The sequence below is a fragment of the Colossoma macropomum genome, unplaced genomic scaffold (assembly GCF_904425465.1).
Source record: "Colossoma macropomum unplaced genomic scaffold, Colossoma_macropomum, whole genome shotgun sequence".
Lineage (NCBI taxonomy): Eukaryota > Metazoa > Chordata > Actinopteri > Characiformes > Serrasalmidae > Colossoma > Colossoma macropomum.
The window spans coordinates 17,570,971-17,643,059 of record NW_023494787.1 but is presented as its reverse complement, the minus strand read 5'-3'; the positions used below and the strand labels follow the sequence as shown (position 1 = coordinate 17,643,059).

The following is a 72,089-nucleotide window of genomic DNA, read 5'->3' as shown; positions in this document are numbered from 1 at the left end:
CATGCTAACTTACATAACATCAATGGGCTAACGACAGACTTGTTGTCCATAGGTCAATTTTGATGAGCATGCTGTCATCCCCTGCTTTGAGCTCTGCCTGCACAAGATGTTGGGTCAGTGTGGAAATTTCATACTTTCACATAGTTTGCCCCCATGCTAACTTACATTACATTCATGGGTTAATGACAGACTTGTTGTCCATCAGTCAATTTTGATGCTGTCGCCCCTTGCTTTGAGCTCCGCCTTCACGAGATGTTGGATTGATGTTAATTTTTTTTTTTTTTTAAGTTTTTGCATAGTTTATTCCCATGCTAACATCAAAGGGCTAACAACAGGCATGTCGTCTGTTGGACAGTTTTGATGAGAGCACTGTCACCCCTGCTTTGAGCTTTGGCTTCCTGAGATGTTGTATTGGTATGAAAATTTTATACTTTCACATAGTTTGTTCCAATGCTAACTTACATTACATCAGTGGGCTAACAACAAGCATGTTGTCCGTCAGACAGTTTTGATGAGCGCACTGTCATCCCCTCCTTTGAGCTGTGGTATTACAAGTCGTGGGTTGGTGTGGAAATTTCACACTTTCATACAGGTTGTTCCCACCCGAACAAGTATACGTTCCCACCCACATTTAGCGCAAAATTTCTCATTGTTGTCCCCAGACGTTCTTTTTATGAGATCATGTCTGGCCCCACAAGACTAGTGCGTGCTATAATTGTAAATGCACCCCACTAGTGTGTAGTAGTGTGCAGTACTGTACAAGTGTGTTGTACTGTGTGTTTTAATAGTGTAAAATCACTTCAGTAGGTCGTCTTGCTGTGTGCAGAACTTCTACAAGTGTGTATTAGTCATTTACTGTGAGCTATAAAGTTCAGTTGCTGCAGTCAGTGCGGATGGTGGTGTTTTTAACGCGTGTTGTGATGGTTGTGAGGCAGTGCCGTCGAATTGTGTCTGTGCAGACTTTGATTTAATGCGATGGCGCAATGGAGAAGCTGACTCTCAAGGTGAAGCCATAGCACGGCCTTTTTCTGCAAGCTGTCCGCTCGCGTCCAGCTCACTGTGATGTGTGTCCAAAGCCATTGCGCTCACTCGCTCTGTTTAACACCTCCTCTGTGCAGTGTTAGAGCCTGTCGACTCCTTCCCCTGTTTATATTTCTACAATTAATGATCCACAGCAGTTTTCTTAACTTTTTTTAGCTTCTCAGGAAAATAAAGTGCTTCATTTTTTCCCACATTAGGTAAACACAGATCCTGAGAATAGCTCTATTGTTGTATAATAATGAAACTGAATGCATGAATCATAATAAAAGTATTATACATTTACACTTTGAAAGTACAGAAGTACAGATAATTTCATGCTTTTATGCTGAAGAAAAGAAACAGTATGGATAGTCGTGACCAGGTCTACATTATATAAAGACAATTCACTGGCTCTATTTTTGTTCGTGAGGGTGGAAAGTGAACTGAGAGAGAGGGGAAAAAAAGGCCCTCACTATAAATTGACCATAGCAACACAGAGCAAATGTAAGTACGGCCTCCTGAACCTATTGTTCCTTTATAAATTTCCCTACAGGTTGCATTTCTAGAGCGTTTAATTGGACTTGGACCAATCTTTCCATCGGAGAAAGAGCAAGCACCCCTCCCTCTCCGGCAAAGTGCTGGAGCCAGGGCCTGCTAATGGAGGACTGCATGTAGACAATTAAACTGCCATCTAATTAAACTGTCTAATATGTATATTGCACCCATTACAGATGCTGATTTCAAGACAGAATGTGTGCATTAAGTCCCATTAAACCGTAATTGGACCGGTTTCATTAGACAATGACTGGCGAATAAAGTAAACAAATAAATTATGGTTTTGCATTCTAGGCTTTTGCAGAACAGCAACTAAGAAGGGTGGGGGAGGGGGGTTGGGGAGGCAGCGAGCACGGTTGGTCCATATAGATGTTGGTAAATGATTTGATTATGACAAGCCATGCACAGCGTTAATGGGTATTTACAACGGAGTAATATTCTCTTTTTTTTATTTATAATGCATTCATATTAGCAAGCAATCCACTAACAGCATTAACTAGGCAACAACAAATTCATTTTTATAGCAATTATGCAAGATGCATCATGTTTCAAACAGATAAACCCTGTTCATCGCATGAATCTTCCTGAACAAAACTGCTTGGAGTATATGTATCACACAGATGTTCAGCAAAGCTGTATTACATTGAAAGATTTACAGACTGTGTTCTTACTTATTCATTTGTGAGTTGTGAGAGTTTGTAACTGAAGCAGAGAGAGAATGAGAGAGAGAGAGAGAGAGAGAGAGAGAGAGATCCCAGCAGTAGATGCTTGGTCCTCTGGGTTGCTTGTTGTTTTGATTCATGGCTGCTTGCAGAGAAATGTGGAATCCTTCAGTTTTCCGCATCCTAAAGTTCTGCCTTTGCTCCTCTAGGATGCAGGTGTACGCAAGTTAGAATCTCCTCAAGACCTCAGATGATGATAGAAATCGTAATGATGTATGGCGTTGCAACAGAATGCTTCCATAGTTTGCGGGTTATGATGAAATCGTCACTCAAGGTTTTAGAAAAAGATTGATAGCTCACCCAGGTGTGGTGCTTTCGTTCAATTGTTTGGACTCCCGTGTTGAAAAGTACTCCTCTACATTATACTGCAAGATGTAACATGTGTTGCACGATCCCAAGTGAAAACTCAACTTCATCCACAAGCCTGCTGGAACAGAAACTAGCCACACTATATTACATCTGTGGTCTCCCAGAATCACATCGAACAGAAAAGCTCTACAGAGTGGATCTAAATTCAACCATCTAATCAGATGCATCTAAATGCACACCCTGATTAAGTGGCATGTTCAGTTAATTTAACCAATGATCTTTGCTGAAGGAGATGGTACATGTATTTAAATTGCAGATGAAATATTAATTGTGTATGAATACGATTTGTCATTAAGGTTAGCTGTGACATTACTGCACACATGGCATAAGATATGAGTCTAAAATGGAAATGTGTCTCTTTCAAAGATGCTTGATATAACCTTCTCCAACTCATTTGACTCTCAGTGGTTTGCAAGAACATAGAGGCAATATTAAGATAATGTTCAAATACAAACCAATGATGGAATCCAAAACTTACAGTGACTATGAGTTTCCTAAAGAACCATGTTTGAAAAACAAACTGGTGAGTGCGAAGAAATGTTCACATAAAGATAAAGTCTTAGCAAAAAGGGATCTATATAGCACCAAAACAATATGAGTTGTAACAATAGCAGAACCCTTTTTGGTGCTATTAAAAACCTAAATAAAACATTTTTGGTGTTATTTTTTTAGAACCATTCTTGAAAAAGGTTATTCAAAGAACCATATACAACACATTTTCTACCAGAGAGAAGACATATTTAAGCATTTTAATGATTTTAATGATAAGCATTTAAGGAATGATGCATTTAATTGAAATAAACTGACACATCCTCTACAGAGAACATATATCTGCACATTTTAATGCACAATAAGTGATTATTTACTGAATTTAACATATTGTTAAAAAAATGTGGCCTGTGAAAAGTGTCGACACATTTTATATCCTATTTTTTTATTTTTTCATTATGCTAATCTTAGCAAATAAATAGAAACTCACTAAAAATTGCACAAAAACATCAAGTTGCAGTTTGTTCTCTGCAAAGGATGTGTTGCCTTATTAGAAAATCACCAGAGACGCAAACTTTTGCATAAGACTGTATAACCATTATGTTTACTAAAAAACCCTTAAAGAGACATTTTGGTGTAAAACTTCTATATCACCCTAAAATTTTAGATTATGTTGAGGTTCTTTAAACTTTTCAATAAGTTCCTTTAAAAATGTATCTGTAAAGAACATTAAACATTAGCAATGTAGGTTCATTAAAACTGTTTTATATCTACATGATTCTGGAAGTTTGTACAGCTTAAGAATACAGAGTTGGTCAAACAATTAAAAAGTAGACATAATATTCAACAACAAATAACAGTAATTTCTGTGAAGGTCAGATCAGTTGCCAGTGCTTCACTGCACACAGCTGAAGGTGATGTTTACTCACTGGTGTAAACTACAATGGTATAGACTTCTTATATCAGGGCCTGAGGTGCAGTTAGCTCCACCAATGCTGATCTTACATGTGGGGGCTACACAAAGATACTGTAGCTATAGCGCTACACACAACATCAACCTACTCATTGACTAACTGCATATTCAGATTCATGGTCAGTATCACACCTTTCCATTTTTTCTAATGTATTTAAACTCTACACATATGTAGCATTTTCTTTTCATGAAATCTTGAATATTTTGTGCTAATTTTGTGGAATTTAAAAAAGCCTTCATTTTTAAATTTAACTTTGGAGTTTTCTGGGAATTCTGGGTTAGTTTATTTTTGCAGGAATTTATTGTACATTATACAATAAACAGTAAGCATTCATAGCAAATTACCATAACATACTGTAATTTAAACCTGCACTATGTAAGTTTTTTTTGTTAAAATTGTAAGAAGTAGCAATAGAAAAACACTACTATATATTAATGCCACGTGCACAGGGTTAAAAAAGAATGTCTGGCACAATGTTTAGGTATCAAATGCAAAATAAACATACTCACCTATTAGAAGATATGATGACAATAGTAAATAATTCACATACATCCTGAGAAGGCACATCCATCGCCAAGTTTTGACTGACTTCTCTTTGAATATTCTTTCAATGTGCTCGCAATCATGAGATTCATCGGCTTGGGGAAGGGGTCCAAAGCACGACCAACATTACAAAACATTCCCAGACCTTACATAGTAGTTTTTTTAAGAAAATGATATGCTATTGTAATATGTATTGGAATTTGCTGTAAAATAACAGTGATATTTTACAGTGAAATGTCAATTAACTACAAAAGTCTTCCAGATGATGAAGAAGTCAAAGCTGTGTCTGCTGTAAAAATACTGTGTGCACCTCTGCTCTACAGCCTAGTCTTATTCTGCTGCAGAGAAACTTGCACATGCAGTACACACTACAGTAGAGTCAGTGGAGAGCACTGCTCTCTCTCCTCACACAGACTGGTGAAGACAGAGCTGTCATCCAGTCATCTCTGGGATGCAGCTTGTGCAAATGAAGGGTGCCACGGAAGCCTCTCTCACTCCTCAGCATCTTCCCTCCGTCTGCGGCGGATTCACGGCGGGTTGACCTCGCCAAAGTCGTTTTGACATTTCAAATTGCGCCACGATGAAACAATATCACAGTTTCGGATTTCAATTTGAGGCCCCAGGGGAATATTGTTTCGAGCCATTACGCCTCATCATGGCTGGCAATGTGTTCTCCCCCGTCGCATTGCTGCGCCACTGTCAGAGTCCATGCATCCGTACCAATGAGACGCTCCTGTCCCCGGATTTAAAGAAATGAACTGCTATTTAGGCAAGCACAAAAAAAAAGCATGCGGCGCTGCTGCTGCCTCTTGACACTGGGGTAATCCTCCCCACTGACTGTGTTGAATATTCTCGGCAGTATAGACCCCGGTGCACTGATGAGCCTGGTGCATCAATTCATCTCGGCTGAGTCAGGCGGGCGTGGAACTTTTTTGGAATTAAAGAAGTGACGGGATCACGCAGCTTTAATCTTCCCCCACCGCGCATGCCCGCGTGGGGAGTCGTGCACGTTGCCGTGGGAGGCCAATGATCTTGCCCACGTCCCCCGCTAACCTCCATGCTTTTCTCCGCAATGGGAAATGATCTATCTGTGCTTATTATTCTCGTGCCCTCCGGTGGCACGAGATGAATCATACCTGTCAATCGTGTTCTCATGCGGGGGCAGCCATGTTTGTTTATATCGATCGGAGGCATATGTGACACAGCTGCTGATTGGCCTGCAGCTCACTTGCTTCACTTCTCCCTAGCCTTGGCAAGCGAACAGTTGGCATGCACACACACACACACACACACACACACACACACACACACACACACGGCAAATCAATATAAACAGCAAGAAAGCACATCAGGAATACTGCTTTTATGCTTGTGGTCTGTCAAAGCAATTAAACAAAGTAGAAGCCTCTTCTGGAAGGCCTCTTACCCCTGTAATGGCCACATAGGCTTCAGTTTTAGGAGCCCAACCTACCTATATATAATGAGTGATTTATGAAACCTGTGGCCTAAATAAGCACAGTAAGGGTGGTCGCGTACGGAGGTGGAAAACTAGCATCTGGCTGTGATTACTGCCCATGCATTGGTGTTAATTTGTGCTACTACTGTTATAGAGTTCAGAGATAATTGCCATAAGGGTCGAGGCACGACAGAAATTAGCGTGTCAAGGGCATTCTCCGGGCTTACACACACACATCATGGCTTGTTTGCAGCCTCCCAACCACAGAGAAGTGAGCCTCAGTGGACCTCAGTAATGTTTCAGAAAAGCTGCCACGCAGTCGTTGAATGTATAAAAATATGCATTTATATTTATAGCTCTGTACAAGCAGAGTGTCCATCTAATATCCACATTAATGCAGCACTGCTATACAGTGTAAAGAACAGTTTGAGGTAACTGTGTCTTCCTTTGAAATGTTTCAAGTAATTTTTCACTTAATTAAGAAAAGTACTGAGCAGAAGTCAGAGAACACCATTCATATATCTAATTTCCACTCAAAACAGCCATTAAGTACAAATTATTCATTTTCAGCATCAGGAAAACAAGCCCTGCTAGATCTCCCCCGCTCAACTGGAAGTGCTACTATTGTGAAATGGAAGTGTCTAGAAGCAACAACAGCTCAGTCACGACGTGGAAGACCATGCAAACTTACGCAGTGGATCACTTTCCACAGAGTTCCAATCAGCCTCTGGTAGCATCATCAGCACAAGAACTGTGTGTCTGAGATTTCATGAAATGGGATTGAAATTGCCTTCATTACAGCTTCTAGTTTTTCTTAGCAATCTGCAGGGATATTTTTTCACACCTCTAAAGTTCAGTCTTAGAAGTTGGTTGCGTTTTCTGCTTCTCACAATCCCAAACACATTCATTGATGTTGAGGCCTGGACTCTGGAGTGGTCAGCCTATATTCTGAAAACAACAGCAGCTTCTTCATTTGCTTTGCAAGTTTTCTTCTTTTCTCATTTACAGTTCTCAGCAATGGCTTCTTGACAGCTTCACATCCTTTCAGACCATAGTGCATGTATTTTGGATGCATCCAGCTTCAACACCCAGCTGAATGATCATCAAAATGTCTTCCACGAAGCGACGACTAGGTTTTACCTAAATAATGATTTGAAAGTTTTCGCAAAAAGGGGATAAAACGCATTATTGACAATGTAGTGCTGTCACAAGAATTGTCACCTGTGATATAATTATCTTCAGAAAAAAAGCTAATGTTTATGAAAGTCGACATGAATTGCAAATCATAACATTTTCTCTTCTTTCTATACCATTGCCAGTTTTCAATTGGAGGGTTTCTGAACTAGCTGAGTGTTTTCACTCAGCAACATGGTATCATTGGTTAATATTGTTTTCCTCTGCATACTGATGTACGGCACACATAATCAAATATAAGTATGCTTCTTAAAGTTGGGCAAAAGTCAATTAACTTTAACAGAAAAATATGGGAAACAAATTGGTCCAAAGATACTAACAAGGTAAAAAGGGTATATTTAGCACCTTTCATACATGAAAATTCAGCTCAAAGTGCAGCTTATTTGTATTAAAAGTAATCGTAAACTGACAAAGAAAACACATCAGTCAGGTGAGCAGTAAAAGTGTTTGGAGTAATGATGTAGATTTCCTGAAGGTGCCGCTGCTTTATGGCTGGTTTTGCCAGCCTAAGTACTGGGCCTGATGTCTTCAGTGTGTTGAGCTGTTAGTGCAGGGAGGCCAGCAGCTGCACCTGGATAAACACAAGCTGGCTTTCTGAGGAGTCAGCCTCCACAGCTGCAGGACAGGCCAGCCAGCATAGTCTCTCTTACCTTACTCAGACAAATAAAATGTCGCTTACTTACAGGGGAACTCTTATAACTTGTACTGCTACTACAAACAAAGCACATAAACTGCACTTCTTTATTTATGTACAGTTCAAATCATAAAGACTACATTGCTTTAGGACTTAATAAAGGTCTTGCAGAATGGGACTAAGTCTAGTCCTGGATATAGGACTATATAGAACCATTTCATGCTTAAATGGTTCTTTGCATGGTGAACTGTTCTTTAGATTGATGGAGAATGTGTGGTTCTATATAGAACCTTCTTGAAAATGGTTCTATGTATCACCAAAAAGGATTCTCCTACTGTTACGTTGTCAAGCTTGTAACAATAAAATGTCATATGCCACATATGCCATGTAGAACCATTTTTCAAAAAGGTACAATATAGAACCACATACAATATATTCTCCATCAATCTAAAGAACGATTTCACTCCAAAAGAATCAATTTAAACATGAAATGGTTCTATATAGAAATCATGGTTCTCAAAAGAACCATTCCCTTTACTAAAGAACCCTTGAAGAACCAACTTTTTTTAACAGTGTAGTGTTTGTGACAAGTGTAGCAAACTGATTGCAGAAGCATGTGCATGTTTTTACACGCTTAATTGAATAAGCTGGCTTCCCAGGTCATGGACTGTTCTCCGAACCATGAATAATTTTCCTTTCTTGAGAAAGACCTCTCGCATTTCACTGACCTGGGGTGCAGGCTTGAAGTTTCGCAGAGTTTGCTAGTGTCAGTGTCAGGGTTAGGTTACTCCGAAAGCCTGAAACATCTGTGCTAAAAGAAATTAAACCACAAGAATGCTCACACACCAGGGACTGTTATTCTATTCTACAAGTTTCACTGTAGAAAAAGCTCAGAAACTGCCATTCGTACATATACACTCTGAACAACAAAGGGATTCTTATAAATAAAGAAACCTAAGTGGTTCCTGACTTGGATACATGGTTCTAGAGAAACCTAGGAGGTTTTAAACTACAAAAAGGTTCTTAACACACTCACATCTCATTTGTAAATGTAGTTCTTTAAAGGGCTGGTCAACTTATTTTATTCTTTTGATTGCTAAATAAAGAACAACCCTTTTGTGTTTCCTTGGTTGGATCTGAGCTGGGCAGGGCTATATTACAAAAAATGTACATGTTCCCTCGTACCAATCAGAATTCTCTTTAGTTTTGTCTGACATACAACCAGTCAGCGACCTAATTTGCGAACATTTTAAAAACACCCTCCCACCCTGTGGTAAAATCACTATAATGTACGGCTTTAATTCATGTCCTTGTACTGTCTACATTATGAAAGATCAGTTCTACAACTTCACACAAGTGAAATGTGGCTTTGGAGCTTGGCTTGTCGAGAGCAGCATTCTCTGTTCCCTGGATCTTGCCGTGATGGTATATCAGAGCTGCCAGGCAAAATGTGCCAAGTTCTTTCTGTATACTACATTGGCTAGAATAACTCCAGCCAACAAATGTTAACATTGCTTGAATGATTTGTTGTCCATCGGAGCCACTGAGCCAAAGTTATATACTTCAGCAAATGCTAACATTGCTTGAATTATTTATAGTCTATCAAAGCCACTTAGCCACAGTTAAATACTTTAGCAAATGCTAACATTGCTTAAATTATTTGTTGTTTATCATCAGAGACATTATTAATGAGGAGACCAGTCACTGGTTAAAATATGAATGGGAATGCTCATACGTTTATGGCTGCGGAGAAAGTCCTGCTTTTCAAGAAAAAGAGCCAAGCGGCTTGCTGGTTGTGCCGTGAGTGGAGAATGGTCAATGATATTGTGGTGCTAGTGGGGTGCAGTAGCCAGAATAACTTGAAAAATCATGTTTATTCTGCATGATCGAGCCAACGCTACAAACTATTTATGAGGTTTTGTCAGTGATTTCAAAAATGTTTTTTAAACAGTAATTTGACCTTCAGTTTTGAGTACTGTGGTCTCTCCCCAATCAAAGTGATCCGTGTCTGGTCTTGTATGGCTGGAAATAACTGCCTGGCGGTGTTGCACAGAGTGAACAGACTTTCCTATAAGGATTTTGCTATCATAGCCAGAGTTATACTTTAGCGAATCCTAAAGTATAACTGTAGTGAATGATTTGTTGTCTGTCTTAGTCACATATCCACAGATATATACTTAAGCTAATGCTAACACTGCTAGAATGACTTATTGTCTATCACAGACACATTTCCGGTGTTATATAATTAGGCTGATGCTAACATTGCTTGAATAATTTGTTGTCTATCATAGCCACATAACCACAGTTATAGATGGGTTTCTGTGCAACGTTATCACAGAGGGGCAGAAAACGACATCATCAACTAGGGGGCCGAAAACAACAGAAAGCAGCGCTCTTTATAGTACAAAGCAGCAACCATGAAAAGGGTGGATTGAGGCCCCCGATGGCCCCAAACACAGCAAAAGTCTGTGCAGCACCCACTTCATATCCAAGTGTAGTGTTTTTTGATAGGGTAATTGGCTATCAACACATTCAAACTGTAGTTTTAATACTGGTAGCCTTTTTTTTGACACAGTAACAGCGTCCTATTCGACAGCAGCCAGCTTCTCATTTGAATTTTCCAATTCCACCTTAAATGGTGCCTGAGTGGACAGTGGCCTAAAGCACCAGGATGTAACTGCTGCACCATTTAAGGTGGAATGGGAAAATTAGAACAAGACGCTGATGAGTAAGAAGCTAACTTCAGCTTTGTGTGCTTAAGGCTATCAAAATATCCTACAGTTTTATGTAGAATGCTGCCTGTAAATATGCAGTAGGACAGTTTGACAGTCACAAGTGTGTTTTTTATTTGCTAACATTAGCTAGTTAGGTTCTGAGTAAGTTAGCACTGTGTATGATTCATATTAATAATAGCTAAACAAAATAACATTGGTTTTGTCCAATAGATCATAACCTAACTAACTATCCAACTAAATTGCCTGTTTACTTACCTTAGCCACAGTTGTATACTTTAGCTAGTGCTAAAATGGCTCAAATAATTTGTTGTCTATCATCCACATAGCCACAGCTACATACTTTAGCAAAAGCTAGCACTGTTTGGAGGATTGGCAACATTCCTACTTAGCCATTAGCTCCTACCACCATGGCTGCCATAGTCACTCCTGGTTAAACATAAAGTTTCTACAATATGACTACAATATATCTCAAATAAAAGCTTTAAAAAAGTGAAAAAACTACCTGGAGGTTGCTGTGCATTGCCATGGCTACACCACAATCCATTAGTTACATTTTGCTATCTTTTAATTCCATTTGAAGCTAGTTCAGGAATTAAATTTTCAAATTTTATTTGTTTAATGATCAAGTCACAAATCTTTAGGAGATCAGTGAGATACTTTTAATATTTGCAATCGAGTTGATAGCACCTTTGAACCATACAATGAAAGTTCTTTTAGGGAACCGGAAGTGTTTCTTCTACAGCACTGCTCCAACGAACATTTTTGGTACATATATTCTTAAGAGTGTATTTACAGCTCCAATTATTAAGGACAAAACAAAATCATGAAGGATTATCAGGGACGATGATAACGTTTGGTAATGTTTGTGAGAAGTGGGAGTAAAACAAAGACGTAGCACAATGAAGTCAGTCATGCTGCTGGCTGGTTTATGCTACAGATGTACTCAGAGCCATGCATTTCATCCCAGCGCGCTGATAATGAGTAAAGTGAAATGGACAAATTTTATGGTCAGATAAGCAGTTATCAGCAGAGAGGCGGTTTATAAGCCAGTGCATCTCATGAGCCCAAATTCATTTTGAAGCTATCTGTGGTTTTGTCAGCGAGGGACCCCTGTAGCGGCGTGATAGAGCTGGGGAATTCACCACAGACTTAAGGCATGTCATCGGGGGGAAGATAAGAATATTAAACAGGAGGATGTGTTCGTATATCGCTCCCCACACCAATAACTTTGAGGTGGGAATAAGAACAGAGCACATTAGTGTGGAGGATGAAGCACTGAATTCTCAAGACAGAGGAAAGACAAATAAAAAGTCTTCACTATTAAAGTTATTGAAAGTATGAAACAAGTATAATCCACAGCAGTGGTTATGTGCTACAGCCATACAGCTTCTCTCTGATTTATCAAGAAAAAATGACACGGCCACTAAACACGTTTAAAAGCACTCACTGTGGAATGTGTGCATGAAGTACCAGTCAAAAGTTTGGACACATCTACCAGCGAGGGTTTTCCTTATTTTCACTGTTTTCCACATCTTAGAATAATAGTGAAGGCATCAATACTGTGAAATATGGAATTATGCAGAGCCACAAAGTGTTAAATTATCTTCTATTATAGATTATTTTAGAAATGATCTACAATTATCATGTTGCAGCTTTACACTCTCTTGATCGTTCTCGATCAGCTTCATGAGGATCCGCCTGAGATGATTTTCCAACAGGACTGAAGATTACTAAGGCATACTAAGATCTTATTACTGATGAAGACCACTTGGCTGTGTGTTCATGTTTTTTTTTTATTTAAATGATATATTTTTATTTTAGAAATAACTTCCTGCATAGGCATCAACTTCAATATGTATACTTATCTTAAAAACAAATCCTATTAACACTTAAGCTTAAGCCCTAAGATCAAAATGTCTGTAGCATCATGGAACATGCATGTCTTCAATGGAAACAAAACTATATTTCCAGCACATTTCTGTTTTTGACATTTTTTATTTTTTTTTCACATAATTTGAAAATACTAGCTGCCCTTTATACTGTGTCAAAATTCATGAGAAAAAGACCAATAAAAATGGTCCAAAATGACTTCAAATAAAATCTTGTTACATTATCGTACTTTGAAAGTTAAGTAGTTTTTGTCATCCTCCTGTAAAGCAATATTAATATTACTTATATATATAACATTTTATAGGTTATGATGTACACTTATTTGTGGTATTTAACACTGTGAAGTGACTGATGGACATACAGAAGTCAGTCTTGCCCTGTGATGAACAGATTCTTCTTCTTTTTTTAAATTTCATTGAAGCCTGAACACCCTGGTGGTTTCTTCCTTTTTTTGCACACTTTTAACTTTACAATTAAGGCCCATGAGAAAGAGAGAGAGAGAGAGAGAGAGAAAGAGAGAGAGAGAGAGAGAGAGAGAGCGAGAGAGAGAGCAAGGGAGAATGAATCCTGATGAGTGCTGAAGATAAGCTATCAGCAACGCGTTTTCATTGACCATCATTTACCATCATTAATGCATAACTGGGGGAAAAACATGAGAATTTAAATGATCTAAATGAATCTGAACAATGTATGTGATGGATTAGCAGTGATAGTTAAATTTTCCCATGTGCTCCATATGCAGTTGTCTGGCTTTTCTACTCTAAATGTGAGGCTAATGTAAGGCTACCATCAAACATCACCATGATGATCTTAGCTGAAGAAAAACATTTGATGTATTTCCTCTACTCCACTGTTCTGAAATCTTTTTTCTTTTAAGGAAGTCAAAAGTACTGATTACAAACCCTTATTAAATGCTATAAGAGCTGAGCTATATCTGAGCTATACACACTACAGTTTTGATACTGTTCAGAAGATACTGCAACATCATAATTGCTGATGAGAATTCATTTGTCACTTGACATAAATAATGGATTCTTTGACAAGTGCAGTTTTTCATTTGGTAATTATAGTCTTGTGGGAAATATTCTATTTTGAGTTATCACGCACTGCTGTGGTATAGTGCATTCAAATACTGCATTAATGTCCAAAAGCACTGGTGAATGATGATTTTTCCCATCCAATGAATGTATTGAGCCTTAAGCTCTCTGCATTTATCAGTTTGACAATGCATTTGGATACCGCATGCAAATGAGTGAAAATTAATTATGCAAAACAAATGATAAGCAAAGCATTGCTGTTCTTAATTTTGTACACTTGCCATGATTTATCGGAACGTTTGAAAGAGAAGGAACCCAGAGACCTTGTGTTACATGTAACACTGCTGTGTTTTTATAAAATGCTATATATATATATTGCCTGTATATATGTATGTCGGCACAAACTCATGTATCATTTTTGGATGGAAAAATTCTTCTAAAAAAGAAATTCTAAAGCTCTCCTCATGACAACCCAGTATTATTTGTAGTAATCATCCAGTATTTGGTTTGGATGATCAGTATTTCATTGTATTAAATGAATTGTATATATATATATATATATATATATGTTTACACTGTACCATATGAGTACCACAAAGTCACTGTCTCTTGCATTTAAGAGATAAATGTTATTTGTCGCTGCGCTGTGTGCTGATCTTACCAAACATTCACAGAGAACACACTCAGATAAATTGCTCCAGGCGGTGTTGTAGAGGACAGCCGGGGACGTTACAAGACAGCCTACAAATGTCACTGGGCTCATGTCCTCACATCAAAAGTGGTGTTAAAGTGCTCAATATCGATGTTCTCCACAGAGGAAATACTGCATTATACAGGCCCATTATAAGACGATTAAATCTATTAGTTACTGCTGTGCTGCTCGCAAATCAGCTGCCCATTGGAGAGCGGAAAATCATTTTTTAACTTCAATAAGTTACAAACAGTGGCAAAGCCTCTCTGTAATCCATGTTGCCCCAGGCAGCAATAAGACTGGATGCAATTACGCAGACAAAATTCACCACAAAAGAAATGTAAATTGCTGCTAAATGATGAAACTGGAAAGGGAAAGGGACAGAAGGAGCAGTGCTGCTTTTTACTTCTCTCTCTCTCTTTCCTTCTCTCACCTCTCACTCTCTCTTTCTCTCTCCCTCTGTCTCACACTGCTAACATACGTAGGGTAACTGCAGGTATAATAATGTCTTTTTCCCCACCCCAGGCTTCATAATGGCTCTGTATGATCCAGGCTACATTAATGAATAACAGAGCACATTTATATTTGCATTTGTGATATTTAAAATCTGTAAATTGGTCCACTGAATCAGCTATACTACTTCTTTTGTACTGCCATGATTTATCAAAAAAGAGGAAAAAAAAGAAAAAAAAAGAAAAGAAAATGAGCATTGACTGACACGGCCATTGACATCTTAAAACCATCAATACACAACAGTGAATCATTCCTAAACATACTCATGTAGTAGCCTACATATCGCTGCTGCCATTTAAAACCTTTTTATTTTTTCCGTTTATTTGTTTACACCATTTTAAACCACAGCTTCCAATAAATTGCGTACACATTCGTTAATAAATGGACCAATAGAAATAGACCAAAATTACTTGGAATAAAATCTCGTAACATTAACTTGGATTAAAAGATTAAAAGAACGTTTTTCCCATTCTCCTGTAAGGTTAACTTTTTAGAAATAAAGCAACTACAACTTCCTTTAATGGCCATTTTCTCGGTAGTTATGAACGCTTATTTGTTAAAGGATCAGAAAAAAAATCTTATTTTTTTGGTACTGTAGCTTGAAGAAGTCAGTGGGCGGCAACTCGCCACTGATTGGCTGGAGCGTCTGAGGTCGCGAAGACTGAACTAGGAACTAGCTAGCGAATATACTCCTCATTTGTGTCCTGACTGGTAAGCCTATGCTTCTCAGAATGACTACGTTTTAACGATTTAAACAATTTTTAAAAAAACAAAATGTTCTAGCTGTGAGATATGATCTCTGTCCTTTTAACTGCAGCAAAGAACGACTAGCGTAGTTTCTGCTCTCTCTTCAAAACATCGCTGACGGTTGCAGGGGCGTTACTGTAAATATCGCCTAGCAACACCCTCGTCTTGGCGTTTGGCAGCATTTCATTGGGCTATTGTGTCGCAGCTGTATTGTGATTGGATGGATTTGATGTCCGTCTTTCTCTAGTCGGACCAGAACCGCAGGAAACGAGTTGATGTGTTGGCATTTGGCAAGGCGTTGTTTGGTCTCCACCCGTATTCCGTCAAGTCCCACCTCTATACTGGCGGACTGCTTGTGAGTGTTAACCGATATTCAATCCTAGCGCAGGAGGCGAGATTTGTAGTTGTTGTTCGTCCTGTTCTGACTGTGATACTGCCAGTCACAGCGAAGAAGGCGGGTCTTGTCGGAATATAGGTGGGAAAACAAACGCCTCGGCAACACTAAAGTCCACAAGAACTTTGCAAAGAGCTCGTAAGCCAGGGACGCGGGAAGGTGTTTTAAGTTGAGGGTGCAATTTTAAGCAGCGTGTATGTGACTGAGCGATGACGTCATGCAAATGATTTGCCTTTTTAAATTACTTATTATTAATATATTTACTATTTATTTGCATCAAAAAGGACGTCATAAAGTGCTATAAAGAGTCGAGAGACGGCAACATATACACATAGCCTAACTGACACATCAACCTGCTGACGCGTCGTCTCTCTCAAACCTTATGCAAATGAGCTGAACGGCGACCAATTAGATTGTTGATATGTTGATATTGGTTGATATGTAACCAATTGTGTCACGCACACGGTCACGCGGTGAGAATTAAGGCTGAAACGTACGCAGAGCGGGAGAAACAACGGTTGATAAAAAATCATTATTAGGACAGGCGTTGATTTTTAAGTTTTACAAAATAATTTTAGGCTTCTTTGGGACTCAGAACTGGTTTATAATTCTGCACAGGCTTTCTCACTTTGCACCCCAACCTGTTTACGATTCACTGTAGTGACAACACAGCGGTTTACAAACTCCACTCTAAAACAAAACCACGTGGCTCTACACTGCGCTCAAATTATACAGTTCAGAACGTTCTGTTATTATTATTAATATTAGCCTATTAACAGTTGCAGTCCTGAAATCAGGACTACCCACGTTCCTGTTGTAAGTTATATTTACATGGCACCAACTCACACAAAGTCTTAAAAACCTCCTCAGTGCTTTCTTTCATGTTGAGACCACAGCATTGGCTGCTCTGTAATGACTGTTGATTTTATGTGTGGACTTCATATTCTTCTATATTAGCCCCACTAGTCTTCATTTTAAAATGTGTGCTTAGATGGTGAGAATGAGCTACAGAGTCTTTTAAAATTCGTACCCTATCTCTCATTTTTCTTTGGTATTGTTCGAGTATTTCCACCATTTTTTGTTGAGAATTTTCTACATAATTAAAGTCAAGTCAAGTCAGCTTTATTGTCAATACTACAATATGTACAGTACTGTAATTGTACATGTAATTGAAATTGCGTTACTCTCCGTTTCTCTCCGTTTCTCTCCGTTACTCTCTGTTAAACCGTTAAGTTGTAGACAAAGTCATTCAGGGTGGTGTGCTGTGAAATGTCAGAACAGTGGTGGTGACAGGAACCAGATGTCTCAGATGTTTGAAGCATTAAACCAACCTTACAGAATGTTATGAGTTACATTAAATGGTTATGAATCTGTTGCTTGATACATTGCGTGGTTTCACTGGTAATTTTGGACAGTAAATCAAGTGACTATATGTGCAAGTTTCTCTGCTGTGTGCCATTTCACATCAGACTACTCGGAATGACTGTTTACATCTCAATTATTGAGTTATGTAGAAATTATGAATTCTGCTTTACTGAACTTACTGCTTGGTGTAAACTGGCAGCCAGCTTGTGAGTTGTAGCAACACTTTTGACACTGTGCATCACCTCTGAAAACCAAGACTAATGACCTTATTTTTGTCTGTTTTTTTTTTATCTGTGGATGACCAGAATCAAATACCTGAAAGGGTCGTGTAAAACAAATTTTCAATACAAAGTGATAAGCTGTATCTCTTTCCAGCATTTGGTCGGCTGCTTGCCTGACCTATTATAACTTTTCACAGTTTGTGGTGAATATCCGGTGTATATATATATATATATATAGTTCTTTATTTATTTCAAGAGGTGCCTGAGGTGCTAATTTTAATCTTGAATCTCTTTCACTTTGAAACCTTTGTAGTGGGGCAGCATTAAAGAGATTCTGCTCTCAATTTGAGTCTTCAAAGCAGCAGCGTACACAGCCTCTGGCTAACTCTGGCCTTATTTATGGATCGTCCACAACTTCTCCAGCTCTCTCATCGCTACACGTTTTTCTCTTTTCTCTCGTTTTCATTCCTTTTTTTGAATGTGCAGGTTCTTTGGTGTGCCGTGTTTGAAAAATCTTATTAACAGAAGATGTTTGGAATTAACAAATGGTTTGTGTTTGTGGGAAACCTGTGTTAGTCTGTTTATCCTGGTGGATCATGCATGGTCATTTGAGGAGCAAATGGTGACATGGTCTGTGAACATCTTTGTTTCCTGGCCTCGAGCTAAATCTTCAAAAGGAAGAGTGCCTGAAGGTGCGGGAACATTCGGCACCCCTTGTCCCCTTCCTGCTGCGGTCACAGTCCTTTTAGAGATTAAGTGTTTGGTCGTACGGGGTGGGATGCCCTCAAGGTTCCTTCCCTGTTGGGTAAACGTTCTAATAGTCCTTTTCCTCTGTTGTCTTTGGGAAAGTCACTTATTCCCTTTCCCGTTTTTTTGTTGCATGCTGACACGCTGTAATTACATCACCTTAAGGTAGAGATTAAAACCACAAAGAGCTGGATGACTGCAATACCTACAGATGTATTTCACATAAGCAGTCATGGGGGAGCTATCAGCTCCTACAGCCGTCCTTCATGAATGGGTAAAATGGTAAATCTCCTTGTGATGCTCTAGTTTCATGCACCTCGGCACCTCTGCTGCCTTTGCTAATGCTAATCAGTCTGATGGTGCTCTTTCTGCCTGCCCACGTCTCCTCGGTGGAGCACCGGTTTATGAGTCAAAGCGGAGCGGGCCAGAGGTCCGCTGCTTGATTTCTCTGGGAGAGAATAGGTCAGAGGGGTTTAAACATCATCAGAAACACAGACCTGCCCTTTGGCTCATGCTTGCTTTTTCCCAATCTGTAACAAAGGCAGCAGTATTGATTGAAAATAGTATTGCGAGGTGCAGGAATGGAATCTTAATAGAAGCTTCTCAGGCTGACTCACAGTAAAGTCGGAACCTGAGGCTCTGGCGAATGTTCGTGGGCACTTAATGTGCTTATGATTTAATAAAAAAAGTAAAACAAATGTAGTCATTCTGAACCGACACCCATGTGTAAATAAGAAGCCTATGTAAGACTGTCCTCTAGTGCTTCTTACTCAGTTGCTATGGAAATCAATAAGAAAGGCCGAAAGCTTCTTTACTGTCAATGTGACAATCAAAATAGCCTTCAGGGGAGATGGACATGGAAAGTGAACTTTAACTGAATTTAAGGAATGTACTTAGAATACTGTTTACATCTGTAGTGAAGGCTTGCAAATAAAATTAAACCATAATATATAAACACATATGATACCAAAGATGATGGAATCTATGGCTATCTGTAGATTATACAACACCATACCAGGTAATTGAATCACCCACCTTTGTCAAAAACATGAAATATACTCCCAGCAATTCAGAGAAAGTTGTACATTTTGCTTGGAGGTATAAGAAAACTGAATTGCATGACTGAATTTCTTGAAGTGTAAACCTCTGGGAGTCTCACATCCAATTCAGATTTTCACACATGAAGATTCTTCACTCCTTTTCTTAAATTCACTTACACCCATCAGCCATAACATTAAAACCACCTCCTTGTTTCTATAATGATTGTCTGTTTTATCAGCTTCACTTACCAGTTAGGCGCACTGGTGGTCCTGGCCCTGACCATGGGGCTAACAAAGTATGCAGAGAAACAGATGGACTACAGTCTGTATCTGTCGAACTACAAAGTGCTCCTGTATGCTAGGTGGAGCTGGTAAAATGGACAGTGAGTGTAGAAACAAGATGGTTTTAATTATTCTGGCTGATTGGTGTGCTTTTTTCTGGTAGATACAGCAGCGTACATTAGGTAAAACTTGCTTTTTTGTTAAGGGTTTGTATCTGGCATCTTTCAAAATATATCCCTGAGGACTGCGGTATTATTTGACATTTTGAACAGAAGGTTAGCTTTTGCAGTTGTCTTGCACTCTGCTCATATATTCCTTTTTTTCTACTGCTCTTCTTTCAGGAAAGCATGGGGAAGAAGGATGCGAGCGCTGCCAGGCTGCCGGTCGATCAGTACCGAAAACAGATCGGTGAGTTTCTCCTCTGTGGAGCTGTGCGCTTTCCTTAAGGCTTAAAAATATGACTGTTTGTAACCTTCATCAAATATTCACACAGTGCTTTATTAAAGAGAATTCAGAAAGCAGCCCTTTTATTCTTTATTTCTGCAGTTCTGATTTTTTGTTTGTTGTTAGGTTGTAATAAAACATAAGGAATTGAAATCAGAGACAGGATGGCTTAGGTCCCTCTGAGTAGAAGTCATAGCAAAAAGTACACAACCCTTGATGCTATTAATCTTGAGACTTTAAGTCACTGTGATTGGGTTGTATGCAGGTGTATTCCTCGGATATATGTCACTCTGACCTTCACAAGAAGTAGCATCATGTTGTCCTCTTACCTCCCAGTATAGAACACAAAATTTACAGTCAAGAAGTAATTTTACAAAAAATTAAAATTTTCCTTTTACCCCCAAGACGTGTTTAATGTCTGAAATTTGCTTTTTTTAATTTTGCACTAACGGAGAGTCTGTTGCGGTTTGTTGCCTAACATGGCAAAGAACCACCAACTTTGACAGAAAAGGGTTGTTTAACTAGCATGGAAGATGACTGAATGTATTTTTGAGATGCATAGATGTCGAGGACTGTTAAAACTGGCTACATCAGGAACACATCTACAGGTATTATATATCAGAAAACCCAGAGATCTCATTTACGAACTACTAAGTTCCTCATAGAAACCTCTTGAACAACTTGTAACCATGTGGTACCATGAGATTCATGAATTTTCTTTAATTCAGCAATCTGAAATACTCATCACAACTCACAAAGCAGAAGTCTGCTTGCAAAAGCTTGTTTCTTGTTGGCAGAAGCACTCTAAAAATATAAACGTTGAGTTAGCAACTTGCAGAGAAATGACAAGTCTTCACAAGAAGAAAGCACATACCTAGGGGTATGTAGGGGAACGGGGCACAACCTAACACGAGATACAATGCAACACTGATTTTGTATGTAGTCAAAGAGGTTCAAGTAGAATGGACTTTTGGTCATCTTCTCATATTCCCATAGCGTTTTCACAGAGATCATCATTGACTGTATTTATAAAGAACTCACACCTGTATTATTTTAGTCATCCTCTTTGTAACTTCTCACCATTTTGAAGCATGTAAAGAACTCACAGTGAGAGCTAGCAAAGCTGAAATACAGCATCCACTTGGCAGGGTTAGTTTTAACACATAGAAATTCTAAACAGTTGATTTTTGATTCACTGAAAATGTCTAACAAATGTCTTGTAATTAAGATATATTTCAAGTCTATCATGCTGATATTTACTATACTACTTTGTGGTCAAGAATAAATGTATTATTATTTGACATAACTAGTCATATTTATTTGGAGGCGTGTATGTTTATGTAGTTAGGTTGGATAGCTTGTCTGGAATTAGCTACAGGAGTGGGGGATTATGAGTTGGTGGAGCAGGAGGCATTGTGGGCCTATCAAAAATAGGAGCATCCATGTGGTGTCCACTGATGTTAATCATTGCAATATAAGCGTCCATTCTTTGCTAGCTTCATTAGCCTTGTGGCACTAGTGCAAGTCCTGGTTGATTGACTACATTTGGGCTAAGAGGAAAATTGTGTGAATTTTCAAACTATTTTTTTAGCATGTTTTGTGGCTTTACCCCACTTTGTTGAAGAGTTGGTATAGTGTAGTGGGTAACACCTCTGCCTTCTTCGATCCCCCACCTGGGCAAGCATCCTACACTATACCAATAAGAGTCCTGGGGTAAGACTTTTAACACTACCTTTATCTACCTGTGTAAAATGAGAACAATGTCGCTCTGGATAAGAGCGTCTGCCAAATGCCATAAAATGTAAATGTAAGAGTTTTGATTGTGTACATGCAGACGAGACTTGGCTAGGTCTTTGCTCCATGCCGTTGATTCGTGGAGGGCATGGTGACTAAGCTTTGCGTTACAACGGTCTGACGTGATCTGAGCCCCACGGACGTTAGAACTCAGTCTGTGGTCTCCAGCAGAGAGCACCTGTCTTACGTGCCTGATTTTATGTGATCTCATTTTGCAGCATTTAGTAGGGTTATTTAGCTTGTTGTGCACCGTCACCTTCTCTCATTGTGCCTCTGCTGCAGGATTGTGGAAGCAACATAACAAGCTGAACACCTGCTGAATCTTCTGAATCTCAGACATATTCTATTTTGTTTTCTCTTTTTCAATCTCATCAATTCTGAGACATAACAGCGGGTTACAGACGATAAGAGTACCCCCCCACCACCCCCCTCTCCCAGTCTCAGTTTGCTTTGAAAAGAGCCTCTATCAGCCAATTTCAGTGAATCGCTGTTTAACAAAAAGAAAAGTCGCCCAAAATAGCACAAAGCACCACAAAGGAAAGAATACACATCGTAATTTGAAATCGCAATGGGAAGGTAATTTATGTCCTGTCAGGTTTAGCTCTTTCTCTTTTTTTCCCAAGCGGGTGAGCTTTTGTGATGTCAAGCGTCTTGATGTTGACACACTGTCCCTAAATACTATCATTACTCCTCATAATGGAGTGTAGAGAGCTGTCACCCAGCAGAGCCATCGCCTGTGAGTGTGCGTGCGGTCATTCAGCTGGAGATATGATGGCTCACACATACTGCTCTCTGTGGCTTTGTCGAACAGTTATCCCATAGGCAAACAACTTCGGGCTCCACTCGCCGCGTGTACTTGCATGTTCTCGAGGCGGCCCGGCTTTTGTGTTCGTGTTTTTTTCCCTCCGCTGGTGATGTGATGTGAGAGACAAGGGCCAAATGGCTCTCATGTGGTGGAAGTCAGCCTGCAGTGCTGTTTCCTGCTGATGGACGTTGTCAGTGTTTTGCCCCTCTCTCCCTCTCTCTCCCTCTCTCTCTGTAACACAGTGGGCTGTCACCGGGCTGTCAGTGTTGCTAGCACACCCCAGCCCCTGGCCAGGATTTTGGACTGTCCTCTCCAATCACACATCACGGTGCTTTTAACTTTAATTTTGAACAACGTTGCCCATAGCCCTGTCACAAAGGGTCTGCTGAGCCGCGCTGCACTCCTCTGTGTGAGGGTCGAGAAAGCGAGAGCCGAGCGTGCGCTTTACCATCTTCCTGCTTTGTGCACCTGCCTCAGTTTCGGAGACAAACCTGTCAGTTTTTGAGCTCTTGATTGCTTATTTCTCTCTGCCCCTCCTGCACTCCTTCATTGAGCGTGTAATTGGTCACTGCTACACACAAACCGTGCACCCGTCTGATCCTTTTCTCGAGCTGCTAGAACGTGGGGACTCTCTAAAAAGAGCAATAATTGCACGGTGCTTTATCCAGCACGCACAGGAAATGTGTTTTCTTCTCTGTTAATCAAATGTAATTTGAAGTGTGGTTTGATGGAGCTAGAGGAAAGAGCTGGACTGGACTGCAGGTCTATTCGAAGCAGGACTGAAGGTGCATTTAAAGCTGGACTGGAAGTTCATTTAATTGTTGATTATAGGTCTATTTGATGATGAACTGGATGCACCACAATTTATAGCATTACTAGAGGTTTTCTGGCTTTAGAAGAGGTCCATTTGATGGTGGAACTGGACTTTTTTGCTGGTAGAAACTACAATAGAGTCTCCACAATTTGCAGCTGGACTAAAGATCCATTTGGGACTGGACTGTAAGCACCACAATTTTAAACTGGAGTGGAGGTCCATTTGATGGTGGACTGGAGGTCAATTCGATGTTAGACTGGAGGTCCATTTGATGGTGGACTGGAGGTCTATTTAAAGCTGGATTGTAGGTCTATTTAAAGCTGGACTGGAGGTACTTTTGGTACTTGACTAGAGATACATTTTGAGGTTAAGTAGGTCTTCTGGTGGGAAATCAGCCTTAAAATCTTCTACTTCAACTGAAGATTCTGGACACATTCCTGTTTGGCAGAGCTGTATGAGTGGAGCTGGCCTGTTTATACAGCACTGCTGTGTTTGTTTGGAGTAGTAGTGTCTTGCTGGAGGTAGCCTGGATAACAATGCCATAGGTGATGCTGCTAAACCAGCAGCTGACCAATCTGAACATGGCCATGATGAAACCTGAAGGCTGAAGCAGTCAGAGTTGTCAGCGCTGAATACAGAGAGAAAGGCCTTGTAGAAGTCGATGGCGCATGAGGCGGTGCTGGAGCAAGGCTACAATGCCTCACTGTATAAACAATTTATTCACATTCTCAGAGCAATTACTTTGATTTGGTTACGATTAACTATTCATTTGGAACAGATGGTTGAGTCTGTTTGTTGTGTGCATTTGCACCACAACAGGAAGTTTCTGCAAAAATAAGACATACACCTAATTTCTCCCTGTTGGCTGTGAACAAAATGAGGTTTGCTTTCCACACCATGTACAATTACTGCAGGTGCAAGAGTGAATTGTTGTAGACTTTGAGAATGAGCGGCGAACATGATGTGCAGCGCGTATCTCTGAAGGTGTGGGCTAAGTGCTTTGAAGCTGGAATAATTGCTTTTTTATGGATTTGTAGTACAGCAGTGAGTGATTCACGAGATGATGCATTCAAAGCGTTTGCCAGTGTTGCCAGTGTTGAGCAGTTCAAATGTCAAACCTGAAATGCTGCATTGTTTTTACAGGTTTTTCTCTGTTGTTTTAGCACAGATTCTGAAACACTGTTGAAATGATCAAAGCACTGTTGAAACAGTGTTTGACCACCTCTAAAACGTCTTCAGATTTTTTATTTACATCATCGTGCACTAGCAGGGGGTTATATAATATAATATTAACCCATAATATCATGTTTCACCACCCCCACCTTTCATCAAGAGAAAATGCTCAGCTAGCTCAGAGATGGAAATACAGGCATATGCAAAAGTATGCTGCCAAATTAAATTAAATTAAATCCAGTATTCTGTTTATTTGAGTTTAATATATTTGTGAAAAAAAATAAAACCAAATACAGAATGTGCCATAACTTTTGCACATGCATCATTTTTTGTTTCATTTTTTCCAATATGTTAAATGTAGCAAATAAACAGTAATTGTGCATTAAAATAAGCAAGAGCGTGTTCTCTGTTGAGGATATTTAAACTTATTTTCACTTAGAAAATCAATAAAACGTGTAATTTGACCAGGGGCGCACAAACTTTTCCATACGGCTGTATGTCACGGAACAGAAGGAAAATGCATTAAGCATCTGATTCACATTGACTTTCTGTCTGTGTGGATTTTGAACATTGTAGAGAAGAAAAGCATCTGATTTTTCTCCTTTTTGTTGTTTTATTCACTTTATTTTCTTTCTCTTTACACTGTTTGAACATGGAAGCTGCCATTAACATTGTTTGAACGTTTCATGACAAATACAATAAAAATGTTCCAGAATGACTTTTTAATAAAATCTTGTTACATTGATATACTAAAGGGCTCATATCATAGAAACCTGAATTTCATTTTTTTTAAATAAAGAAATTTGATGTAATAAGTTTCCAAACATACTGTTCACTCCCCAGTCTATGTGGTCCAGATATGGAAACCAAGCTGCAAAAACAACTTGTTTTGAATTAATTATTCCTGTGATGTCACGAGAACCAACTCATTTACATATAGACCACAAATGCTGTAAGTGGACCTGAAGGGATGAAAATAAAATACAAGAAAAATTTAGTTTAAGAACATTTTTTCCCTTCTCCTCTAAAATGACCATTTTGGAGATACAAGATGAGGTTTTGTTACAGCAGTAATTACAGTAAGTAATCTATTTAATATTTATATTGTGGGCTTACAGGAAAAACTAACACAGCTCTTCCGCACTGAGTTAGAATATTATAATCAGATTTGTATGAATGATGTCAGAAATTTGATTTTAGTTACTATTCTTATTGTCTTATCTCCCAGGCTTATCCATAAGTATGTGTTCCCATCAATCTGGGCTGGAACAGAGTAGCTGTGTATTTACCTCTCCCTCTTGCCCCCCTCTGCTTGGCCAGAAGGGACACCTTATGGTGGGAGAGACCTGCATGTCCCTGGGGAGGGGTCACTGTCTAGCATGGACGTCTGGGGGCAGTCAGTCCTGTGGCAAGCTGTTGGAGATGAATAAGGACACACACTCTCTCTCTCTCTCTCTCTCTCTCTCTCTCTCTCTCTCTCTCTCTCTCTCTCTCTCTCTCTCTCTCTACTCCATGTAAATAAGTCTTAATGAGGCAGAAGGTGCACTTGAACTGCCCCAGTGTGTGGACAGCGCTCAGGGCACCTTGAGCCTGACCTCTCGCCTGCCACAGACACACAGCACCCCCTCACTCTCTTCTCCAAGCTGTTGCCATCCCACTTTTTTCATTCCTCCTTCATCTGTTTATTTCTGATTACACACACAACAGCTCCACACACACGCAACTCTGACAAACACTCAAACTCACACACACTCTGCCAGGTGGCTGCTGTGTTCTGTGGGTTCACTGCGCAAAAAAAAAACCAGCCTTGCCTATAACTCCCACTTATATGAACTTACGTGAGCAATCACGACTCTGTGTGTCTGTGAGTGCATATACTTTTTATAGATTCACTCTTATTAAAGGCTTCTAGGAAATATTATAATCTTTCTGTTAAAAACAAAAACGGTCCTGGAAACACAGCAGGAATAAACATGTATTAAAGTAAATGCAGAGGAATGCATTTAGCCCAACTATGCTTTAATAAAAGCCATTAGCCTAATAATACCTGTTCAAGCAATTACTGAAGACAAACGGTGTGCTGTCATACTGAAGCATTATTAAAGATGTTAGAAAGCCTTCTCTGAAGTGTAGCAGCCATTCACTGTATGATTACAAGTAATTTTTGGGTTTAAAATAACTCAGAACAAAGCACTTAAGAAGAACTGCTCTGGATTTGTCCACCTTATTCTTATGCCCCATGATGCTTTGAGTGAACCAGCTCTACAGAAATGCTCCCTGTATGTTCACTATGGTTAGCACCAAGCTAGCAGGGTAGCTCAGTGTTATTTTGAGTTCAGTTCTAGTTTAAATGCATATATTTTACGGTCACAACTCAACTCAGCATGTCTTTTATTTTTGGAGCACTATCCTGTTAGCTGGTTAGCTTTATGCCAATCTGCTCTGCACTGTTAGAAATACAGGTTAAATTAAAGGGTTTTTTGCATCATTAAATGGTTCTTCAGATTGGTGGAGAATTTGCTATAGATGGTTCTGCATAGAACCTTTTTGAAAAGGGTTCAATATAGCACCAAAAAGAGTTCTTCTATTGTTATAATGTCAAGCCTGTAACAATAGAAGAACCCTTTTTGGTGCTTTATAGAACACTTTTTTGAAAAGGTTCTATATAGAACCATATAAAACACATTTCATTCACCCTGTTCTCACATATTGTGCTGCCTTATTGAAATGTCCTACTGTAGGGCATATTTAGGTAGAGTGTTACATAAAACCGTAGGTCGGATGTTTTGATAGCCGAAGTCAGATGAAGCTGAAGTTGGCTTCCTATTCACCAGCTTCTTGTTCGAATTTTCCCGTTCCACCTTAAATGGTGCTGCAGTTATTGTAACACCTTAAACGGCAGAATGTAATCACTGTACCATTTAAGGTGGAACAGGAAAATTCAAACAAGAAACTGGTGAATAGGAAGCCAACTCAATCTCCTTATCAGAAAATGTTACCTTATTAGGGGGTAAGTAGGACAACACAACCTATTTGAAGTAAGGCTGAATTAGCATTAAACCATAAGTTAGTTACTAGACTATAGTGATGATATGGGCATGCTCTCTTGGTGGGTAGGACAAATGGTAAGAACCCTGATCTAAGTCTTGAGCCATTGGTGGTAACATTACTAGTCAGCTAGGTTTGCGAGTGCTAACCGCTAAGCCGCTTAGCAGCTAAGAGTCTAATAGCTGAACACAGATTACAACACTGCCATCTAGGAGTTGGGGTTTTAAACACAACACAAAATGAACCACAGTCTGCCACGAATCTTTGCAGGTAAACTATTAAATAAAAATTGCTATTATGTTTTTGAGATTCAGAACAGTATCACAAAACATAATATCGCAATACAAAAAGTGTATCGATATTTCCTCACACCCCTACGAAATACAGTGGTCAAGTGATTATTCTGCTCAGAACTGATGTGTTTATTTCATCTGTCATCCTTCAGGTAAGCAAGATTATAAGAAAACAAAGCCAGCTCTGAGAGCCACACGCCTGAAGGCTGAGGCAAAGAGGAGCGCACCAGGAATCAGGGTGAGATGACTGTCCTCATTAACTCTCCCTCTGTCCCAACAAACACCACATCCAAACAGCGGGTTGGTGTATCACGCCTGTGTTGAGTCTATCTGGAATGTTCCCCCCTCTTCACACTGTTCTGTAGTGTACTCCTCCAAAATAGTGTTCTCCTCTATTCACACTATTCTTAAATGTTCTCTCCCCATCCACACAGTTATACACTCTTAGAAAAGATGGTTCTTCAAGGGTTCTTTAGTAAAGGAGAACCATTTAGAACCATGAGTTCTATGCAGATCCATTTCATGATGAAATGGTTCTTCAGATTGATCAAAAATGTATTGTATATGGTTTATGTTGCAAGCTTGACATCATAACAACAGAAGAAGCCTTTTTGGTGCTACATAGAACCGTTTTCAAAAAGGTTTTAAATAGAACCATATACAACACATTCTCCAACAATCCAAGGAAACTTTTCACAATGCAGAGAACCATTCAAGCATAAAATTGTTCTATATAGAACTCATGGTTTTAAATAGAACTATTCACTTCACTAAAGAACCTTTGAAGGACCATCTTTTTTAAGAAAGTAGGATGTTCTCCCCCATTCAAACAGTTCTGCAGTATTTTGCATGTTCGCTGTTCTAGAATGTTCTGCCACATTCACGTTGTTCTTTAATGTTCTCTTCCTGTTCACTCAGTTCTAGAATATTCTGCAATATTTACACTAGATGCTGATTGCTGGGAGTCCCCTAGAATGATCTTCTGCTATTTATAATGAGTTTTTTTTCTTTATTCACATTCTACTAGGATGTTTTCCCCTTATGCGCATTGTTATAGAATGTTCTAGCTACTCACACGTTCTTAGAATTCACACTGTTCTAGAATGTTCTACCCCATTCGTACTGTTGTAGAGTGTTTCCCTCATTCATACTAGTTCTTTTGGTTTGTCAGTTCATGTTCTGGGACAGTATAAAGTAAACAACATCAGAATGTCTGTGTTTGTTGGGAAATGTTTTTAGGTCTTTAGATTTGATTGTAATGAATTATAATGCTTCAGTGAAATATGCCCTGGTTTTTATGGCTACGTGAACTTATAAATAAAAAAGGCTGGTGCATTATTTCTTTACCCAAATGACCAAATGACATCAATTCATGGTGAAACCTGAGATTTCCTAATGCAGTAGATCAGTTTCTAAATGGATCAATTTTAATTGTTCTGTAACTCAAGGAAATCCGCCTTATTAACATGGAGCCAGGGTTCTGCTTGACTCACAAAGGAATGACTGTCTCTCTATCTCTCTTTCTTGTTCTCTCATTCTCTCTCTCTTAGCTTGGCACCTGTCATTTACCAGTGATCAAGAGTTTGAATGTGCAACATCTCACAACTCCTGTGTCTTACATCATTTTATAGTAAAAAAAAAAAAACACACTGAGTCTTATGTTTAAGGCAGTGTTTTCCAGCTCTAGCTCTGGAGTGAGTAGTGTAGTCCAGCTGCACTGCACAGTTCTCTGTTTTCCTTTTCCCGCACACCTGATTCAGCTCAAGAAGGACTTGATTGTTAGCTAATAATGTAACTCAGGTGCAAAAACATGAACTTGCACAGTGCAGGTGGACTACAAGACTGGAGGTCTGAGAGGCTCTTCTAGAGACACTTTCTGCTTAAGCTCAGAAAATGGAACTAAGCTCGACTAAGCCCTTTGTCTCCAGCTGCATGCTCACAATTGGAGTGGCAGAGGCCACATATGGCCGCTGGTGACCCATCGTCAAATTTTTGCGCCAGTCCAATAATGTCTCCTAAAGCTAAAGTATACTTAAAGTATACTATTTTTTCCATACAGGAGGCAATATTTATTGTTACTGCTTGTAATGTGTTCTCTGCACGCACCACACATCTGCACACTGAATTGGAGTTATTTGGGGAAATTTAGGGAAAAGGTTTGTTGTCAATGCAGAAAAGTGCACCATAGAGCTAGTATTTAAAATATATTTTTTAAATAATTAGCACAATATTTCCTTAGTGAGAAATTGGAATTTTTCGATTATATCACTCCAGCTGCAAACACCTGCGTTTGTGAACCTCTGCTGCCATCAGTTCATCACTGTCTCTTTAAATGACACACACAAAGTGACCTGCATGCTGAAAGCTCCCTCTTGTGGAAAGACTTCAGACTGAATGGGTATGAATGAGTGAGTGAGTTTTAAAGCCACTTCCATGTGCTTAACATGTTAAAAATAAATAAAAAAAAAAAAACACCTGTTTTTCGAAGTTTTAGCAGAGTCACTCTGGAATTTAGCAATAATAGATGCATGGGGGAAATCACAATGTATTATATTTTCATAATTTTATAACCATTGGGACACTTAAGCTGTACAGGAAATGCTGAGAATTTTCCTTAGACAGTATATTGCACTCTGGGAAACCTGCAGTAGAGACAGTAACTACCGTAACAGTTCATTACATGGCCTATAATCATCCAGTGTTTTAACAGTAATTGAATAAAACATTACATGTACTTATATGATATCTAAAAATATTACTCAAACTCAGTTTTTTCACACACTAATAAGTGTACACTCCCACTCACATTAAGCTCTGAATTATTTCATGGTTGTCTTCAGACATGTATTCTTCTTATGAGATCTCATATGTTCCCTTAAGACTTATATTACTTTTCATTATTTTTATATTACTTATTATTATATATACTGATATTTGTTTAGTAATACTAGATAAGGCTGAATTTTTCTGTAATAATGGCTAGTTTAACCCCTTAAATGGAATAAGAATAGCTCAACCAGTTTACATTGAAGTAAGGGGTGAAATATATGACCTGTACAGTTCTGGTTGGAGTGGTTTTGTAAAAACTGGCGCTGGACCAAAGTGATTTGTGATTAAACAACTGCAGCGTGGCTTCTTGGAGACTGTTCTTATTATATCTTTATTATATTTATTTATGTGAATTAATTGGCCTCAAACCTTGAAATGTTTATAGATTCATTTTTGCATAATGTACATTTGGGAATGATTAATAAAAGCAGCTGGACATTAGCTGTATGGTCAAACCAAACTCCTCTCTGCAGGTACGCTATTAAATCTTGGAGGTGAAATGATTTGTTTATATGTTTTGGCTGGACATGTCAGTGCGTTTGTTTACGGCCTATGAATGTCAGCTGTTGGTCAGTGCCTTGGAAAGTTTTTGAGGAACATGGACTGCGGCGTGTTTGTATTGGCCTGAGCGGTGAATAATGGACTTCTCAGCTCCACACTTTTGTTTTGTGTTGGCCCGAGCTGTAAGCTGTAGCCTGCTCTGTGGTATGTCTCCCTTGGCTTCACTCTCTCGAGGAGTTGACTCAGACTTTACCCCGCTTGTTTTTCCATTGGCTGTTCCCTCTGGCCGCGCACGCTTGGCAGGTGGCTCTGCGTCCCTGACCATTCCTCAGTCAAGCTGGAGTAACACACTGGCAACTGACATCTGCACAGCTCTCTCTCTGTCTCTCTCTCTCTCTCTCTCTCTCTCTCTCTCTCTCTCTCTCTCTTTCTCTCTCGTTCCTTTCATCTTTCTGTCTCTATTATTGTGTACCTTTTTCTTTCTTAGTTTCTTTTCCTCTCTTTCTCGCTATTTCTGTCTCTTTCACTGTTTTTTTCTCACTTTTCTCTTGCTGTTTCTCAGTTTCTCACTTACTCTCTTCCTTTCTCTCCATTTCTCTTTCTTTATATATTTGTTCTGTCACTCTCACTCTTTTTCTGTATGTCTCTGTTTATCTCTTTTAACTCTTTTTCCTCTCTCATGTATGTTTCTGTCTCAATTTTCTATCTCTTTCTCTCAGTCGCTTTCTCTTTTCCTCTGCTTACACTATTTTTCCTCTTCTCTTTCTCCTCTTCTGTCTAGCTTTCTGTTTTTCTTTCTTTCGTTCTTTCTTTCTTTCTTTCTTTTTCTTTGTTCCTTTCTTTCGCCTTCTTTCTCTCTGCCTCTGTCTTTATCTTTCTCTGCCTCTTTCTTTCTTTGTTTCTTTCTTTGTTTCTTTCTTTCTTTCTTTCTTTCTTTCTTTCTTTCTTTCTTTCTTCCTCTCTCTCTCTCTCTCTCTCTCTCTCCTCCAGCTGTGCTCGCTCTGTGATGCAGGCCGAAGCAGTATGTGAGCGGTGTGTCAGGCCGCAGTAGGTTGGCAGTCTTCGTGAGCTGCTGTTCTCCATCCACTGACCAGTTGGTGTGCTGGGATGTTGCCCGCCGGCATGGGGCGGCATTGGACGCCAGGCCACCTGCTGTGGGCACCACTCCCCCCCTAGTGCCAGGCTCAGCGGATGGCACAGCCTGGCACAGAGGAGAGGAGCTGGCTGCCTCCTCAGTGTAGACCGACTGGCCTGGTAAACGGCGTGCCAGCACACTGCCCCTGGCACTGAATACTAAACATCCACAGACCCGACGCTTTTAACTGTTTCACTCTTTGGCTCCACATTCCAGTGCAAGCATTAATGAGTTCAACTGAAAATATGCAATTTTAAAGAGGCTGTGTTATGGAAAACAATTTTTAAATAAAAATGTTGGAGTTTCAGAATGTTTCCCCAGTCCATACATTTCATATGTGTAATCCATCCCATATTAGGAAGGCATTGATATGGGAATTGTGTGCAGATGACAACATCCAATACTGTTCATGTACATGTGCATGAACATTTATGAAATAGCATACCTACCTGGCATATCTATGTAGATTAGTATTACAGAGAAATATGACATTTATTTCTATGGATTTACAAATGCAGTAATATGCACAGTAAATACAAAAGTACAATAAATACATCTTCAAATTAGGGTTTTCGTTAGTTGGTAAATATCAGTATTTGTCCAGTAAAGATCCTTTGCAAGATAAATTAAAATACTGCCCTGCTGTCCTGCATGTGGGAAGGGACCACCATGGACTGCCATTAGAGGCGGAGCTGTGCTTAAATTCAGTCAGTAACCAGTGCACTGAAACATTTAACGCAAATAAAGCTCCTGTTTGGTTTATTTTACTGTCTACTCCGTTATTTATGGCTACTGCTAAAACTGCCTTTAGGAGTGCTCAAGTAAGTTTTACGATAAAACTCCAGTGCATCTATGAACTCCAGTGAATTCTATGAATTTAGGAATTTTACAGATTTGTCTGGCAAAATGATTGGCGTTAAAAGTTCCTAACAGAAAATGATTGGTTTTAAATGTAGATCAAATCTAAACATCTGTTCAATGCCTATATATTTCGCTGTTATCGGACCAAAACCTTGTATCTCCAAAATGGTAACTTCACAGGAGAAGGAAGAAACTTAACTTTACTTTTAATGTAAGTCAGAGGAACCAAGTCATTTTGGACCATTTATTTTAGTCCATTCATCATGAAATTAACACACAATATAAAGAACAGTAGGCTTTGCTTTGAAAGATGACAAAAATGGAGATACGAGGCTTTGGTCCGACAGCAGCAACAAACAAACAAACAAACAAACAAACAAATAAATAAATGCTGATACCAATATCATTCCGATATCATAGTGCATCCCTAATGTAGTCATATGCAAAAATTTGGACACCTCTTGTAAAATTACACGTTTTGTTGATTTTCTAAGTGAAAATAATGCACATCGTTTACAGAGAAGAAAAAAACGTTTTATTAAAATATTTAAATAAGTACAATTAACAATTTTATTGTTCATTTTATTGAAAATAAGTATACATCATCTATAGAGAACTTGTACTGAAAATAAAACATAAAATAAAAAGTAAAAGTATGGCACATTTTAAGTTTTATGTTTATTAGCGACTAAATAAAAATTGTCCCCTAAAATTGGCAGAAAGTGCCATGTTTAAGTGTGTTAAGTGTGTAGAGAAAACTTTTTTTCAATGAGGAAATCTACAAAATGTAATATAACTGGTTGTTCAAACTTTTGCATATGACTGCAAACTAAGCTGCAAAACCTGCTCCTTTTGAGTTCATCATAGTTGTGATGTCACAACCATGAATATAAGTATGTTTACATATATGATGATCCATTCAGCCTACATCAGTTAACCCTGCCCATTCAAACTGAAGCGATGAGGAGTGTTGTTACTGCAGACAGTCTTTAGCTGTGTTATTGGTAACTGTTTTTGGTCAAATTAAAAATACAGGAAACCTGTAGAAAAGGGTGCCCTTTAATTGAACAGATATAAATGATTCATTCTGTCTTTTGTTTTAGTTGATTATTTTTCTGAATATATAAGATTTATCACAGTGTTAAAACACAGCAGAAGTGCTTGTTTCATGATATAATCTTTGACCATTACCTCATTAACAGGCTGATATATGTTAGTGTATTTACTACATTGAAGCGGAGGTCGATCAGCACCTCGTATAACTCAGCCTGTGGAAGTCGGAGGGCAGTTCTGTTGCTAGAGCTACTCGCAAAGTTACTGGCTGGTGTTTGAGTGCTTATCTGAGCTGTGTTTATGAGGCTTGTTCACACCTCTGTGCTTTATGAGTGCTGACAGGCTGCGTATGTGGAAACTCACTGTTATGCTGCACACACAACCGTTTGCTCACAAACTGTAGCCCGCCAGTCAGCAACCGTGGGGGGAAGTATACAACTCACCTGGGCCTGGCAAACAGCACATGCTGAGAGATGTAGGCAGCCCCTTAACAGGAGAATAAATCCCATAACAATTGTTTCTGTTGGCCAGTGATGTTTGGCAACCTGGACTTTAAACTTGCTTAAAGCTGCAGGGTCAAACTGCAAATAATGGATTTATGGGTGAAGTTGCTTGTGAGTGTCAGGCAGGACATTTGAGGAAGTGAAGAGAAATAGTTAGACCATGAGAACTGAAGTAAGGAAAGAGGAGAAATCTGTGTGTGTGTGTGTTTGTGTGTTTTTGTGTGTGCATGTGTGTGTGTGTGTGTGTGTGTGTGTGTGTGTGTGTTTGTGTGTGTGTTTGTGTGTGTGTTTGTGTGTGTGTTTTTGTGTGTGCATGTGTGTGTGTGAGTGTGTTAGAGCGAGAGATGGAGAATCTGTGGCCGGGCCGGTTGCCATATGCCTGGGAAGACACTGTGAGCAGGCCACAGCTGTTGCTGAGATGTCACATGATTCTGTTGGTCTTTTCCCAGAGTTTTCCATCATGTTCATTCTAGACACTCTGAGAATAGAGGGAACTTTAATTAATGTGCTTTAATGCATTTTTGCATTAAACCTATTGGTAACTAGCGAAGATACTTTCAAGCACTTTTTGTAAGTCGCTCTGGATAAGAGCGTCTGCTAAATGCTGTAAATGTAAATGTAAATGTTTTGTGTGTGGGAAGTATCCATAGTAGGCATGTAATGATTCATAGATTTAGTAATTTGATTTAAGAGGATATAGTTGTTTCTCAATTCAATACATTTTTTGATACGAAGTGTACCTGAAAAAATGTGCTTACAAAAAGGAACAGTAGAAATCTATAAGAAACTACAAGATAACTATAGTGCTGTATGTTACTTCTATTTAAACTGTAATATTTTCTTGCCTGTGTAATGTTCACCTCTGTAGTATCCTGTATTAAATTAAGCTAAGGTAAATGTAGTACGTTTACTCTAATATTCTTTTAGGTAACTTGTAGAAATCATCTATGTTACTATTCTATAGATCTTTTTCATAAGACTATGTTCATGTCTAATGTTTCCATATTAGGTTTATTAGAGCCAATTAGAGACTTAAGAATGATGTGCTGTAGAGTAGCCTGATCCATTCAGACTGCTAGCAGCGTAGAAATATATAATATAGTATAGTATACATATATATATATATATATATAGTTACAGCTGGGCGATATGGCCAAAAATGTTACCACGATAAACAAAATTCATATCGTTCGATATCGATACATACTGCGCGATAAATGTCAAATCATTACTTCTTTCAAGTTTGAAGGCTGATTTTTGGTCCTGGGTGGTTAATTGCTGTTTTAAACTATCCTTTATGGTCTGAACACGTCAAACACTCAAACAGTGGGACATTTCACAAATCTGTCATCGGAGAGTGGGAGAAAGTGGGAGAAAGAGCTGTTTTTACCAGCTAGAAAAGCATGGCTATTTTGTAATAGTCATAATTTAAGAAAGAAAACAGATTATTTTTAGCTGGTGACGAGCGCTCGGCTACCCCGCTACAAATGACATCACAGTATTCAGACACCAGCTAGCGACGACTGGATTTCTCTATACTATCGTAGTAGTTTAAGTGGTGAACCGCAAAATATCAACACCAGACAAACAGAGTCCTCCTTTTAGGTATGTTTAAACTGAAAGCGGTGCTTTTGTGTCTTCTTTGATCTACAGTATCCTCAATTCTCCGTGTTGTGGAGTGACGGAGTGCTGCTTCAAGTTAGCCAGCTGCTAAAAACAGCTAGCCTGGAAAACTAGCGCTCTCCCGCTCTCCAATGCCTCACAGCTTCCTCAGTTTACTTTCGTTTAAATCAGGGCTGTGACTTGCATGAACCCACTTCTTTCTTTCACTTTCGTTGCTTGTGAATGCACTAAACTTAAATATGACTGTCTGAGTGCTGTAACAGCGCTGTAGTTGTGAGGATTGTGATATAACTCTGCTAAAGCTTGTTAGGACTTACGGAAAGAGGTGAGTTCGCTGTAGGACAGTACAGTTACTCCACTGACCTCATCACTCACACTCGGTCACAGGAGAACAGATCGCCGGTCGCTCCACTGAAACAGGGAATGAATAACTCTGCATTTCAGCCGTTGCTAAAGACTCATCTTACTCGTGGCCCCCTCCCTCTCTAATCATGTAGAAAAACTCGGAAGTGTGCCCTCTCCTAGTAGTGTCGCTTTCCTTGCAGTAGAAAACGCCACCAAGGCTTTCGCTGAACGTAGAAGTGTGAGAGTGGTGTATTATATTGAACATTTATCGAACATGTCGTATCGCTCTATCGAGGAAAAGTTATATTGCGATAATTATCGTTATCATTTTATCGCCCAGCCCTATATATAGTATAAAAAAATAATAATAAACAGACTTTCATTCCAGCTTTACAACCACAACATGGAATTAAAAGTTTTCTTCAAGGTTAGCTGACTGACAGAGAACAGTGGACATGGCTTTGCAGACACCCAGCTAACATGCAAATTGTGAATTTATATGCTAACCCTGAGATAACATGCTAATCATGAACTAACGTGAACTTAAGCGCTAGCCCTGAGCTAATGTGAAATTACATGCTAGCTCTAAGCTGACATGCTATCCATGAACTTATGCCCTAAACCCGGTTTAATGTGTTAACTGTGAACCTGAGCTAACATGCTAACCCTGAGGTAAAATGCTAATCACAAGCTAACATGCTAACGGTGAACTTCCGCACTATCCTCAAGCTTACGTGCTATGAACTTATGCCCAAGCCCAGAGCTAACTGCAAACTAACACCACTAGCTCAAAGCTAATGCACTAACTGTGAACCTAATTTGTTGAATGTATTGTTGAATCAACAGACAAAAATACACTCAATTCACTTTCTGTTTGCAACGTACACATAGCAGCATAGAGATACTAAACAAAGAAAAATCATAATAAACAGGGACTTTCATTCCAGCTGTACAACCACAACATAGAATTAAAAGTTTTCTTCAAGGTTAGCTGACTGACCGAGAACGGTGGACATGGCATTGCAGACACCCAGCTAACATGCTAACTGTAAACTTATATGCTGGCCCCAAGGTAACATGCTAACCATGTCCTAACATGAACTTAAGTGCTAGCCTCAAGCTAACGTAAAAATATACGCTAGCCCCAAGCTAACATGCTATCCGTGAACTTACGCCCTAGACCTGAGCTAATGTCTTAACTGTGAACCTGAGCTAACATGCTAAGCCTGAGCTAATGCCCTACTCATGAGCTAAAATGCTAACCACAAGCTAACATGCTAACCATGAACTTACGTACTATCCTCCAGCTAACGTGCTATGGACTTACGCCCAGCCCTGAGCTAATTGCAAACTAACACACTAGCGCCAAGCTAATGCCTCTAGCTCCAAGCTAACACACTAACTGTGAACCTAATTTGTTGAATGTATTGTTCAGTGTGTATTGAATTAAGAGCCTTGAATCAACTGACAAAAATACACTCATTCACTTTCCGTTTGTGATGTACACATTTGATTGTGAAAGTGTAGAAATGCGATCAGCTTAAGCAGGTTCAGTCAGACGATTCTGTAATAATTGTGACGGTCCTAGTCAGGCGTTAAATCGAGTAATCGTGACAGCCCTAGTCATCTTACAACAAGTATAACCCTGAATAGATTTCAGAGGTTTAAGCTCCAGTAACGGGCCAGTGCATTCATTTATTCCACACTTGTGTGGAGGTGAAGAAAATATTGCTGAAACATTTCACAAGAGACAGACATGAGACCGTCCAAACAGCCCCCTTTGATGCGATAGCAATTATGCCTCGGCACAAGCCAGTTAAATTGAGAAATAAATCAACATGGGGGTAATAAATGAAACTAAAGTGCATGAAATTTAAAAGTTTTCCAATTAGGAACGACTTAAGCTGTTTGGAGTCTGGCTGGAATGAGATAAATGCAGTGGCCAGTGAGTGCTAATGAGGACGTGCGCATCCACGGCAGCTGCTGCAGCTTGTACACAGATAGTCACGGCCATCGTGGCCACTTTTAATAACCCCCCTTCAGTTTATCTGGCGGAATTATTATTAGCCCTCTGTTTGTTGGAGGACTTATCTCTGTCTTCTCTTGGTAGAATTGTGTGTTGCTCGAAGCTCTGTGCTTGATGTGAGTGACATACTTACATGTATGTGCTTATGTAGACTGTATTTATATTATTAAAATAATAATATTAGGCATGTGTATGATTAACCGATTAATCATTAATCAGCAAATGATAAATGCTATCAGCTAAAAAGTTAATTTAATTTTATTTATTAAGGACTACTTTTTAAGAAGACAATAGCCAGAAGGATGTACTATGTCGAAAGTAAACGTCCACAAGTGCTGTGTTCTCCAAGAGAAAGTGTGAGGCATTGCTCCACACATGGGAGTTAAAATCAGAGGGATGTGGGGAAATCTTTTCAGAGCTACTGAGGTACACTGAGCCAAAGCTAGCCCTAGTCATGACCTTTATGCTTGTCTGGGACAGTAATGAGTAATAAATATAAGTTTAGAATGAATTAGAAATTTCAGTAGCCCCTCATTATATACCAGTAATTTAATCAGATTTAGTATTTGTTTGTGTAATCATGAGCACAATATAGTTGCCAGCCCCTCAGTTTAAACGTTGGGCTTGTTTAATCCATATACAGTTGTATGCAAAAGAACAAAACCTCGTATCTCTAAAGTGGTAACTTTACAGGAGAAGGAAAAGCCTTCTTTACTTTTAATGTAAGTCAATGTAACTAGACTTTTTTCCAAGTCATTTTTTGGCCATTTCTTTTGGTCTGTTCATCGTGAAATTTGCAATGTAAAGGTCAGCAGGCTTTTTCAAATTATGTCAAAAACTGAAAAACGACAAAAATGGAGATACGAGGTTCCCGACAGCAGTGATTTGTTAGATTCTACTACTAAACACACAGCACCAGGAATTGGATGATAACTACTACTAAAATAATACTCTAAAATTGTGTGTGTGTGTGTGTGTGTGTGTGTGTGTGTGTGTGTGTTTATGATTGCATGCATATGAACATTTGTACATTTGAAAAGTAAAGTTTCTCTTTCTCCACTCTTTGCTCATTTTGAATCCCATTTTTAGGTTATTTCTTCTCATCAGTGGAACTTTTTTCCATAGATGTTGCAGATTTTCTGATACAAAACTACAGTTCCATCACTGTGTCTCAGATCTTTGTGTTAAGTGTTCTAAAACCCCATCTAACATGAACAGTATCATTGATGATGTACAATTACTTTTGATTTAGCATTGTTTCGATGTCAGATGTCAAATTTCACCATGAATTCAACCATGTGCTATTCAAGACAAAGCTAAATTACCAGCAGTTCAAAAGCGTACCAGATAATGTGAGTGAACACCCTTATACACTTAGAAGTCCTCCAAACTTTTCAGTACAGTAGTGCAATTTTCTTTCATTGTGCTGCATATCTCTTCTCGTTGCCCCTGGTGCTACTCTGAGAGAAAGTCCCCTAAAGTACTTAAGGTTTGATTAGAAAGTTTGATAATAAGTTATCAAGATGAAGAACAATTGCTTTGCTAAATACACAATTTCACTTAATGAAAGAGGCTGATGAGGATTGTAATTTAGCACAAAGTGTAATGACTAACTTTTAAAATCTAATTCAGGTTTGAACACCAGTCCTGCAGCTATCATCAGTTTAACTTTGCTATTAAGCTCAGTAGAAGTCTTAATTAGAATAAAGACGTTTCTGGGAGATTAACTTTAGTTGAGGCCATTGTGTCTGTCAAAGAGACTCTTTTCACTGAGTCTTACTGATCTGCGCATTTTTGTCTTTAGACCCACTTGTATCAGTGCATTCTGGTATATATTGAAGAAGGCTTGAGAATAGTGTAAGTGCATTTTTAGTGCCAGACCTTCTACATATGTAGTTTTAGCGATGCGATCAAGGATGAAAGTAGGTCAGTTTGAACTTTCTCACTTTCTTTTCACCAACAAAACAGTTTTGCTTGTTTGAAAAGCTTTGAAAGTCTGTCCAGTTATGAGGATATTTTGAGGAGCATAAAGCCACAGAGGTCTTTGCACAAAAAGCATTTATGGTTTGGCATATGACACAAAAGTGCACATTTTAAAGCACATTTTAAAACACATTAGGTGCACTTAAGGCTCCCATGTTTGTGGTTTCAAACCTGCTACATGGACACAAAGTGTTTGACAGCTTCTGACTGCAGTTCAGATTTGAGTGTTTTAGGTCGTATGAGAGTTTTATCAGCGGGGCTAGCACTTTGAGTAATTTGGTTATGACTGTACAGTATTTATTCATCCAGCTTTACACACAGTTGGCTTTTTTATTTTGGCTGATCTGCGTGCAAAAGTTGTATGCCAAAAAATTCAAATATAAGAATAAGTATTAAAATGGAAAAACATGTTGCAAATACAAATAATAAGAATTAGATCAAACATAATATTTCAAAACTTAATATTTCACCAGCATTTTGACAGTCTTTGTTTTCATATCAGATTTTGCAAACATTTTTTTGCTTACTGGAATCGTTCCTTTGCTTCTGAATTTTAACTTTTTTTTTTTTTACAGAAGAGTAGGTAGTGAGTGATAGGTCCTCTGACCCTTAGACACGCCCACTTAGTGAATAATAGAAAGTCTCCCAAGTTGATGGAAACCATCTTACCACATGCAAAATTATTATATATGATATATTATGCAATCACCTGATCGCAATTATCCAGGCTGACCATATTTACTCTCCACAGGTTTTAGCTTTCACACTTATATGTTTACATCACACCAAACTGAACGTGAAAAGGTTGGACTGAGGTACATACATGTAAATAAAGCAAAGCATAAACACATTTATTGAGACATACCAGGTCTTATGGAAACAGCGAAACTTGGTGGCTTATTGCCATTGGTGTTACACCTTTAGAGGTCAGCGGTGTTTGTTTATTTGAGTTTGAGCTGTGACTTTTGTCAGTTGGCTACTAAATATCAACAACAAGATGGACTGATATGGGAATTGTAGACCAATGTTAATATCCCATATGTTACACATACACATCTGACAGTGTTGAAACTGATGCTGATACATAGGCTTTCATAAAATGTAGAAATTGGGATTAGAGCCCAAATGGATTAGCATTAAAGAGGAAAAAAAATATTTCTGTGGGGTTACAAATGTGGTAAAATGAATAAAATGCAGATGTTTTAGGACAGTAGCTCAGCTCTGCCTAAACATTCTGCTCTTCTGGAATAAATATGTCAAGTATCAGTTTGAAATATTTGTCAAATCTAAACGTCAGATGCAGACTTTTTTCAATTCCAATATCAAGTAAAGATTTATTTATATAGCATATTTAACAACAGGCGTTGTCACAAAGCAGCATTACAGAAAATCTGAGTCCAAGTCCCAATGAGCAAGCCAAGGGGGACAGTAGCAAGAAAATATAACATAAGAGCAAGAGGAAGAAACCTCGAGAGGAACATAGACTAAAAACCTATCTTCCTCTTATCAACACTGGATAGCAAAAACAATAACACAACAAGAGCAACATGAATAGAGGATAATATTTAACAATTAATACATAGTACTGAATATAGAGAAAAAGAAATGAACCCAGCCTGTCATTGGACAGGGGTATTTGGATTAACCAGTGATCACGGATGACTGTCGTTAGAGGCCTGTCAGAGTAACAAGGAGAAATAGCTCTATGAAAACCAGTCAGTGTTACTGACCAGTAATAAAGTTACAGTGTTACTGTTACAGTCACTGTTACTGTCCCTGACTGCAGTTACAGCCCTATCAGAGTAACAATGAGAATAGATCTATGAAAACCAGTTACTGTTACTGACTACTAACAGTGTTAGTGTTACTGTTACAGTCACTGTTACTGTCACTGACTCTATGATAGCTCTATGAAAACCAGTGAGTACTTTTCGAGGCACATCATCCTTTCATGATGATATGTTAGTATGAATATGTGAAGAACTATTAAGAACGCTTCATATTATAGGATGAAGCAGATGTCTGAGATTTAAATAGTTCTAGTTTAAGTCTGTGCACCAGCATCATTAGGAGTGAGTATGACATGCAGCTGAGGATTTCTGCACCGCAGGAAAGTGAATAGACATGCAAGAAGCTCAATTGTGGTTGACAATATCATCATACATACGTAACTGACAGCTGGGAAAGGATAGCCAATCAGCCAGTTCAGCTACTTTGTCCTGGCACTTTAATAATTGCATACGATGGAGGAAAAAAAGACAAACTGTTAATTGCAATTATTAATGTGACTAATAATCGGCAGCTAAAATTTAATGATCACGGCGAGCCTAGCCATCAGATTTGGTTGTAAAATTTCAAAATTGGCCATAAAAATGTACAATGTGTGCACCCATAATATTTAATATCACCACTAATATTAGCGTCTGAGCATATACGGTTCAGGATTTATTGTTTTAGGTCATATGAGAGTTTCATCAATAGGTTCAAAAACGGTTATGACTGCACTGCGTGTAATCAGCTTGCTTTGATTGATCATCTAAGGTTTTACCATATTTGGAGTGTTTTTGAGTGATTCTTCTCGTTTCTCTGTGTTGTTATAGGACACTATCCTGGTCATTTTGGCTGTGCTGGTCTTTCTCCTGGGTGTTTACGCTTTCTTCTACCTCAACCTGAGCACAGAGCTGAACCTGGATAATGACGTGGACTAAACACCTGCCCTTAACGACGCTGTGGAGGCCTCTGGGAGGATGGCAGCAGCCTTATGATAAAATCCCTCATTTACAGAGGGCCAGTGGCGCTTCAGTCACTAAACATGACTCTGTCCTACACCTGAACCTCTCAGTGCCCTTCATGACTGCTGCAGCTAAGGAATGCCCAAGAGAAGGCAATATTGTCAAAATAAGAAATGAACACTGACAAAGCCAAAATCATTCGTTTTTGTAAGATGCTGGAAAGGCTTTTCAGACAGAATATGTTGAAAGTGTTGTTTGTTTTGTTTCTTCCTTTCAGTTTAATACTTTCCGATGTCATTTGACACTGATCGTGTAATCTCCTACCTGTTTCTTAACTCAGATTGGTACATTTGACTCAGGAACAGACTGAGTTTACCATTAAATAGCCAGTATGGATATGCACGTCCCATTACTCTGGGCTCACTTCTATGACATTCCAATGCTTCCTCAATCTTCTCAAAGAATTATGTATAATAATTAACTTGAACTCTGCTATGTAACACTGACATAATCATGTCATGAAGACGTAATATGCTGTCATGAGTTGTCATGACAGATTTTGTTGAATAATATGAGTTTGTCATGTTATTATACCTGGTAATTACGCCAGATGTCATAATGTTTGATCTCATGACATAGGGGTGAATGATTTGGGGGAAAAAATATCGATTTATTTTGCAATTACAATTAAAAAGCAGTTAATTTCTAGAAATGTATCACCAGGCAACTTTTTTGGCCAAGAAGACATCCACTTTCTCAGGCATGAGGCCTGAATGCTGAATGTAGTGTGCCAGACATGAGCTCTGTGTTATTAGGTTAATTTTCCCCACTTAAAACCATAAGACAACTTTGAATAATGTACATTCACAGGCAAAGGTTTGGGTGCCCCAGTCCAGTGACATGTTTTGATGATTGAATTGAAAGTAAGTTAGCACATCCCCTACAAAGAGCACACTTAACACACATTTTAATGCACAATTACTGTTTATTTGCTGAATTTAACATAATGGATAGGGGGGATAAAACCTAAAATGCAGCGTGTACAAAGATAATGGCACATTTAATATGTTATATTTTTTCTGATGTGTTAAATTCAGCAAATAAATGTAAATTGTGCCATAAACTTGTAGAAATATGCCATATTTTGTAAGTTTGTTCTCTGTAGACTATGTGTTAACATATTAACTATTCAAACAAACGTAATTTTTCTGGGGGTGTTCAAATTTTTGCATATGGTTGTAGGATAGAATTCAAAGTAGGTAACACTTAACTTAAACCCTGCTACAACATTGACCTAACCATGGCATAACCACATCATGGAAGATGTCAAATACTCTCATGAGTTGTCGTGAGAGATATTGTTCAGTAATGTAACAATGTCTTGTTACCAGTACTATTATTTGTCATGACAGATGGTAAAATGTTTGATGTCACAGCAGCTTATGTTACATGGTCATTTTTACTATGTACTTTAGTTAGTTGTTATGACATCAATTATTATGGAATCTGTCATGACAGGTACCAGCAATAGTACAATGACACTGTTAAATTACTGGACTGTTATATTACAGCGTATGACGTCTGCCATGCTATGTCAGTGTTATGTAACAGGGTTCAAATAAAGTGTTACCACTTGTGATGTGAAAATTGTAATCTTGCAATTTTGATAGAACAATAATGAAATATTCAGTCCTATCACAACGGCTGAGTGTACACTAGTTAGCCATCATGACCTCCAACATCTGTCATGACAGTTACTGGCAATGGTGACATAACATAATATTACTGGACATAATGTGTCATGACAGAATATGACATCTTCCATGACATTAATGGCATGATTTTGTCAATGTTATGTAGCAGGGTTCAAGCAAAGTGTTACTAGAATAATAGAAAGCTTTCACTGTTTTTTTTTAATTTCTGTTTGTTTTTGTACATACATACACCATCTTAACCGCTTATACTTCTGGGTCACGGTGGGGCTCTCAATGGGCAGAAGGCAGGATACACCCTGGACAGGTTGCCAGTCCATCGCAGGGCAGACAGACACATTCACACACACACCTAGGGGTAATTTAGCATGTCTGCATGTCTTTGGACTGTGGGAGGAAACCGGAGTACCCAGAGGAAACCCACGCAGACACGGGGAGAACAGGCAAACTCCACACAGAAACAACCCTGGTCGTCCAGCTGGGAATCGAACCCAGGCCATTCTTGCTGTGAGGCAACAGCGCTACCCACTGCGCCACCGTGCCGCCATTTGTTTTTTTTATTTCTTTTTCTTATGCATTGCATGCTGCATTTCTTTCCATAAAACATCTGCCTGCAGATCCATGGATCTCAACTCGGGAGATTAAAGATGGAAAGCCAGCCGCTGATTGAGTGTGTGTGTGGAATACTGAAGTGCTCTTTCTCTGTCAGAGCCCATCTTATTAGCATCTTAAATACTGTCAGCCTCTATGAATGAGTAGCAATAAAAGACATCAAACTTTGTCATGAAGACCTTGACGTGCTCTCTGCTAATGTGTGTGCAGGCATGTGTGTGTGTGTGTGTGAGATTTGAGGAGTTTGAACAAGATGAAAAGCATGGCCCTCCATTACTCACCGACCTGTGCTGTTTCCCTTATATGTATCAGACACAGAGAGTATAAAGGCTGATGACATTCAAGATTAATTTACACTTCTTTTTCTATTGTATATTGGAACTCGTGCAAACATTCAGAACCGACTCATTTCATTCCAGAGAGTGGGAGCTGGTTTATTATTCCTTGCATGAAGTGCACGTCTCTGCTCAGGATTAGTGCCTCGCTGCTCAATGCTTGTTTTTCCTGGGAAGGATCTCTGTTATCATTAATTGAAGGATTGATGCTCAATTGAACAAAACATTTTTGTACTCCATTTCTGATTTGAAAGCAAAGTCTTCTTTTGTGGCGAGACTGTGTTCAATCAAAATAAAACGACTGTAGTTTGCTTGTTGACTGTAATGCTCTTTCTTTTTGTGCTTTTGATGAAGAAAAAACTTGCTGCAACATATTGTTACTGATAAAGTCAGAATTGTGCTGTAAAATATGTTTAGCAGCTAGGCCAGTCACAATCACAGTATTTTAACTGGCAGTTAAAGGAGAATTCCACCAATTTTCTGCATGGTTCAGGTGTTGAGATGTATATTTACAGCATTTGGCAGATGCTTTTGTCCAGAGTGACTTACAATTTGGTCATTTTTTTACACAGGTAAGCAAAGGTAGTGTTAAGCGTCTTCCCCAAGGACTCATTGGTATAGTGTAGGGTGCTTGCCCAAGCGACAGACTGAACCCCAGTCTACAGCATAGAAGGCAGAGGTGTTACCCACTACACTATACCAACCATGTAATTGTGACATAACTTATTCAGAGTGGTCTGGTGTCAAATATTACAGAAATCAGTTTTTATAAGTAATGTTAATAAAGGTAAAACAGTAAAAAATTGGGGAAAAATGTTTTCTTTGAATATTGTTTGGATACAACACTCTATACTTACCTCTCCAGGTTATAAAAAAGTATCTTTTAGGCCAAAACCTCTCAAAACTGTCATACATATTACTATGACAGCTAATGACTGTGCAAAATGATTGCGGTCAGGCGATTATGCAATAATCATGAAAGGCCTATTGGTGGCATCTCAACACATTTGTTTTTTTTACAGAATTGTGCTGTAAATATCTGCCTTCAGTTTACATTCAGATGTGATCTTAGCTTGTTAACGACATGTGTATTCGAGACTCAGCTGCTACCATGGCAGCTCTGGCTGTGGGAGACCTCCCAGGAGGCCACCTGTGCTAGCGTGGGCTGGGTGAGGGACCGTCTGTGCTGGAAAGGCTTTGTTCAGCTCTGGTCATTAGGCCTCTGGCAGCTAAAGTGCGGTAGCCTGGCCTGCCCATGCCCACTGCCACTGATGTCAGCTCCAGCCAGCAGGGCCATGTTAGTTCATGAACCCAGAGCTACAGCTGGGAGCGATTCAAATTCACACCTCACCACACTCATTAGGAGCAACAGGTGGCCAATAGTGGGCAAACAGTAGGAGCCGAACTTATCAGAGGAAAGTGGCACGCCATTGCTAATCATCTCTATAGCCGCTACAGTCCATGCATACGTTTTTGAATGTGCTGCCATTGTCAGAGGTTCATTGGAGCTATGCTCACAGTAGCTTTGAGGTCACCCCTTGAATATTAATGCGATATTGACTTGTTGAGTGTCTTAATGGCGAAGGATTTGGCCAAGCTGGACATGTCGTTTTCATGTGCTCTATCAACTTGACTTTTTGAAAACCTAAGAAGTGTTATCGCAATCCAAATTAAAACAAGCCTGAAAAACACACAAAATTAGCATGTACAAGTGTGCAGATTTGATGGAGGGGATTTACAGTATTGTACTGCATGTTTTAAATTATTTTTGCTATGAATTCTTTCAGCTGTATTCCACTTTTTCATACCCTTATGTTCTGCATAGTTATATGATGTTTGGCATCAAGTATTATAGCTATATCCCCAGGTTCAGCTAAACCTCAGCTAACAAGATGTGCACTATAATTGGACATTTAAATTCACAAAAAAATTGTTTATGTTTTGATGGGAAAGGATTTGGCTGGACAACTGGACATGAACTGTAGCTGACTTTGTGGAAATGGTAACCTTAGAACTGTTTTCACAATCTACATGAAAATAAGCCTATATAAACCACCATGGAAGTAAATGTGAAAATTTGATGGTGGTAGTCTATTGTATGTTTCTGACTAATTGTTGCTGTTAAAGTTTGTACAATATTCCCATTTAGCCCAGATTAGAGGTACTATTAAAGCTAGGCCTTTAGTTTGAGCCATAAACACCAAAACTCAGTCAAAACAAGAGAAAAAAACATCTCTACGATAAAGCCAATTTCTGCTAACACCCCTATGTGATTCTAGTAGTATGATAGCTCTAAGCTATTGACAATTCACATGAACATTTTTTGGCCATTTTAGATTAAACACAGACATTAAATATTTAATTTAAAGATATATGAACATATATTTAACCTTGTTTGTTGAGGTTTTACAATGATTCAGTAAAGAGGTCTGGCATAGAGCTGCTGTCACTGTTTTCCATTTCTAACAACTGACTGGAACCTGCTTAGACTACTGCTTATATTCACAGTCAGTGATATATCTAGGGCTTCTGAAGGTCTAAGGTGACATTTTTTTTTCTCTAGAAATCAAAACATGACTGGTCAATCTCGTTGTTACTTCCGAATTATTTTGGCTGTTATTCTAATGCATTGGGCCTTCAATCTAGCCCCTGAAGGCCTAATTACAGACATGCTTTTTTCAATTTCTCAGAAATCATTAGGCCTTCTCTGAAAACACAGAGGACCCTAAGGGTTCCCCTCTGCCCCAAACGTATTTAATTAGCCAAGACATGTTCAGTGTCTTCTTCTTTTTCTTTAGTTTTGTGTTGGAGCTACAAGGCTAATGTAGCTCACAAGTAATGTTTATAGCATGACTATTAGCACTGTGCCAACTGCAATGTTAAATCAATAAACCATGTGATGTAAAGCCTCTGGGGTCAACTAACATGCCAACAGGTCAAATTAGATGTTTCTCTGTGTTTCTATTAATATATTTGTGATAATACTGTGCAGAAATACGGTTCGAACAGTTTCTGAATCTGTAGCATCACCTTTTCCATTCACATCTGGAGTGAAGAGCAAATTAAGACAGTTTGAGACACACATCATCTGCTTCTAACTGTGTGTAACTGATGGATTTGTGTGTCCACCATCCAACTCTCACCTGTAATTGGTGGATTCGTATCTATATTTTGTGTGAAACTGACTGGACAGTCAGGAAGTCACTAGGACTTGTCGTCATGTCGAAAAAACTTCACTTTTTGTTCAGTCACCTCAGAGACTGATGTGAGTGGTGTGCAACAAAGTTCACAGCCACAACTTGTGAACCTAAGACTTTGGTAAACCCATTTCAAGCACCAAAGCAATTCCACATGAGTAAATTTCTGTTTTCAGAAGCAATATTAAGAATTTCTTAAACTGGATTTAATTTTTTCAGCTTTTGGGCCCAGTTATCTCTGTACACAGTGCTCGAGGTCAAATGGCCTCATTATAGAGAGAGCTTAGATTGTTCTAAACATTGTGATATATAATATGTGGGTATCATGTCGTATGCAAGTGCCTTTAAAGGCAAATTTAAGAATATATGCAAAAATCACCTTAGAGGGTTAAGTAATCTCAAACAGACTTGCTTTTGTGGTTTCTGACACTGTATGACATACTGTTCTTATCTAAAAAAAAAAACAAAAAATGGACATAGATACAAGAGTAGCCATTTTAAAGCCTGAATTTCATCCCTACTTTGGTCCATTTTCATAAATAACAGCTGCTGTGCATTGGTGTGTTATATAACTCCGCTCCTTGAGCTTCACTCCATCTCATCTGTCTTTCTGATGCTACTGAATGTGGTCTGCACAGCTGACTTGGCCATTGATCTATGCTACCTTCAGTGCAGCGCTGAAATCGATTTCACTGACCCTGCCTGCTATTAGATCTAGCGCAGCGCTAGGCCGCCTGAGAAATGCACAGTAATTAATGCAACTTACAAAAGGTTCGGTGACCTTGGCGGCTGTTCTGTACTGGAGATCTCGGCTAATTGGAAATGATCTATTGAATTTTATTCCCACGTCTTTTACGCGGGAATTAATCAGGCGCTACCACGGCAGTGTTTAGCTTAACCTTAGCTGCACGGCTAGGAGATGCGTTGCGTGGCGCCGAAGCTTTTGGGTGACAAATGGACTAGTTGTGGCGGCCTGCGATTGTCTCATTAGTCATGTGAAGTATGTCAGGCAGAGTAATTACTCCTGCTTGGGTCCACCTCCCTCTCCGTGTCGCTGAGAGGCCTTCCCACACACATACAGCCCTGCACCTCCCGCAAAAACGCTCCAGTGTTTGTCTAGCGATGAATCATAATCATGCTCTAGCAATGGTGCTAAATGGTAGAGATTTACAGTGTAGAGACTGCACATAACTTCCTCTCTTTTACTAAGAGGATTTAACTGATAGTGTCAGGCTTTACCTTAAATGCACATAATCCACAGTAAATAGGTTTAGTATTTTTGTAAGATGGTGTCTCGCTGATGAAACTGTAACTGATGGTCTGTCCTGGACCTACTCCAACCTGAACGGCATCCTGCACCAACTGTTACACCAACTCAGCTAACCACACCCAAAGTTATTCATCTTGCATGGCTCAATATACATCCAATCGATCCTTCTAAGTGATTTTAATTTATAAAAGTTCCGTCTTACCCCAAAAGCAGCTGATCCGCCAAGACATGTTTGGCGTCTGATGTTTGTTCTTTCGCTTTGTACTTGAGCTATGAAGCAATAGAGCTAACAAGTAATGGATACTTATAAACTTTCTATCTAAACTGAGTCGAGTTGTTAAAAGAAAATTTCAACAAAAAATCTAATTTTACATTTTCCACTCACCCCAATTGCTGTCAGTCAGATAAGACATATTTGGAGTCAAAATTTTGCATCTTTAGTTCAGAACTGAAATCAACACATGATCACAAATTACAAACCACATTTTCTGCACAAATGAGCTTCAACCATATTTGTTTGCACCTGAATACACACATGAAGAAATGCTTCAGTTGAATGCTGGACCCACCAGTGACTCCCTGGACCCACTTCTTAGCACCAAGCTGAGGTTAGCTTCTCATTTGAATTTTCCATTCCACCTTAACTGGTGTAGCAGTTACACGCTGGCTAACACTACCTACCTGTCTAGTGATGTTTTACAACATGCCTCTGCACTCCGGCCTCCCAGAGTTTAAAGGAGGAAGAGTACCAGTTTTTTCTAAATGAGTTTACGTAGCTTATTATGTAGCTTTAATTTAAATTTGTGCAAATAGTTTTGGTGACTATTTACAACCTCAATTCCAAAAAAGTTGGGACGCTATGTAAAATGTGAATAAATGAAAATAAAAACAGAGTGCAATGATTTGCAAATCTCATAGACCCATATTTTATTTAGTTTTTAATGAAATGGTAAAATGTCTCACTTTCAACATCTGATGTGAGTTCTATGTTCTACTGTGACTAAAATATGAGTCTATGAGATTTGCAAATCATTGAACTCCGATTTTATTTACATTTATTTTACATTTTACACAGCGTCCCAACTTTTTTGGAGTTAGGGTTGTACTTCCAGTGTTTGTTAGTACCATCAGCAGTTATCATTATAACTGCTTATTAATGACTTTTAGGTATTTGACCTAATTAATAACCATATATAAATTAATTTCAAGCCATTCATAAAGATTTGATAAGGGAAGACTTTATAAGGGAAGTCTAAAATGGTACATGATTATCTGCAGAACCTTTCAATGGGTGACTCTTTCAAAGAACTCAATTGAAAGGTTTTTTGGAGAACAAAAAGTGGATTTTCTGTCATATTTTTCCAAATATTTTTTTTTTTTGACATTTTTATATGGGTGTGCCAATGGACAGCCAGAAAACATGACCACATAGTTTCTATCAGAGTGTGAGTCAGAGATGACTCTGTGATAATTCTTTGAAGCAGACTCAGACTTGTGTGATGTTCTGCTCGTACGTCATTAATGCATGGGCCTTCGGTTCTGTACCCTGGGTTGCTCTGTTTCAGAGCCTATGGCAAAAGTACTGTTTGTTCTGTTTTCACTCTAGTTTTGAACTCTCCATGGTACTTGCTCCAGTAGCGCCTAACAACTAGCTACTGCCACCTGGAGTTTTTCTCTTTTTCTCTGCTCCCTTACTGCCTCCAAAAACTGCCAGCGGTCGATATTCCTCCTTTGTGTTGACTGTCTCAGTGGACCGGGTGGGTGAGTTAATACAGCTTCTTGTAGCTTCTCTACCCTGTTTTGTGCTCGTGATTTAGGTCTTAGGAAACGTAGGACTGTATAAGGTAGTTTGTAGAAGGTGGTTTGAAGATGGACATGAGTTACTGCAGCAGCGAACTGAAGAGTCCAGATATGTTGGTTGCCTGACAAAAGGTTGTTAAACTTTCAGTGCATGGATTTTCTCTTTGTCTTTCTCTCTCTCTCTCTCTCTCTCTCTCTCTCTCTCTCTGTGTTGAGTATTCAGAGCAGAGTGCTGCTGTATGCTCCACTGAAGCGTACTCTCTCCCTGTGTGTGTACAGGCACCTGCAGCATTGACTGGCAGGAGAGACGAAGCAAGGCTCAGTCTCAGGAGAGCTTCATTTACAGATTTCAATTTTTATCCATCCATCTCTCTCTCTTTTATCTACAGCTCTCTCTGTCTTTCACCTCTCTCCTTTGCTCTTTCTCTCTCACTCGCCTCTCAATCCTCCCCTCTCCTCCCATCTCTTTTTCCTTCTCATTCTCGCTCTCTCACTCTCTCTCGCACTCTTGCTTTCTATCCCTCCTGCCTCCTTTTCTTTGTCTTCTCCTCTCTCTTTTCTTCTATCCCTCTTCCTTTTTCTCCATCTCTATCTCCCATTTTTCTATCTTCTCTCTACAGCTATCTTTCTATTTTTCTGTCTCTTTCTCTCTCTTTATCTCTTTCTATCGCACTTTCTTTCTCTTTTTATCTCTCTCCCTTTCTCTTTCTCTTACTTTCTTTATCTCTTACTCTTCTTTCTCTGTTCTCTCTTCTTTCTCTGTTCTCCTCTCTCTCTCTCTCTCTCTCTCTTCTCTCTCTCTCTCTCCTCTCTCTCTCTCTCATCCCTCTCTCTCTCTTTCTATCCCACTTTCTTTCTCTTTCTCTTTTTATCTCTCTCCCTTTCTCTTTCTCTTACTTTCTTTATCTCTAACTTCTCTTTCTCCATTCTGTCCTGTAACTTTCTCTCTCTCTCTCTCTCTCTCTCTCTCTCTCTCTCTCTCTCTCTCTCTCTCTCTCTCTGTCTCTCTCTCTCTCTCTTTCCCTTTCTCCTTTCCTCTCTTCTCTCTCTGTCTTTCTGTCTCTCTCCCCTCTCTTTGTCTCCCTCTCTTTCTCTTTGTCTACTTCTTTTCCTCATTCTCTCATTCTCTCTCTCTTTTTCTCTTTCTCTCTCCCTAGAGCTCTTTACTGGCTGAGAAGACTTAATGGAGGTTCTCCTAAAATTCTTGCTGAGGAAGTATGAGATACAGGAGAGGTAAAGGAGAAATGAGAGCTCAGTTGGAGATGAAGATGAGCGTTATTATCTTGGCAAATCAGAGCACAATGTGTGGCTTTACTGCTATTTGTATTAAAACTCAGGAGGAGACACACATGAGATTACTTGGGTCTTTTGCTCAGGAGAAACATTTGAGCAGCAGGAGACTTAAACATAAATCCCCACTGTCTTTCTATCTGATCTCATTTTTGTCTAGGAGAAATTACAGTAATATTAAGAGGATCTCTTATTTGATTATTATTTCCTATTGGTCTCTCTCTCTCTCTCTCTCTCTCTCTCTCTCTCTCTCTCTCTCTCTCTCTCTGTACAGCACTTCAGGCATTCATTCAAAACTGCCGTATTTCAGTGTCAAATGAGAGTTTAACCCCTGTAACACAGCTCCTATATATGTGCTAGTAACAGTAACAGTGTACAACCCAGTCATTAAAGTATAAAGCTTCACTGCACAACTGGTGATTCATGCTACACTGCCCACTCAGGTTGCACTTTCTACTGTCTCTCTCCATTTCCCTCTTGTTCCTTTTTCCTCGTATAGCATTTTCTCATGAATGACACAATATCCTGGCTCGTCGCCTAGAGAGCATTTGCATATCAAAGGCACGATGCATCATATACACAATTAGCAATTATCATTAAAGCGTGTTTCAACAGAGTGATGCATATGAAAGCTCTTTACGTCTCTCGTGCACATGACAAACACAATCTATCACTTCTCATGTCTATAGAACCCATGCTCCCTGTGGAATGTGATCCAAACACCTTGTATTATATGACAGTTCAAAACAACTGAACTCACATATATACTATATGTCTAAAAGTGTGAAATCAAGAGTGTTATTAGTTTAGAGTTTGCTCTCTTGTCACTACAGTAACAGCCTCTACTCTTCTGAGAAGGCTTTACACTAGATGTTGGAACATTGGTATTAGGATTTGATTGCATTCAGCCACAAGAGCATTAGCAAGGTCAGGCACTGATGTTGGATGATTAGTTCTGGATCACAAACATCACTTCAACTCATCCCAAAGGTGTTCAGTGGTTGCTCCATTACTCCAGAGAATATGATTACTTTTCTGGGAAGCTTTATATGGCTGTAGTCTACTTTTGTAGATTCTAAGACAAGTCCAAGACCATGACTAGTCAAGATTGAGTCAAAAGGGCCCAGGACCAAGTCAAGGCCGAGTCCAAATGAGAGTGAGACCGATTCAAGATTGGAACCCAAAATAACAAGTACTTTTAGCAGGATTTTCACGCTTTTAACTTTTTCCAGACCCTGTTTTCTCAAGAGAACTTTTTCCAGACCCTGTTTTCTCAAGAGTTCTGTACATTTGGCCAAGAGCGAAAGCTGTTTTTGAGCCCAGGAGTGGCTCAGAGAACTGATCCATGGTTCTTTTGAAAAAGGCGGTGTCTGGTTTTCTTTAAGTATATGCTAGTACAGACAACAACATGTGTAAAAGCCATTTGCTCCCTGCACTGCACATTGAGTAGCATGATAGGCTCATTTTGTCACTTTACTCCTTGTTTCGAGTCATGTTATGGAGTGGAAAGTGCTGCAAGCGCTTGCACTAAGAGTATTACAAGAAAAAAACACATCTCATGCTGTCCTACATGACTAAAAATCTTCTGGTGAGAACTTCTCATTTGCACCTTCTTGCATGAGGACATGCCACACAACCTGCTAGACATGGAACCTGTTGTCAGTTATCATCTATTTATTGTCAAACACTATAAAGGAATGAACCTGTTATCTACCATTTTGCAAAAACCATGTGAACAAAGGTGACGTGTGGAATTATGCAATCAATCCACAGTTCAGAAGACACTGTCCTTCGTGAAAACGAACTTGCGATAATTAATAAGCCCAAAATCTGTTGACGTTGGACTCAAGTATAGATAGATAGATGGATAGATAGATAGATAGATAGATAGATAGATAGATAGATAGATTCCTGTGATAAAATTGCAGTAACGCACATCCTTTTGTGGCCTCTTGTTTTATTAACTGCTTCCGCATTTCTTAATCTTTTCAAATTGCTTGGTGGGGCACTACAAAGTTAACAATACCCTTATAGAGGTATTACTTTCAATTTGCTACACTGTTTAAATGAAATTGTAAAATTACATAATCAATTATATTTTGATTCAATTTATATTCTATATCAAGTCTTCTGACTCTCCTCCTCTTCAAGAATTATCATGTTTAAGGCAATTCTGAGACTCTAGAAAAGATGTTTTGAGACCTGACTCGAATAATACAGTACTACTTTATACCCCTTAGGCTCATCTGTGGCTTCTCCAGCAGGTCCCATTCTATTGGTAATGCTTTTCTGAGGAGATTATACAAGCTGTATGTGCACCTGAACACCTGTGTCAGCAATGGGTGCACCTTAAAGTAACTGAATTTGGGCTCTCAAGTGGCCCTATTGTCAGGAGGCAGCCATACATGGCCTGGAGTACAAGCAAGCTTAAATGGCCTTGCTCTCTCAGGGTGGGTAGGATGGCCCTCCTTCTCCCCCCATATGTTAGCTGACATGACAGAATTGGAGGTTATCGCTCTCCTCCAAGCACACTAAGCTGTCCAGTGACACTGCGTAAGTGGCGGTTTGAAAAAAAGCGGTGGCTGGCTTCAGGTGTTTTGGAGGAACTATATGCCAAACTTCACCTTCCCAATTTAGTAGTGCATGTGATTGGAGGAGACCAAGCAAGTGGCTGGAACTGTCTATGACTAAATTAGGGAAAAAATATAAAAAAAAATATCAAAAAAAATCTTAGCAAATGCTGGGTTGGCTGTGTTTTAATTTCATTTTTACGCAACATTGCCATGATCCGAACGAGCCATTGTTTATACCAAATATGCCAAAACTGTGACAGCAAAATAGGCATTAAATACTTATTCAAATATCATTTTAAACAAAATGTTTTAGGTAGTTTTTTTAAATCTGACTATTTGCTTGAAGTAGACACCAGGCATCTTTTCTTTTTGTGTAACCGCTGGCCCACGGATCGTTAGGGGGTCACAACACATACTATGTTGCAGTGCATGCTGGGACTGTAGTGCATCTCAGGGTGAAATGGGCTACTAAGAGTAAAAAATTAAAATAATTTTAATGGCCAAATAGGACTGTGTCATGGGCCTGACTTGGCCCGCAGTCCCTGCGTTTGACACATGGGGTATAGAGTATTGATGCATTGGATATGGTATAGAAAATCATACAAGGGAAAGAAGAATGAAAAGTACTTTTGGATTTGCAGTCATTCTATGTTTTCTAGGCCATTCGGAGAGAACAAACCACCAAGGTTTCATATGTAATATTAAAACTTGACTCAGTATCTGGAATAAAAATGCGAGCTGAGTGCGCTGTGCTTGAATATGCTGTGAATGCATTAGCAGGATTGGCGTGTGTGTGGATTAGAACACCTCTGTGCTTTGTGAGGTGTGTGGTAATGCCTGACTTAAAGGATTTTGCTCTCTATAACAGACTTTGATTGCCTCCTTAATCCCTGATGTGTTTTTAATGGTGGAAGGTGAAATGGAGATGGAATGCTCCAGAGAGAGGACACAACGTGATACATGATGATTAAAATGAGTGGAAGAAACTTTCTGCAAGTTTGTTTAAAGGCATACTTTTCCTTTTTTTTCCCCACTTCCACTGCAACCACCCATGAAAGGGAAATGGGATGTAAACAGGGTTGGATAAACACTGAAGAGTTCACGCTCCTTAAAGGCTTGATTAGTGGCTGTGCATTCTGCTTTGTGCTCGATTGAATACTGCAGGTGTTCAACAGGTGAGCCATGACACCGGGCCTGATCCATTTGCATTCGTTCTCTCTCTCTCTCTTTCCCTCTCCCTCTCTCTCTCTCTCACTCTCTGTTTGCACTAGCTCATTGTGTTATTCATAGACACACACCTGGGCTCTGTGCACCTGGGTCTGCTGGCTGTCAGATAATGGCACACTGCCAGTTCCTGTCCAGAACAGGAACCGCACACACACACACACACACACACACACACACACACACTCACACTAAAAACACACACACAAAAACCCACTAAAACACACACTAAAATAGACACACACACTAAAACACACGCACACTGAAGTACGCACGCACACACACTCACACATACACTTTAAAATATAGACAACACACACATACACTCTCGTTCTACCTCTCTCTCCCAGATTCTCTCTCTTTCTCTCTCTCTCACTCTCCTTACTCTGTTTGCCTCTCTCTCTCTCTCGCTCTCTTTCTCTCTCATCCTCTGTCTCTATCTCTCCCACACAATAAACACTAATGAATTAAATTAACACATAATTATGAATAAATGAAACTAAGATAAACTGATATAAATCTTCAGAAAATGACCAACTGATTATGGTAGCTGACCTCAGACCCCCCACCCCCCACCACACCCGCCCATCCTATAGACACACAGTCGAATAAGCCCACCATCCACTCTACTTCCTCTCTGATAGACTCCAGTTGGGTGGTGCTGTGGGGGAACGTGTTTCTGCACTGAGTGCCAGAGACATGAGCAGAGATAACACTCTGTCAGGAATGCAGTGTGCTTGTGTGTATGTGATGATGCTCTGCAGAGCTCTGCCCTCAGACATGCACTGTCAGGACAGGAGTTAGCCTGCAAGAAGAGAAGATACAGGCCTGTATTACTGCCCCAAACACAGATGATCAGGCTCTGCTCCTCTCCTTCAGAGAGAACCACACAGTGGTAGAGATGCATACCTTTGACCACATAATGATTCGACTAGAATACGGTTCTTTAGAAAATTCTAAAATGCATCGTGAAGTGTCTAATTTCACCAAGCGCTGTCACTTCACATTAAGGAGGTTTCCACAGGGTGCTCCAAAGGTCTCCTTAATACAACCTGTCAATTAAAATAATATGACATAATATCTATTACAGTTTAGATTATTTTTACTTATGTACTGACATACATTTAAAAGTAGTACTTGAGTAGAAGTAATAAGGAGAACTTTTGCTTTCACTGGAGTAATATTTTATCAAGGGTACTTTTGCTCAAATTAAGGTTTTGTAATATTAATATGTATTTCTGCACTTGGGAAATATGTATGAAAATAATCACTTCAAAGGCATCATTAAAAGTTCATCAAATTCTTCCAAAGGACTGATGCATGGTGCTCTTCACAGGGCGTCTGCCCTAAAAGTTCAGTTACTTGGAAATCTTGCTTCATTACAAGGTCATAAATGCCCTCACTTTAGTATAAAGTCCCTTATGTCAATGCAGTGTAATTTACGTATATCTTATATCGTATATCTTATGCCATCCTGCAGTTATTGGCATGTGTTATGACATCCTTATGTAGACAGCCTTCAAATAAACAGCATTTTTGCATTGCCACACAGTAACCATCCCTGCCTTGAGTGAGGAAATATCCGCTAGGAATATCAGTGTCTTTTGGCAACAGTGGTGAAGGACAAAGACGGATGGAGAAAGCAGAGAAGGTTATCATGACTCTCAACCAGGCATCTCCCTCCTCCTTCTCTCCCTCTTTCTCTCTTAATGAAACCAACCTGAACAGACCATCCAGATACAGCGGGATATAGTAACAGAACAAACATGGGAACACACTAAATCTATACAAGCATATATCTGTGTTTCAAATAGAATACAGTATGTCCTATTTATATTTTATATATTATTTATATATATTATTTATATTTATATTAGACTATACTGACAACATATACCAATATATTTCATTTGCCTATGACGACAGCGCTGTATTGCTTTGTGCTGTTTCCCCCTTCTGCCCTGAAGCCACAGGTCCATTCCACCTGGGTTGGTGGGGGGGTCAAGGGAGTGCTTCTTGTCCATTAACAGTGGGGGCTCTGTGTGGACTCTGGGGAGAAAGAGAGAAAAGAACGGGGGGCATGAGAACGACCCTCGTCATGAAAGCAGGCCACTGCCCCGTGACGAGAGTGGAGTGTGTAATTGCTAGAGCTAAACACGTCCCTAGCCGTCCCCTCAGGGCCAGAGAGAAAGAGGGAAAGAGAGAGAGTGACCACCACTCTTACACACAGACGCCACTGTCCCAGCAGGTCCAGCAAGCCCCGCAGGTCAGCAGAGGTCGAAAGGACAGATATTCTCTCAAGGACATTCAAAGAATAAAGAGAAGCTTTTCATCCTGCCGCTTTCTGCCGATCTTTTCTTTTCACTGGTCATTCTAGAAGTGTAGGTCATGGCAGTAATGTCCAGAGGCAGGCTCTGTGCAGTTTGTGTGTGAGTAGACCCTTTCATTAGGCTCATGTAAAGAGGAAGCAGGTTTGAATGGAGCGCAGCAGTTAGCATTGTAGCATCCAGCTCTGAGGTCATCAGGCTGTGACCTTGTGTAGTGCAACATTTGCTTATTGTCAGCTCGAATGAAAACTATGTCTTTGATGCTATCAGTTTCACATTTTTAGATTTTTCTGAACCCCTTAAACCTTAAGGGTTGTTATATGGCACAAACGTCTATTCCTGACAATTCCTTTCTCTCATAACTACATCAAAGTAAGTACAGCTACTCTTGTTACTTGAGTACATTTTTCCTTGTAATCTTATATTATAATATAGTAGTATAAATAAATCAAATGATACATCTTATATCATAATTTTACTCTTACTTTAGTTTATTTCTAATTATGTATTTCACTTAAGGCGTTTTCACTGTTACTCTGTTTGGTGCGAACACTGCAGGTGTGAACACTCTTCCTGTACTCAGGTGTAACCCCAACAAAAATCCCTTTTCAGCCCCTTTCCAAGTGAACTCTGGTTCAGTGTGCTGCGAGTAGGAAGCCATCTTTATAATGGTCCAAACCAAAGGCGGAACCCAATAACAGAGCATGTGTTCTCAATGCATTTCTCTATAATCTGCCTACTTATATCCCTGCCAAATTTCAGAGAACATGTTATAATTTAGTACACTAAGCTAATGTTCATGGTAAGCTAATGGGTAAACAGATGGCCAGTAAACCCAGTGAAATCCAGAGAAATTATTCTGTAGCAAAATAGTAAAGTACCTCAAAGTATTTACTTTTTCATTACCAAAAAATGAATAAATTAATAAAAGTACCTACCTATATTAAAGTATTATTCGGCATCAATACTTTACACTTGTATTCAAGTGAATTATCACTACAGTGATAGTACTACTTTCCACCCTGATAGTAGTTTCATAGTAGTTACCAAATAACTTATATTAATGACTGAATAATAAGTCTTAATAGCAAACAATGAATAATGATTCATGTTAACCATGTATTCTCCACTTAATTCAGAGTCAAATATGACTGGCTGTAACATCAGACAGCAGGTGGCAATCGGCTCAATCATCTGGATGTTAAAATCTTCCACCAATCACACGAGCTCAGGCCTTGTGTATAGATAAATATAAACAGCAAAGGGACATAATGTAAAGAGGTTTGCTCTGTGTTTATGTGTGTGTGTGTGTGTGTGTGTCTAGCCTTAGTCCACACACTGGTGGACTGACATTGGTGATGCAGCAGTTTGCACAGGTGTCTCATCCCACCATCAGAGAAAGCAGCCTGTTGTATTTGCATTTGACTCCCTTATACACACACACACACACACACACACACACACACACACACAGAAGAGGGCTTTCATGTGATACCACTTAAGCTAAGGAACCATTTTGCTGTGTACAAAGGCTACAAGTCCTTGTTTTGTATTGTGTTTAAACCAAAACACTTCAATTCTTTACATAATAATTTTACCTCTCTCTCTCTCTCTCTCTCTCTCTCTCTCTCAGTTCAATTTAACTTAATTCAATGGGTTTCACCCCATTTCAGTTCAAATTCAATTAAATTAATTTCATTTTATTCCAGTTCAGTTCAATTCAGTTCGGTTTAGCTCAGTTCACTTCAGTTCAATTCAGTTCAGTTCAGTTCAGTTCAGTTCAGTTCAGTTCAGTTCAATTCAACTCAGTTCAATTCAGTTAAATCCAATACAATTAAATTAAATCAATTTAGTTCAATTTAAACTGTAATTTTTAACCCCCTCTCTCTCTCTCTCTCTCTCTCTCCCTCACACACACACACACACACACACACACACACACACACACACACACACACACACACACTCACTGACTCTTTCTCTATGTCTATGTCTCAATTAATTTCACTTCAATTCAGTTCAATTGATTCAATTTTCTTTAATTTAACTGAATTTTAGTTCAATTAAATTATTTTCAGTTCAGTTCTATCGTTTAATGAAATTCAATTAATATAATTAAATTCAATTTAATTACAACTTTATCTGAATATGAACTTTACTTGAAGTTTTAACTTCTCTCTCATTCACTCTCTCAATTCATTTCACTTAATTTCAATTTCATCGATTTTAGTACAATTCATTTCACTTTAACTAATTTCATTTTACAAATTTACCTGAAGTTTAAATCTCTCTCACTCTCTCTCTCTCAAAAACTTACATTATTCCTGTCATTCTCTCTGTCACTGTCTCATTGTCTCTCTCTCTCTCTCTCTCTCTCTCTCTCTCTCGCTCTCTCGCTCTCGCTCTCTCTGGTGAACAGGTAGCCTGGATGAGGGTCCAGTGCTCCTGACAGAGACGGTGTGGATTGTCCAGCTGAGTAATTACTGGGTGCTTTATGGTGCAGGCTGAGGAGCGGAGATGGGGAGGAAGTCACACACTGTAATGTGTTTTGACAGCTGTGGTGGGCTCTGAGCGGCCAAGCCAAGCAGCTATCAGTGCCCAGCTCCTGCTTAATGATGGGAATGTGAACAGCACACCTGTGGCCCCCCCAATCACATGCTCATCAGCAGCCTGGCCAGACGAACGCTGCGCTAACACTGGCTTGCTGTTGGCCCAGGGCTGGCACACACTGCTCCTCACGGGCCCATTCAGCCTGCTGAATTTGGATTCAAATGAGCAGCTCTAATAGCTGCATGAACAGAGTGATCATCACACACAACTCTGTTATGTTTATTATCTCCCACATTATGACCCCATTATTGATTTTCTGTTGAGCTGCACCAACTAGTTTGTTTCTCAACAAGATGAAGACGAGCAGGATAAACCCTCAAATAATGAAATAATTTAAAATACTGGAAAAAAACACAATTTAATTAAAAAAAAAAACTGGGAGAACAGCTGGATTGAACATGTAATTTGCACACATCATCCACTTTATTAGACTCCTACAAACTGATTACACTTTAAAAAGTACCTTATAGGTCCACCATATAGGTGTACATTTGCAAACTGTAGCACATCTATTGCTGCACATAGTGAGCCCCCCACTCCCTCATTCATCTTTGGTCAGAAATTGACAACTGATGGTGGGCTAGAGCAGGGGGTATCAAACTCAAGCCATATTAAAAATCTCAACAAATCCGTGGGTCAGAGAATGCCCTCCTTCATCTCCACCACTTTTCTGTTAGCTCTGCTGTCTATCCTACTGTCCAGTATTTTGTTTTGTAGTGGTCCTTAATATGGCATTCTTTCATTATGACCACACCATCTCTGCAAATGAGACAGATATTGGAAGTAAAACGGTACTCCCATCCTAAAACCCACAGCGTTCACTGTCCACTTCTCACTTTTAGTGAACTAGGTGTTTTTTAGCTAGCTAGGTGTTTATACCTGTTGGACTGCTGCTGAAATACAGCTAGTGTGTCTGCTGATGTGACTGGTGTGGTAGGATTGAGGCGTCACTGCTGTCCCATAGATTGCTGTTGGGGGTTAGAGAAGTTGGAATGCTCTTCATGTTGCAGTGCATGCTGGGGATTGTAGTGCAGTACACTGTGAAATTGGCCAATATTAATAGAAAATGAAAATAATTTTGCAGGCCGGACAGGACCTGACCTGGCCCAAAAGCCTTGTGTTTGACACATTGAGGCTAGAGGTTGGCTAACAAATTTTATCCCACACCAGCAAGGGGTTTCTAATAAAGAGGCCAGTAGGTGTGCAAATCAACCCATCAGCTTTTAAAACTTACTTACATTACAACTTACAACTTACATTACTGTAAAAGTACTTAACTATATCATTCCATCACTGCTGTTCTCCACTGCATGTTCATGAGTAAAATGAATAATAGTCCTTCAAGTAATTACAGTGGTAATGTTTATGTGTGCAGTGTGTGTTGACTGATGAGAAGTGTGGGAGAGATGAACTCTCAACCCCCCCCAAGTCCCCCCGCCTCCCCACCTGCGGCCCCTGAGAACAGAAGCTTGTGGTTAGAACCAAAAGCCCAAAGCTGCAGCTCCAGCCCCCTGGGAGAAGACAGGTGGGTAGAATAGCCTTAAAACCAATCTGAAGTAAAAGTATCACTAAGAACAGCAGCCTAACAAAAAACATTAGATTGAAAATAAGTAAGTAAGTCATAAGTAAATGAATAAATAACAACATATAAACAAACAGAAACATGAATAGGCAGATAAGTGTTATGTGTTAAGTGCTGTTCCTCTCTTTTTTGCATCATCTTGGTTTAAAATAAAACCCTAACATTCTTAAAAAAATGGTATGAGAAATGGTAAAGCAGACCAGAAGTGAACTGGCAGAATAGAATGAAGTTTAAACCTAAAAAGGAAATGAGTAATTAACTTAGAAGAATGGCTAATGTGAAAATAACAAATGTTTAAAATACAGTTGATACAAACCTTTGGGCGCCCCTGATCAAATGAGATGTTTTGTTGATGTTCTAATTTAAAATAAGTTAAACAACCTCTACAGATGCACAAAGTCACCCTCCTCTTCAAAATTTCACATTTGACTGTAACTAACAGGTATACTTTAGTGTTGGCAAATGTTTTGGCCAAAGCGTTAGAACCCCATTTATGCTTTGTTTGCTTTTTGAAAACATAAACTTTACATTGTAAGACAGGCCAAATTTATTTACATAGAATTTTTCTTACACTAGACAATTGAATGTGCTTTACAAATAAAATGAACATTTGAATAGACCAGCGATTACTCCTTTAAAATCCCAGGTTTATTACATACTAAAGCTTCTTATTTAGTAACTACAGGGACTTCAGTGCAAACTGGCTGAGCTATTCTTAGTTATAGAATTGTGTAAAAAAAAATGTGGGCCTGCCAGTGGGCCCTGGCCATTTAAGGGGTTAAGAGGAATCAGATCCAATCAATGTAAACCAACAAGTTACATGTAAATAAGCAGTGTGTTTTTTAAAGTGCATGTAATAGGATAAGCACAAGAAAAGAGATACAGGATGAAAAATAAGAGTGCAGTGCAGTTCCATCTCTAAGAGCGAATGATAGTGGCTCATAGTCTAACTTGAAACTTGACTGTACATTTTTCAGGTTGAATATATAAGTTCAAGTTGAAGTTTTTGTGTAAATATGTAAATGATGAATGGAGCAGCAGAAATCATCCAAAATTAATTGTATATTCAATTTATGAACATTTTTCCTGCATACGGCTACAGTTTCAGAAATGTGAGGCTTTGATATGACAGTGAGGATTGGTAGTACTATCATTTGTAAATACTCTGAGAAGTAAAGTCCATCAGATTTTTACTAAAGCACATGTACCTGAGTAAATGGAACTTGTTAATACCCACTTCTGCTCAGTTTCCCTCAGGCTGACCTCTGAGACAGGCACCCTGTGGGGGAGATGCATCTCGGGCCTCATCACACACTGGTACTGGCCTGCATCCTCTGCATTCCTGCCCCCTGAGTCACCCACAGGAGGGCTACAAGGTCCAGATTCTCCTCTCACACCCGGCTAAACACCACTACAAGATTTAAAAGCTGACATTTTGCTTTAAGACTGTTGGAAGAAATGTGTGATCACAGCTTCTGACTGGTTTAACACATGGGCTTGAGTAACTAGTTTGCACTGAAAAAATAATGCATTAAATCTGCTTGATTCAAATGTGTACATTATTTTCGCATGAATAAAATATATTACATCAACACAATTATTTCCAAACATAAGTAAACATAATAATGTGATTGTTTTTTCATTTATTTGCATGCTCAACACAATGATGTAAAGAATATAGTTTTCAGTACTGTAGCTACATATTGATAATATTACTGATATGTTGTCATGTTATGTTGTTCTATGTCCAAGTTAACCCCATAAACACTAGGCTTATTATTCAGTTTGTATAATACAACGCTGTGAAAACACTGGGGGTTTTACCTAAAAAGTTAATGTCTGGGCTGCCTTAAATTTTGAGTTATTTAAATGTCAAATAAAAAGCTGAAAGGGCATAAAAAATTTCATTGATTTGAAAATAAGTTAAACATTCTCTACAGAGAACACACCTCTGCACATTTCAATGTATAATTATTTTTACATTATTTAAATAAAATTTGGGCTGTGCAGAAGTTATGGCACATTTTATATATTTTGAAGCAATACCTAAAACTCAGAAAAAAAAAGAAAAAAATTGGAAAGATTAGCAGAAAATGCCATATTTTGGTTTGTTTCCTGTAGAGGATATACTAACTTATTTTCACTTAGAAAATCAGCACAACATGTAATTCAAATAGGATTCAAGCTTTTGGATACAAATGTACATCCAGCCGTGCCAGTAATGACTACAAAGACTAGAAAGATGGAAACAACCAAATATTTTTTAATTACAATATTACAGGATAGTTATCTGAAAAAAAAGATCATCAGTGAGTGTGTTTACATGCACTCATAATCCGATCATAATTGGATTTCACGGTATCGATTTTCAGCGTCATGTAAACACCATACGCGATCTAGAAATCTGATTAAGAAATCCGATGAAGAGAGCTGGATTTTAGCTCAGCGATCAGATTTCTCAGTGCATCTAAATTCTTACTCTGATTTTGTTCAGATTTCTCACTCTGTGCATGTGTGGAACAGACTGCTGTACCGGAAATAAGCATGCAGCATTGCTGCGAGATGCAGCAAAACGCATCTCACTTTTGGAGCGACGCTGAAACCAAACACTTTCTCGGCAAAATGAAAGGACTTAAATATTCTTCATCTTCTAGATGATGTATATTCATATTTCCAGGTAAAGTGGTGTGATGTTTTTGTGTCTTCTTTTTTGTCTTATTCTGTGAGTTTATTGGCTGGTTGCAAAGCAGAAATCCGATTACTGCCTGATTCATGTAGACCCGGAGTTTTCCCATGATCTGATTACTCAAGTGAACGTAAACACATTGATTGGATTACTGTCAATATCTGATTTTCTGCAGTTATTGGAGTGCATGCTAAACGCACTCATTGTTGGAATACTAAAGAGCCCTGCTAGTAACACACTATACAAATAACAATAATGCATGGCCACGACTTAGTAAAGCATGGTAACGAGACAATTAAGTCGTGGCCACAACTTAATGAGGTATGGGAAGCATGGCCTAATGCATAAAAATGACTTAGTAAGGTGTGTGAATGAGATAATTAAGCCTTGGCCAAAAGCTTAATAAGTCATGATCTCATTCCCATGCCTTACTAAGTCATGGCCACAACTTAATTATCTTGTTCCCACACCTTACTAAGTCATACGTTCCCATACATTAATATATCGTGGCCATGCATTATTTTTATTTATACAGGATGTCACCAGCAGGGCTTTGTACAATACATACACACATTTTCACACTTGGCCCCTCAGGTTTAAAGCGTTTTAACCCACCTGACACATCATACTTCTTAAAATGGGCCGTGTTTCTGTTTGTATTGTGATACAAATGGCAAGAGTGCACAAAACCACACAGGACCTGCAGGTTCAGACTTTTACCTGCAAGAAGTTCAGCTTGTATTATAAACTGAATGTGTGAAGTGAAGATCAAAACATTACTACAATATATACGCTCATTTTTCAGCTGCTGTTGAGAGCAGTGCTGGTCTGCTCCTGCCACTCTCTCTCTTTCCTCTCCCCTCCTACACGGCAGAGTGCAAGACTCAGCTTTAGAGTCTGGTTTGTGTTTAGCAGAGCTCAGCTGAAACAGTGCCATTCCATAAATTTGGGACATATGGTGGTGTGCCCTGATTAATATGCGTTGATAATTTGCTAGTTTGTCACTTTTTTTTCCTCCACTTACAGGTCTCCTTAAATAACACTTTACAACAGATTCTGCTTTGGCTTTCTACACATAAGACACGTTCATTTCAGATCAAACTCAGCAGAGCCTGGTGATGTGATATAGTGAGTGCATTTTTAGGATATATTTCATCAAAGCAGTCTTTTTGCTGATGTGAACGTTTATGCATAGAATTTTTATCCCTCATTTTTTTCAAGTCTTTGCAAGAGACTAAACCTCACTACATCACTTTAGTAAAATCACTTCTGTTCGAGTTTACCGTAAATACTTCAATGTTGAGCAACTTTTCTAAATGTTGTGTTTCATTTTATGGCTGTGTTTTGCAAGTGTGTAGACAGAACAAACATGCAAAGTCAGTCATAATCTCTTATTTTCATCTCTACTATTTATTCATCAAATGCCCATGGTAATTGATCATGCCTTTTTTATTGGCAAAGCATTTATCCATAATGCCAGTGGGTGATCAGCAGAGTTGGGAGAATTCCCATTGGGATGGCAGTGTTTTATGGCCTTTTACTATGGGCAAATGTATAAATTCATTCATATAAGCACAGGAATGCTCAGACAAAGATGTGGATCTAGAAAAGATGTAGTTTGCTTCTTATTCTTGTTTCTTGTCCCACCTTATAATGATGCAACAGTTGCATTCAGGAGCCCGTACTGGTGCTAGAGTATAATTTTCATATTTGAATATTATGAAGAATCAAGTCACTGCAAGGAGGATGAGGATATATCCGAGCAGATAGGCAGTGACAAATGCTGACCTTAACATACTTAGTGTTAGTTTGTTGCATGTTGACTGTCATGATTATGTCACATTTAAGGTACGTCTTAAGTTTTCATTTTATCACTAGCTAGCCACCTTTGTTAACTCAATGTACCATATAAATGATAAATAGCAGTATGAAATGAGAAAGATGAAAATACAGGTTTTTAGAAAAAAAACAGTGTAGTGTTTGTGGGTGTGTGTAGCAGGAGAAATATAGCTTGGAGTGGGCTGGTCTGCATCATGTAAGTCCTGGTCCTATTGGCTCTGTGCATCCACCTCAAGCGAACATACAAACGTTTATGCAAAGTTTGACGATCTTATTCAATATTTTCATCTGATATGTCAAAATACACATCCAAATACGAATGGAAACCCAGCTATAGCCATTTTCAATGTTAGCAGAAAGCAGGCATCCTCTCGACTTCCCCATCACAGACACAGAGCGTCCTCTTCGAAACCCACATTGTGAACTGTTGATTTTTGAGTATGAGTATTTGCTTACATGCAGTTAAATATATCTGCCTGTCACTGAGAGACAAACACTACGGTCTCATCATCGCAGCTTCATATGAGAGCTCTCCCGTAGTGACAATGAATGCCCCACTGAACCAGCCTCCAGGCTCATTCGGCTCCTACTGCTGCAATTTCACCACAAAACGTGGCGGCTTCATGGGAAACGTTCGCTGAATTTGTTTCTGTCATGTTGCATCTATTTCTGCTTACCAGTCTCCAGGCCCCTTTGTTAAAACAGAGATGGAGGGGTGAGAGGGAGGAAGAAAATGAAATCCATGTTTACCCAATTGAAACTGCAAAGCAATTTTGATTGAACGAGCGCCACAAATTTGAGCGCACCATTGATGTCCTATTCATCTCCCTTAATGTTGTTACTGTGAAAGGCCAAATTGCATCTCTCAGTGAAACTGGATTATAGGCATTTGTAAGAGGTTCACAGACACAAAGACAGTTAAGGAGCCTCAGAAAGTGCGTGGGGAAAGAAAAGCAATCCCGCGGCCTCGTTACTGCACCCCGATTTTCTGTAAAGCCCGACTCCTGACAAATCAGTTCAATCTTACCCAACAGACGTTAAGGTAATCGGGCCTTAAGTGTTCTTCGGCACTTTTGTGATTTTGCCGTGTGTAATATTGTAGTGTAATTATTTTATGAGATAGACTTCATAATTTTTTATGATTATTATAAATGGACTCCCTGGATTCATATAAATTGACTCATTAAATTGCATTTCCCTTTTAATCTTTTCCTTGTTGCAGTTATTCTGCTAGATAAAAACTGCGCTGACATTTTAATATCTGTCAGTATTTTGTTCCATGGCATGTTTCAAACAGGGGTGCGCACTCAGAATCAGCCAGGATCAGAATTAACTCGCAGTCAGCAAAGTGATTTTGGCCAATCTGTCTTGCAGTTTTACTGTATGTTGCAAATAATGTGAACATAGGCTGCATATGAATATGCAGTGTCTTGTTAAAAATATTCAGCTGCTTCTCACTTCTGATGTAGCCCTATATTTAGATTTCACCTCACGTAGCCTCTTTCTGCAGGCTCTCTACTGGCCATTTTGATGGTGGATATTTTTAATCAACATAATTCAATGAAATATTTTCCCCATAACTCTGTTTTTAGATTAACTAGGACACTGTTGGTTTGCTGTGTGTGAAATGTTGTTATTGTATGTTGAGCTGCTTGCGAGCAATGAGGGGTTAACTGGATTGCTCACCTATGAAGACAAAAATCCAGTTTGCTTTTTTGCAGTTTTGCTTCTGGTTTGTAAATCATCTACATTTCCGTCAAAATATGAAGAGTTCGTTTGCAAAAAATGATAAACACCATCTTTAAAAAATGAGCTGAATGTGGTGAGTTATTTTCAACACAGCGCATTCTGAACCCTAAATAGGTTTTGTCACAAAAGCCGTTATTGTCCATTATCAAGGCACTGCAAGTTCACAGTGAAGTGCCAGCACTGTTCTCGAGCAGAACCCGATAAATCCATTTTATTTTAGGCTGTATCTCAAATGGCTCCCTTCTCCCTACAAAGTGCAGAATGTAGGTCTTAAAATAATGAATACTGCATCTAAACAGAGCACAGTGTGTCTAACAAAGAACTACTTTGGATTCAGCCATGTGTCCACAGTTTCATACTGGACATAAGGTGCAATATTTGGGTGTAAAAGCCAAAATTGCATAACTCAATACACTCTATACAGAGCAGTGAGCCATTTGCGATTCAGCCTTAGAATTTTTCGGCTTGTTTTATCTAAAAGAATGATAAATATTGTGCTTAAAATATTGTTATTTGCTGTTGCCAAAAATCTAAATTTACATAAAAAAGATTCAATAATGAAAAATGAAAGTAAATTTTGTTACCTGTTTAAGTTACCTGTATTTTATTGAGTTATTTTTACTTAACGAAAACAATCCAACAGCAGTTTGATTGATAAAAATAAACATGATTTATGAAAATTCATTAAAATCAAGATTTCTAATATATTTCATCAAAGACACTGAAGACAAAAAAAATCATAGTTTCGATGGACTTCCTAAACAGGTAGAAATTGCATTCAATGAAAAGAGGTTAAAAAGGAAACTATTTTATTTATGTGTTATTAGTGCATTCATTTCAGTCAGCAAAGCATGAGTGGTGGATAAAGAAGAAATAAAAAATGTATTGCATTTATTGCTTTTTGCTTAAACATTACCTAGTAAAAAAACATCATTGACTAATTTGGCTGTAAAAAGATGGGAATATGAATTAGTCATCAATTTCCATGATTGGAGCACCCCAAGTATTAAAAAACCTAGAAAAAAGCCTTTCCTGAAGCCACATATGCTGGTGTATGGATTGTAGAAGCCATGTATGACAGATGCAAGTTGTAGCTTGTGAAATCAGCAGATCTATTGGCCATGTGGACCTCTTCAGTGGTCTGCTGCCAAAAGGGTCTGAGCAGTGCTCAGTCTGGAGAAGTTGGATGTTGTGACTGTTGCATTTCTGCGTGCATTTTGAGGCAGGGAGTGATCGCATGCACACTTTGCCAAATGTAATTATGGCTTCACAGGGCCACTTCCCTCCGCTTGGCTGGTCCTAGCAGCAGGGGGACGTGGAGAGAGAATGGACGGCTTATTCACTGGGCTATGAAAAGACCTGTAAACAATCGCCCCAACAGTGCCGGCCGAGTGCTGGGAACTGGCAAGGAGAACGAGGCTGCTGGGCGGAGCGAGGCCCACACGCTCCCCGTCCTGACCCGCCGCACTCCAGCAGCTGCCACAGGGAGTCCAAGAGTGGACGAGGCCCCTTAACACACACACACACATCATAAGCCCACTCAAAGAGCCGCCTGTCCCATTCAAAAGCAGTCTAATCCCTCTCTCTCCCACCGCGAGCCAACTTGAGCCAACCAAGCTCAATGGAAGTCCCAGTCCATCGCCAGCCAGCCAGGACTTCCTTTGAGGAGGAAAAAAGACACTTAACTTCATAGTGTCGCACTT

At 39.1% G+C, this 72,089-nt stretch overlaps 1 protein-coding gene across 3 annotated transcripts; it reads left to right on the top strand.

Annotated features, from left to right (window-relative positions):
- Positions 1–15,441: 15,441 nt before the first annotated feature.
- Positions 15,442–43,987, top strand: triqk (triple QxxK/R motif containing). Of its 3 annotated transcripts, none has more exons than XM_036566263.1 (4): positions 15,442–15,533; positions 19,946–20,026; positions 28,142–28,227; positions 43,449–43,987. In XM_036566263.1, the coding sequence occupies exons 2-4, from the start codon at positions 19,966–19,968 to the stop codon at positions 43,554–43,556; spliced, it is 255 nt and encodes an 84-aa protein (XP_036422156.1). In that variant the 5' UTR covers positions 15,442–15,533; positions 19,946–19,965; the 3' UTR covers positions 43,557–43,987. The 3 variants fall into 3 exon arrangements, with proteins under 3 accessions (XP_036422156.1, XP_036422157.1, XP_036422158.1); XM_036566264.1 differs by having other exon boundaries at positions 15,458–15,533; positions 19,960–20,026; XM_036566265.1 differs by lacking the exon at positions 15,442–15,533 and adding an exon at positions 15,914–16,044 and having other exon boundaries at positions 19,960–20,026.
- The last annotated feature ends 28,102 nt before the right edge of the window (positions 43,988–72,089 follow it).

What these genes read in the sequence shown, in the direction of transcription:
- triqk (XM_036566263.1), top strand. Translation starts at nt 19,966, where the DNA reads ATGGGGAAGAAGGATGCGAGCGCTGCCAGGCTGCCGGTCGATCAGTAC. An exon ending in TCAGTACCGAAAACAGATCG is followed by an intron (nt 20,027 to 28,141) that starts GTGAGTTTCTCC and finishes GTCATCCTTCAG; the next exon opens with GTAAGCAAGATTATAAGAAA. An exon ending in GGAGCGCACCAGGAATCAGG is followed by an intron (nt 28,228 to 43,448) that starts GTGAGATGACTG and finishes GTGTTGTTATAG; the next exon opens with GACACTATCCTGGTCATTTT.